Source organism: Amphiura filiformis, chromosome 2 (assembly GCF_039555335.1).
Source record: "Amphiura filiformis chromosome 2, Afil_fr2py, whole genome shotgun sequence".
Taxonomy (NCBI): Eukaryota; Metazoa; Echinodermata; class Ophiuroidea; order Amphilepidida; family Amphiuridae; genus Amphiura; species Amphiura filiformis.
This window is the reverse complement of record NC_092629.1, coordinates 67,582,945-67,655,033: the sequence shown is the minus strand read 5'-3', so window position 1 is coordinate 67,655,033 and position 72,089 is coordinate 67,582,945. Positions and strand designations below refer to the sequence as shown.

Genomic DNA, 72,089 nt, shown 5'->3' with positions numbered 1-72,089 from the left:
AATCTCCAATCTTTGCGGTTCCTATGCAAATATTGACTAGTAAATTAATATAGGCTGCCGGCGGCGTCAGGTATACATAGAATGTTTTTTTTTTATGATGATGACATGTATGATGCAAACGCATAGGTTTTGTGCGTTTGGCAATTTGGGAGGAGTGGGAATGGAAGATCAAAATAACCCCATAGGATTATAAAATCAAAATTTCAATTGCACAAATACCTCTTTCAAATATATCAAATTATTTACATAAATAAACAAAAATAAATAAATAAATAAATAAATAAATAAATAAATAAATAAATAAATAAATAAATAAATAAATAAATAAATAAATAAACGAAAAAAATTGAACAAATTGTAGCGTAGTATTAAAATCATAAATATAACCATTGCTGGCAGGAGGACTCGAACCAACGATATTGACATTAGCAGTATGATGCTCTACCATTGAGCTATGACAGGATTTAGTGATAAGGGTCGAATTTTTAGCTTATACAGTGTTTGTCAGTGTTTGTCCGCCTCGTGAAAGAAAGAAATATAAAATCTCAATTTTTAATTTAAATTTATTTGATAATTTTCTAACCTATATTTTCTTTAGAGCAGGGACAAATATTTCCCTTTTATCTAATTTGACCGCTATATAAGAATCTACTTCTTTTATTACTGAATTAATTCCGCGATCTGTTCCATTAAGCAATATCAAAGATTAATGTCACACATCTCACAACATATATTTAGTTGGCTTAGTGGTCTTCCACAGTGCTGTTTAACCTAGAGGTACCGAGATCGATTCCCACCTCTGCCTACAATTTTTTTTAAAGACTGGGAAATAATAACCTGACATTCGCCGCTGACATTCGTACTTCAGAAGCGGAGTTATAACTTGTTAAACTTTGCTCCTTCCGTAAAAGGGTACATTATTTTGGCACTACATTATTTCTTTTTTTTTCACATTGCTGGTATTAAATATCAAATGGTCATAATTGGCGGTCACTTCAAATCATCCCCAACTGAACTAGGTTCAGGAATTTCCTCTCATTGTTAATTGTTGGTTAACCCACCACTTGAGAATAAAGGACTATGATAGGTGCAACAGGATTACCTACGGGATTATCTCAAGGATATAATTCTGTTCTCCATCCATTTCTTACATCTTCTCTGATATGTGCTAGTGTCAATGGTTATTGTTAAAAGGCAATAAGGTGTGTAATTCATGAATTGCAATATTTCCTCTGAATAGGAAAGACTCTCTACATCGAGTTATGTATGCTGGTGGTTCGCAATACTGTTATTTAAGAGAAGGTATCTTCCAAATCCAAATCCAAATGCGTTTTCTGTAATGTATTTGTGTTTGCTGGGTAGTAATCGAACTTGGCATATTAAATTATCTATTTTCATTTTGCTTTAAAAAGTAAACACAGTACTATTTAGATGATTGTAGGGTTTATTTATTGATGTTGGAATAAAATACACCATTGCGACTTCTAAAGCGTTAACGGGCCATCCAATAGCATATACATGTGAACAATACACATTTTCCAATAGCCTACAAAACTCAAATATCCCTAATATGGACTGGTTGCTTAGCGCAATTGATACAGTCAGTCGTATACTCAGGAAAGTGGGTTCGATCAGAGAAGATGAGAATATATTCTAATCTTCTCTGGTTCGATACATCCCAAAGCGAGTGAATGGGTGCTTCCTATCTCTTTAGATATATTTGTCTCAGTATAGCGCCACCATGAGCTTATTGCAGTTGTGCTTGGATGTAGTGACGAGCGTTAAGACATGCACAGCGTAACTGCGGCACCATGACGTTAATTTATCTCTATTACTACATGTACTTTTGGGATATGAAGTCATACCTTGTAAGTCTCTGCAGATAAGATTTCTTCGGTTTATTCAATTTGCTGTCATATAACTCTACTTTAAGCGGGGCTCTGATTGGCCAACTTACGTTATGAAAGAGCCTCGTTCGATGTTTTTATCCACTAAATACCAAAAAGGGCGCGGGTATTAATCAGTGCAAACCAGTGCTGTCTCCTATGCCATTTATATGTTCAAATTACACAAAAATGTACAATAACATACTGCCAATCATCTTCTTCGAAAGCCACGTGTTTGAGTTCCATCCGAATCTGTACATCTCGTGGCTTTCAGAGAGGCGAGGACACAGCAAACAGCAAGATTCTTATAGAAAGTTTAGGGCAATCACAAAATTGCGTCTTATAAGTTAGAATAATAATTATCAAGCACGAATCACATGGTTTTATTTTAAACAAACAGTATTGACCATAAAGGCGAATAAAAACAGTCGGCTCTCAACACGCGATATTCAACATTTCCCGCGCAGAAATTGCCTAGAGCATCTTCATCATCAGTCGGCTGCGGCGACTACAAGCTTTCTCCAACTATTGCGATCTTGGGCAAGCCTTCAGGTTCTCCCAGGAGGTGCTGGACATACTGTAAGTACAGTGAGCGCGGCCGACCCGTTTTCCTCTTCCCAATTTGAGTTGATCATACTGCAGTTACTGTCCGTTTTCCTATACACAATACACAGTGCTCTCACCATTGACGCGTGACCCCTACAAATGATGTATGTTGGGAGAATGGACACTTGCCTAGTTAACATCACTGTGTGAAAAATAACCAGCCAATATTTTATTTATTCTCCAAAACTTCTAGCAAATATATTTCTCTAACATGTCTTAAAATTACAGCTAGGTTAGATGTTCAGAAATGGTCGTACTTTTGTAAAATATGAGTGAGGGCAAGGCATAGCTAGCCAACTCCCCGTGTTATTTGAATGGAGATTTGACCGAAAATATTGGTATCGGACCGCTCACTTCTGAAGGATGCCACAAAAAAACCGGTAAAAGCTACATTTAAATTATTCTAAATAGGTTCTAGAAAATAAAGTTTTGTAACATGTCCTAAATTTTTAGCTAATTTAGGTGTTTGGAGAGGGTCGTACTTTTGTGTTTTAGGAAGGACATGTAAACGACAGATAACACCAAAAATATGAAGAAATTATTTCTAAACCGTGTTAAGTCAAAAATCATTATGTTGCTCATTTTCAAGAATGCTGGTTTACAAAAAGCACGACATTGTCTGATTTCGTGAACAAAGCCACACATAACATTGTTTCCTTTCGTTTCCTTTATAATCGGTTACTCAACTGAAGCTATGAATACCAGCTTTATTGCGATATCGCACATGAAAACAGTCACTTGTGCACAACCAGAGAAGATCCGATTTAATCAGTTGAGCTGTTTCAATGAGTGTTATCTTGGTTTGATAGCTTTTAATGGGGTTAAGTCCTGCAAAGGTCGAGATGAATTCTACTGTAGACATGACTGCATCATGTGAATCTTGACTCTGCCAACCAGTTGAGTGGTGTTGGTCAGATTGTAGATTGTTTCATTTGGAATCCGATCCGCACGCTTGATGCTTAAATCCTTAATGTATGATCTTTTTTCAGGATATACCTTTATTTTTTTGGCATATTTGGAAAACTTACACATGTTCCAACTTACATCTATGAGCAAACTGTCAAATTCGCCCTATTTGTAGTAAAACAGGATGATTGTTGGTCCGACATATTATCATAATATTTAAAATGATGATAATAATGTCGGAACGATCGCAAATCTTAATCTCATACGAAGCCAGTTTGGTTACGCTCGACCATGATGGAGGGAGCATAACCAAACTGGCTGCGTAGGAGACTAACTCTGAGGCCGCACTCGGCGTCCTAATCCAAAAAGTGCGAGATATTTCGAGTGATTGAGGTAAAGTTTTTGATGTTGTTTCTTTTCAAATTTCCAATGTTTTTCGCGTCCAAATGTATGGGAACTTTCATTATGATTGCATATTATCATTTTGGAAGAAAAAAGAAAATTCTAAAATTTAAAAAGATCGTACATCAAGGCTTTAACAATAACATGACTCTGTAGCAAGATGTTACAAAGGCATTGATCATGTTTTCCAGACAGTGAAGCAAGTTGACTCAAACAGCTTGATTTTTGTTTCGATTGGTTGGGATGGACTTCTCCAAAGGCGTTCCAGTTTCCAGAAAGCTGCCCAGGCTAGTGCTTTTCTTCTTTTTAGGTCTCCAACACTAGAGCCAATCTTGGAACCCAAATACTTGAAATCTGTGAAATGGCTGATGGTACTACCATAAACTTCAAGTGCTGGTTGGTGGTTACAGTTTGCAGTCATATATTCTATCTTAGGCCTTAATGACAAGGCCTAGATCTGCTGCTGCAGTTGCAGTCCTAGTTAGCTGTGAATGGGCCCTGGCTATGGGATATTCCAACAGCAATTCCAATATCATCAGCAAAATCTGGAGCAATGACGTCCCAATAATACAATGAAGGCTGACGACAAATGAACATAAATAACCATGACGTCATTGCTAACATATAAGACATAATGTTGTGATTGCCGTACACTTCCTTTAAACCTGTCAGTTTAGCCCTCGAGCAATGCGTTTCATTAATCAAGTTACGCAATTTTAAAGAGTGTTGTATTGTTGGAATTGTAAACCTGACTAATGTCTTGAAAGAGTTAATAGAATATTTCTTCATGACGTAATAAAATGTCCTTTCAAATCATCACCTATTAACGTCATCAATGGATTTTATATAAAGGTGCACCTGTGTAGACTGGAGAACATGACATGCTTTGCTTGAAACGAAGAAGATTTAACATTAATAAAACAGTAGACTATTCGTATCTTTTCTTTCTTGTTTTTACGCCATAACAATAGGTTAAACCAATTGTTGAATATATCACACTGCAATCACTCTAAAAAATAATTTTACTCAGTGTGGGGAGCAAGCGAGTTGAGTAAAGATTTAGTCTACAAAGTGCAAGATACGAATTTCCTTATAACCCCTCACCCGAGCAAAGCCGTGGAAATCATGGTGCTCGCATTATTTTACTCACACCTGTAAGATTAGTATCTTTACAAATAAAGCTATTGTCTCCAATCTATGAATGCAGACATACACAGATGATGCGTGCAACCTGCTTGTAGTGCAGGGCGATATGTTCAAAAATTGTTTAAACCTATTCCTATGGTAGTAAATCCTATTATAATATCATCACTTCAACGTCAAATAGACTTTGTTTGAGTATACATTGAATACCATCTAATGATCTTTTACTATATTGGGCACTAAATATCACACTACACAATATGATGTCAGTGTGCTTTATCCTACAGTGTTCAACGAAGGTTCATGAACTGTGTCGTTGGAAATTGTACCATTTTTGTTCACTTCAGGGATTGTGGTAATTAACAGGTTGTTTCAATAGTTTTCTGTGAGTCATTTTGGAAACTTTTGAAACCATTTTCTGAAAATATTTAAATGTCTGGTTATTCAACCGTATAAAAACGTTTTTAATGATTTTCATAAAACATTTTTGCAAATAATGTTATTAAACTATTGGCTATTATAAACTCCTCAACAAACGTTTGGACAGTTTTTTCAAGCATCTATATCTCAGATTATTTGTGACATGTTCATGCAGTGTTGCATATCAATAAATAGCTACGTTATTCTTCTTTACAACGACACTACATTTGAAACAATTATCTTTTTGACGTCTGAGTACACGTCTTGTGAATGTAGTAGGGTTTCAAACCGAATGTGCCAAATTGACCATTATTCTGTGCAGCAAGCTGCAATCCCATATTTTCACAATCTGGGACCTAATGTAATCCTCCAAGATGACAACGCATTATCACTTTACAACACATTATTTTGCATCGTACCAAAATGGAAATATCTGATATTTTTATGATTTTTTTTTATGACTTCACGATTTTGCGAGTCGTTGATAGTCCCACGAAATGGAATTATATTCTGTCATGTTTTGATTCACTTTTAATATAAAGAAAAAATACAAAGGTTTATCACCTTGAATTTTGTCGCATGAAACTCTAATAGTAGAAATGTCGGCATTTTCCGTCTCGCAAAGATATTTTAACTTTTCTCATTATGAGTGCATATAGATAAAGTGTCTGATATGACTCTCTGATATAAAACTAATTGAACATGTCACTTGCCTAGTCGTATAGTATTTTGGAATCAAAATATCTAGATGAAACGAATTTCTTTGACTTTTCCATAGACTTTCTCTGGTTTTCACAGTTTACTCAATGTTAATTTTCGAAGTTTACGATAGTGCTCATCAGCCGATTTTTCATACTGTTCTACAATTAGCCCACTGGTTGAATTTTTCATTTACACATTAAAGTTCTGTAGGAGTAACTGCCTACAGTACAGTGCACAGTCATATGACACTTTCTTCAATTTCTATATAATTACTTGACCTATAATTTACTGTAAGTGATGTTCTGATTGACCGACTTACGTCATGAAAAAACTTGGTCCTCGTCCGCTAAAATTATCGCTAACCAAGACGTGTAGCTTGGAGTGATCCATTTTTACACAATAAAAACCAAATGGGGCGCGCGTGTCAATCAGCATGATTGCTCACATTACACAAAATTGTTCACTACTTTTCAAACCTTTTAAATAACATATTGCCAATCATTTTCTTCAAAAGTCACATGTCTGATTTCCATCCAAATCTATACAGTTTACATCTCGTGGCCTTTCAGAGAGCCAAGGAAACAACAAGCACAGATTCGCTTAATCTATTCTTTTAAGAATATTTTAAGCGAATCTTTGTTTAAAAGTTTAGGGTTGAACACCTTTCACCATAGCCCTCGAGCAATGCGTTTCAAAAAAAGAAATGATATCCGTTCATACAATCTTTAGCCTGTATTGTATAGTTGTACGCCTGATTAAATGATGTCTCCGGCAATCACAAAACTATGTCTTATATGTTAGAAAATTAATTATCAGGCACGAATCACATAGTTTATATTAAACAAACTCATATTGACCCTAAAAATTCCCGGGCGCCGAGATTGTCGAGTGCAATGACGTCCCCGAAATACAATGAAGGCTGACAACAGCAGTTGAGTACAAATAACAATGACGTCATTGCAAATAAGGCATAATGTTGTTATTGCCGGTGTCATCCTTTAATGACTACAAATAACATACAAAATAAATATAATATGACGTAACAATTGTCCTTTAAAATTGTTACATAATAACGTCCTCAATGTATCTTACAAACAGGTGCATTTATGTGACTGAAGAACATGACATGCTTTGAAACGAAGAAGAGTTGGCATTAATAAAACCGTAGGCCCTGTCTGACTCCCACGCTAAGTCATTCTTCGTTTTCTTTTTATTATATGTTTGCATCTCAACCATGCTCATCTGTCTGAATTTCTTCAACGATAACATGTTTGAACATACATTGAATGAAAGCTAATGACCTTTGAATGTACTGGGCGCTAATTATCACACTTAACAATCAGCCTACAGTGTCCAATGGGGATATAGTATTATAGGTGCGTGGATAACAGGTCGTTTCAATCCTTTTTGTGGATGTTAATTGCATTGTTAATGTCACGTATCCGAGACAAACTTTCACGGGGTTAAACATTTGATAATATTGGGCAACAACAAAGGCATATAAACGTAAAATATCTGGGCGACCTGCATCCCACAGGTAGGGAGACAACCATTAGGATGAAATGGGATGGAATTCTCTTCCCACTTGGAACACCCAAAGCGGCAAAGCATTGCTCATTGAGGTATTGAGGTACTGTAAAAGCATCTGCTTCCTACATTTATTGGGAGTTAGTGGGTGCACCAACCTCTGCCATCGCACTCAGCTACAAGGTCTTGATATTTGCACCTTTTCCTTGATATGCATTGGACAGGTTCTCCTTTATAGGAACAATGAGTTCAATTATAACTACTGTTCCTGTCCTTTCTGAGTAGATGATAATGTCAGGACGTTATTACATGTATATAACGTTCTAACAAAAACATCACTGCCATTTTAGGCTTACTTGTTATACATTTAATTCAATAATTAATCATGAAATTAATATCATAAAACAAAACATGTATACGATACATATGCTTATCATGCAAGAACAAGAGGAGATAATTCAGTTGATCGTTAAAGAGATTGCTTGGCTCCTTATAATCATCCTGACATTTTATTACAATCTCATATTTTGCCACCAATGCAGCACCTAAGGCCATGGTTTTGCACGGTATGTTGGTGTAGCACTGAATTTGAAGAAATTATTGAGGCCACCCTCCTTAACATATGTTGCAGTTTTGCTTTGAAATGTGTTGTAAAGACATTCATATACCTTCAAATTAAACCCATCCGAAAGAAATTTGGTGTAAATTACGGTTCGTAAACCAAATAAATATATGACCCGACCAAGATAGGATCTTTTTAAAGATGAAATATTTTACCATATGACGCACTTATCCAGTGTCTGTTGCTACTTTATTTTGGATACTTTGTTTGATCTTACTTTCATTCCCTCATTCATTCACAAAATAAAGTGTCAGGCTGACAATATCAGCATTGATTCTAATTTTGTGGTATGCGATATTATGGCTCGGATCATGTTTCTGATCAATGAATGGGATTTGTGTCAAACGTGACTTACTTTCGAAAAGTTACGCGTCCTTAATCTAACGGTAAAAATAACAACACACTATGCCCAGACCCATATACGTTTATTCCATTTTTCATATACTAAAAATGTGAAACCTTGAAAAGGATCAGCTTATAATTTGGCGTGAAACTGCGTAAGAAGCTCCATACTATGTTATCGTTAACAAGAAAGTTCACCTGTGCTTTTAGACTTTATACATAACTTTTTAAACCTGTGATCTTAACACAAAATTAAGACGTGCCTCAATTTATTTTTGTGACAACTTTAACCTTTATGAGGAGATGGACACTTAACCACAAAACGTGATCCTACAGTCTTTGTAACTTGTATCGGCCTCCGTCTTGGTTGAGTGATGGTTGGTTGACTCTGATATAAATTTACTCCTTCTTACCCCTTTCAATGTTATTGTTACATAATACATACCTACTTAAAGATATTTATAAAGCGCCTTTAAAATTTATCAAAGCGTTGATCAAGGAGAGAAAGGATGTAAAAAAAAAGAAGCAGCAAGAAAGAAGCTAACTGAAAAGGTTGAGTTTTTAGTTTTGTTTTGTTTTTGTGGGTTTTTTTATTTGTTTGGTTTTTGTTTTTATTTTAATTTTATTATTATTATTTTAAACGTCTCAGCGGGTATATAACCTTTCAGCTTGCTTTAGTAAAGTCAGACACGTTTTTGAATGGTTGTACAAAAACACAAATCATAATGTCAAAAAATCAAGAAATAGGGCAGACCGTTTTGAACTCAATTATTATTAATATTCATGTGAAAGTATAGATTTGTACTGGAAACTATATTTTGGGCAGTTGTTTCTACATTATTTCACAGTGCTAAAGTTACAGGGCAGATCAAGATCCACAAGGTGGGGGGGGGGGGGCTGGAGAAGGATGTGAAAAAGGCGGAAAGGACGGCGGAAAGTTGAGTTCGGGGAATGGCGTTATTGTCTACATAGTGGGTCAAGCTTGTCTTAGTTATAGTTGACAAAGTATTTTTTTAATCTTTTTTGCGTATGTACTTGGCCAAAGTTTTTTAATATGTTTTTGCATTTCGTCTCTACATTATATGATGTTCACAGTAATTATGATGGAGTAAATAAGATTAGAATCTCACCTTCTTGTTCAACTCTATTAACCCAAAAGGAATTATTATACATTTCATTAAATCAGGGCAACACATGATATTGTCGCTAGTGGATGCAAAGCGATTCCTCCATAATCGGCTTGGTAGGTAGAACAATCAACACTACAGCTAATTATCAAACGACTTACGTTTCAACAGGAAATTTATCGCCATTGGCAAAGCAAAATATGATGAAAAATATACCTGTTTTTGGAGACCTCGAAGAAGTCTGCAAATCGTCATCTTTTTTGGTTACAAAAGTTAAATCAATAATTATAGAAGCTTTAAGGTAACTTTAACCTTAACCTTAAATCAAACACGTATCGTATTGTGCTTTTGGCCATAATATAAGTTGTTCTAAGGGTGTTGATACGTAATTTATAGATGCCATCGGTTTAATCAATCCTCTGGTTCCAAAATTCGTATCTTATTTAGAATTTTCATCATAATTCACAAATTTATTTCTTAAATGCCAAAGCGCTCGCCATGGGGTGAAAATTTCACTTTTTACCCATACCTCCATTTTAAAAGGAAAAAGCATTTCGTCAGTATTTGATAACTTGTGAACTACACTTATATGAAATGGTACAAAAGGATACAATTACCTATCACAAGAAGGTCGTGTCATTAAACATTATCTTTATGCTGTAAGGATTTTGCATGTGATATAATAATATCTAAGTATGCTTAAAATCGGGTGATATAAAACGTTTCAATTAAATGCTCCTTCTGCATTTGCGGTTGTTTGATGGCATGTAGAACTGTATTCATATTTAAGCAAAGGTGGACACTGGTGGCGCCCTTATCTTTAATTTAGTTTTCATCTTTACAAGGGTAGACACTTAATGACATTAAAACATAAAAATTAGTAAGAAATAGCAGGGGAATTTCCTAACAAAAGTATCATGAAATAAATAGAATAACTCATATTATTGGGCTAAATGTAACTTAAAATATATGTAAATATGATCACACCAAACAACCGTGCCGCTATGAGAGTTATTTCGAACTCGGAGAATTTTAAAATCCTTGTAAATTTATTATTTGCTATCAAAAGTACATTCCTCGTATTCAAAATGCAAATGTGGTGTTCTGATGTGCTCCCAGGTACCACAAAAAATACTGTGCAAACGTTGCTATCCGATCTTTTAAAACGAGCACAATTTTGTTCATAAAAGTTCGATTTGCTCATACAACCTAATCATTATTCAAATCGTAGATAGCAATGGTGTCTGATTCCATGTCTAGACTTTGTTCCTTAATACTGTTTACCGGGACTGTTTATAGGTTAATGATTGCGGGTTAGTTGTTTTGACGGTATTGTGAAATATCTTAACATTACCCAATGCTTTGGAAACAATGAATATTCCCACAATATCCAAAATATAATTGATGCAAAGTCATTAACCTCATTTAAAGCCGTCTCTTTTTTACGTTGTTTTATTCCAACTGCGCCACATTTTCTACTTTTAAAAGTTGAAACAAAATACAACGCTAACTTTCATTACGTTATGAAACGCTTTTATTATACTTGCATTTGCGTTCGGGTATTTAAAATGTATTATGTGATTGTACAACACATCACGTATATTGATGAGGTTATGAATAAGGATAAAAGATTCCCGTTAATAACATAGTGTTTTAAGTGGTGCGAGCGAGTGGTTGTATAAATATGGAGATATTGTGCAATTTTCCGTAATACAAACTGACTGATGTCAAAACATGTTTTTAATGCTTTTTATCATGAACAGTGCAAATGGCAGCCATTTTGAATATTTCAAGGTCAAGTGATGAGACATTGTCCGAAATTTATCAGTTTGTATAATTTGCCTTAATATGCATTTTAGGCGACAATGGTGCCATTTGCGTCACATAAAGATGTCAAAGTAATGTTTGTTTAATGATTTTTGTCCAGTGCAGCCATTTTGAATATTTCAAGGTCAAGTGATGAGATATTGACTAAAATTGATCAATTTTTATATGTTGCTTATACATTTTTGGCGACAATAGTGCCATTTGCATCACAGCAAGATCATGTTTTTAATAAATTTTAACACGTGCAGTGCAAATGGCAGCCATTTTGAATATTTCAAGGTCAAGTGAGAAGACATTGACTAAATTTTTTATTAGTTTGTATATTTTGCTTATACTCTTTGGGCGAAAATGGTGTCATTTGCATCTTATAAAAATGCCAAAACTGGTTTTTTAATGATTATTAACCTGTATAGTGCAAATGGCAGCCATTTTGAATATTTCAAGGTCAAGTGATGATATATTGACTAAAATTTATCAGTTTGTGTATTTTGAGTATACATTTTAGGCGACAATGTTGCCATTTGCGTCAAGATCATATTTTGATTAAATTTAACGTGTGCTGTGCAAATAGCAGCCATTTTGAATATTTCAAGGTCAAGTGAAGAGACATTGACTGAAATTTATCAGTTTGTATATTTTGCTTATGCATCATATAAAGATGTCAAAACGTGTTTTTTTAAATGATTTTTATCCTGTACAGTGCAAATGGCAGACATTTTGAATATTTCATGGTTAGGTGATATAACTGAAAATAATAAGTTTGTGTATTTTCTTACATTTGGATACATTTTTTGAACATTAAGATATTTGCTCCTCACAAAGATGCCAAAGCATGTTTTTATAATGATTTTTTGTACACGTGGTGACTTTGGGCGCCATATTGGATTTAAGGAAAAATTCGAGGTGGCCCGTGGGCTTTTTTGAGCAACATATGTGCCAAGTTTGGTTCTGGTAGAAAAGCAGTAGTTGTTACCTGGGATGGACCTGCCTATGAAGTATGTGTCATTATAAATAAAAGCTGACAGTATTTGTATCACTTATTTACAGGCAGATCTCTAGTCAACCGAGTTCTATTGTTGTACAAGGCTCACTCAGTCATTTAATGAGGCAATACAAAACGATCGAATTTGGTCTTGAAATGAGCACAATTTTGAGTTGAACCTTTTCAATGTAAAACTAATTTTCTCGGTCAAAAAAAGAATATAATGATAGTATTTTTTTCAAATGCTAGTGTTAAACTTAGGCGTGAAATTCAGTCATTTAGTTCCAACGCACATCACCGTAAGCTATATAAATGGTTAAAAAAATAATAAGTCCCCTAGACTTTTTGGTATAATCCAAAAACGGCTTGATCAATTCTCTTGTTTGTTTGGAACATAGGCTGATTAGTTATGCATCAATTTTAACGGGGTTTTGTTGTCATCTTTTATCATCTTCACTGAGAAAAAAAATGTTTTTATGTGAAAAGTCTACATAGGCTTTTTATGCATGCCTTTTGGTTTCAGACCTCTTTCACTTGAAGAAAATTAATCAAAAAGGAATCTGTCTATATTTGTTTTTATTATAATATTTATTTTTACACATTTCAAACATGTTTTATGGTTAAGTGAGTAAATGTAGCCATATATGAACTTTTATTCATCAACAAAGTTTCTAAATTGGCTTTTTGAATGCATTAAAATGCGTAAATTTAACAAGTTTTTCATTCTAATTAAACTCATTAGGAAGGAACAACTGTAACTTCAATGATTAATCTTGTGTTCATTGATTAATTTAACCAATGGACCAACATATTCCTGGTTAGATATTTTATGCTGGATCCCTATACACTTGTTTCATTGGTCATTCCTTGAATGGTTCAAAAAACATTTATATGGGTGGCCGTCATCAACTTGTTACAAGCGGGCAAGTGAGGGACAGCACCACCTTAAAGGACTTTGCAGCAAATCCTGCAGCATGCGGGGAACCAGCTTGACCAACAGCAGAGAAGAACGATGCTTGGAAGCCATCTCACATGAAGGAATGCCTATTCATTATTGAAAGACATTAATAAGCTGCAGCATTCATTTCAATTTATTCACTAAACCATAAAAAAAAAATTTGAATGTGCGACACCTAAATCAGGAAAAGCTTAAATTTAATTTAATTTAATTTAAATTAATTATGCTTCTTTTTGATTAAATTACTCACTTAAAGGGAAAAAAATGTCAAACACAAATTGAAGCATAAAAAGCCTATGTAGAAAAATGCAACTTTTTTTGGCAGCAAATTTCATAATGGCTGCATTTTGCTATGATGATGATAAAAGGTAGGAAAAAAACTGCTCACTAACTAACCAGTCAATGTTCCAAACTTTAAAACAAAAGGCATTGATCAAGCCGTTTTTGGATTATATTAAAATATCTTACTTTTTGGAACCGTTTATCATAGTTTTGTCAGAATTTCGGTTTTGATTGCACCATTTTTCAATTACGACTACCAATTTTGTCAAAATTAACTCACGAATGTACCCATGGATGGATGATTTTGCAAGCTACAATATAAATATGACGTAGCCTACTGAGTTGGACATTTTGGCAGTCGGAAGTGAAAATGTACATTATCCTCATTAAGTTTAAAACGGAGTTGACCGACCTCCGACTACAAATGGGGAAGTGGTGGTGTCATTGCAACACCCTCTCCCCTACCAACTTCTTTTAATTTATTGTGGGGATGGGTAGGTATAGAAAGGGCAAACAAACTCTTTTTAAGGTTAAGTAAAAATAATGTACAATATCCTCATAGAGTTTGAAACGAAATGACCATCAGGTCAATAATTACATTTGTACTGACGGAATCAGGTACCATCAAGCGCTAGATTACAAATAAAATTGAATTGCTAAATCTATTTTTAAAAACCTATGAAATGCGAATAAAAGAACAGTTTTCCTACCCTCCTAAAGTTCTTTCTTCTCAAAATCTTTTTGATTTGGCCAAAAATAATATCTTTCCGTTCCATTTAATGAAAAGAGTTGTAATCATATTGACCAGGATAAATGATGCGTGCACTCTCTCATTGTGTCTATAGAATTGTGTCCGCAGACCGCACACAGTTTAATTCATACAATACATACAAGTGCTTACGATTTGAAAAGACCGCCACTTGACGATAATTGTATTCATAGTATGTTGCAGGTTAAAGTATTTCTGGTATTTAGTCCTAGCTTAAGGCCTAATGACAAATGCATGTTGATGGTGCAGGTCTGAGCGCAATCGGCTATGTATATGGTGTCACGTTCTTTTGATATGATTATATTCTCAAACAGTTGAATATATAACATTATTATCGGTCAATTTTAAAACATTTCGGTGAAATTGCAGTAAAATATATGTGTTGAAAGGATACGGCAATCGCAGCTGAGTGTATTGAACTTCCTGTTAGTGTATTTAAAACAAAAACCTGACAACAAATCGAATTTTCTTGTAGTGGCAACGTCAAAAGGTGTACTGAGCATGCGTAGATCGTAAAAACGTGTAATTTCAGCTAATAAATGGAAACGCTGTGGTATCTCATATCATTCAAGTGATGTGTTTAGCCTGAGTCGCTCGACCTATCTCGAACAAAATCGTCATGCGTAGCTGTTGAAGAACGAGTGGATTCTCCCTACTATCACGGCAAGTTTTGACACGAAGGTATAGGGATGATGACGCTGTGTCAAACTGTTATCAAACGCTCTACAACAAACCTGCAAAAACAATAAGTGTTTACATATATTCCAAATAGAGGTGAAACCATTACCGAACATACTGTTACATAGTTTTCTGCAGATGTATATTCGAAATTCGCAGTGCAGTTTGCAATCCACCGTACTGTAACGATGTGAACTTAAACCAATCGTTGACTATTTTTACCAGCCGTGTCTTTTAATATTTTATCTAGACCAATATGCTCAGGGGTGGATCTTTAAGAATAAGAGAGTTTTCAAGTTATACAAATCCCGATAGTTCCTGATGGGTGCAGTTATATGGATTTTCGTAGCAGCCATACCGAATAATGTATTGTCTAGACCAATTATGCTTAGGGCTGGATCTTTGAATAGATATATATATATATAAAGTTTTACTAATCCCGATAGTTCCCCGATGGTGCAGTTATATGGATTTTCGTGGTACAGCCTAGCCGTGGAATACAACCGGTGCTATACATTGCCCTTCATTTGTCTTGTTTTCATCATGCAATCCCTCCGCCAATATGCAGGAGTGGAGATAGAGGGGTGTTTGGGTGGGAGGGGTACCTATGATCGGCATTAAACGTCTTGTCAATCAGACGAAATATACCAAACTGCGCAGGTCAGCAGCCAACCAGTTATCAAGGCGCGCTTTTGTATTGACGTCACATGTAAGATTGCAAGTTTATCTCAGCCGTCAACTGCAGATAATTTCCTTTTGAGGGGCTTTTACTTATGATTGACAGGTTTTAGAAGACCATTCTTGCGATATATTACATTATTATTTAAAAAAAGTTAAATCCTTCCCAAGCCTTTCGGCCCATTGGGCGGTGCCTATCTCCGTTTCATAACCCTAGGCCACATGTCTGCAAGCAGAAAAGCTACAGCAGGGGGTTAGTCCACTTGTAGCCATGTGTTTAACTTTCCCTACTCCATTCTTTCAATGCCGAACGCCTGGCAAGAAGGCAGTAGGTACCATTTTTAAAGCCTTTGGTATGGCCCGGCCGGGATTCGAACCCGCGACCTCCCGATCGTGAGGCGGACGCTCTAACCACTAGGCCACCACGCCGGTTTAATATTATTGCAAATGATTAACAGATGATATTTTTGCAATTTTTTGCAGTCTTCGATGTAAATTGTACAGATCTAATTATATGTACTTAAAGTGTATGTAGCTGGGGTGAAAAAATGTCCATCATATGCAAATTTTGAACTTTCTTATTGAAGATATAATGTCGGTCTTTTTTGTGAAAAAAACACAAAAACTTCACTATTTTTACCAGCCGTGCCTTATAGAAAATGATCAAAATGTATCAAAATGATTGGTACCCATCAGTTTCGTGTGTTTATTGACAAGCCTGCTTCTTCCATATGCCAAATTGGAATCTCTTGAAATGCCCATTTATAGTTTTATAACCTTTTAGAACATTCATCTATAAATAAGGTAGCTCCTATATTGTATTTTGATGTGACAGTCTTGTCCATAATCACCGAAAACTGATGTGTAGTTTGGGTACCAGTCATTTTGATATAGTTGCCAATATATTGTGTAGACCAATATGCTCAGGGGTGGATCTTTAAGAATGAGAAAGTTTTCAAGTTATATATATACCAATGCCGAGAGTTCCCTGTGGGTGCAGTTATATGGATTTTCGTAGCAGCCGTACCGAACAATGTACTGTCCAGACCAATTGTGAAACGTGTTTACTATCTTCCTCTTCAATGATAAGCGACGTGGGAGGTTAAAGAGATATACAATTATTTTTTAAAGATTTTTTACAGATAACCAACATTTTTAAAGATAACCAACATATTGTTAAAATATCATAATGCCTGGGGCTCTTGTTTTGATAAAATTTGTTTCCTATCTTTAAAATGTTCTCTTCAATCATAAGCGGCGTGGGAGGTTAAAGAGATTTGCAAAGATAACCAACAAATTCTATTGTTATAGGCTACTGCTACTCTAAAAAATATCTTCAAATGAATGTAACACAAATCAGCCTTTTGTAACCAATCTCTTTAAACACACACACACACCCTGCCACAACGGTAATGTATTCAACATTTTTTACCGTCGTATTATATTTTGGAAGTAAGGTTTGGTCCAATGTTTTAAAAAAATCTAAAATTCAGTTGTATTTCGCTTTCCGTCAAAAAGTTATAAAAAAAGAAGAAGAAAAAAAACCACCTTCATGGTTTCTGTTTTGAATTTGCATTGTTGCTTTCTGTTTTCCCATATCCAATAACACAGTTGAAATGATTTATATGTTTTGGTGAATAACTTGTGTTTATCGTAGTGGTGGCAATTCTGGCTCACGGCAATCTCAGAACTTTCTCGTGAATTTACATTAATTCATATTTTGGACGAAACATCAGTCACAGATGAATAATTGATTATTCAATCAATTCCTAAGTAGCTTTTGTCTGCACTGAGATGAAAAAATGCATCTTCTATTAGCACCTACAGCTACTGGTTACACACCACTAATAGGCCTGGGCAATGCATGGAAATGCAACGAGTAACTATTTTGTTTGCGTGGCATCTGAAAAGACTGCTTTAAAATCACTGAAATTAACCAAGTTATAGAGCCAAAAAAGTACATTTGTGACCGTACACCACGAATGAGCCGTAAATGTCCTCAATTGTATTCTGAGTTACAGTGTAAAATGGGCATGAAGGTCATATTCATAGGTATTTCAATTTGGTGCTACGTGTATTTCATTAAATGAGGTACACGTAGCACCAAATTGAGGTACCTATGAATACGACCTTCATGCCCATTTTACACTGTAACTCAGAATACAATTGAGGACATTTACGGCTCATTCGTGGTGTACGGTCACATTTTGGGTTTGATGCTGTATATTTTCTCACATTATATGACATTTTTGTTGTAATACTATCAAATTTCATCCGTATTGCATCGGTTTTTCGTAAATATTCGCCCTACCATATTATAACTTTCAGCTTCGAGGACACACTGCCATTTTAAGGTGTTTATGGTCAACCTATGTTGAGTTTTTGATGATTTGGCATCTACATCATCTAGTTTCACCAGATATAGGTTACCTAGGTAGCACAGCAAAATAACACAGGTACCATTGAGGCCTACTGACCTTGACATATTTGCATGTAACGAAACATTCTAGGTTGTACAATCCTATCTTTATTTAAATTGCAGTATAAAAACGAAAAATTTTACACCTATGTGGTCAAAATATTGAGTCCAAAAACGTGAAAATTTGAGCACGTTTGAAAAGGTTCTATGATCTTTTTCCAGCCAAAAACTATACCCCAACTATCATAATAGTAGCTGTGTAGCTTTGCCCCCCCACAAACACACCTACTAAAACCTCCATCTGAGGGGGTTTGCACACGACCTAATCGGATTAGCGTCAGTATTGGATAAATACCACTTACTACCAATATTGCACAGTTCTCAATGACAACATTGTTAATTTCGAGAAAGATTTTCTCACAATTATTTCTCACAGATTAATATACTAGATGAAACTAGACGACAATTAGACCTGATTTGTACTCGGATTCATTGTAAAGCATTCGCCACGTTCTTGTCGCGCACTAAAGTTAGTTCATACTCAACATACTTCTCGCGATAAAACATTATTTTATCGCTGTTTTGTGTTTGAAGTTTGTCGATATGGAATGAGAAGAAAAACACATAACTAACGCGATAAAGGGCAAGGGAAAGAAAGCCATTTCTAGCAAATCTCTTGAATCAAGAGATTGCAATTTCAATTGCCATGTGGTCACAATCAGAGATGAAAGCGCCCTCTCCAATTAACAGCAGGTTTTATGCAATGTCCCAATTTCTTCGTTGCTGTCATTATGCACGACGGAAGCCCAAACAATGAGCGATCTGATAAAATTCGGAGGAAAATTGGTGACGGGAAATATTGTGTTGGAAATAATGCAGCTTTAAGAGAAAAACTAACGCATTTTTAAAGGTAAATGCAGTTTCATGAATTTAGTGAAACTATTGAACTATTTGATGGGGAAGTCAATTCGGACGCTGGCGACAATAGGAAAGAGAGAATCTATTTTTCTTGGCCTAATCTGCCCCTTATTCCGTGAGCGAATTGGAAACATATACTGCGCACAAACAGTATTAGAACACTTAAAACAATAACCAATTATTAAAGACTCTAAATTCTAGATTACAAAATAAAGTAGTCAATAATTAGAGAATTTTCTTTTTGCGTATTTTGATACCTCATTCAGTACGATATGACTTTTTTTTCCTGACTTATAGCAATTTAAATAAAAAGAGAGCTTTTTAAAAGTGACAAAAATGCGCATTGACTTTTCCCTCGAAGCACTCAGATATTGAACACAACATTGTGAGCCTATCGTAACAAAAGGTGCTCAGGGATCGCCTTGAAGGCAGAAATACCTTAATTTGTCACTTTTGAAACGGGACCATCTGTTATTCAAATGAGTATAGCTTAGTGGAATAAAATCGTATCGTGTCGATTAACCCAGCAAACACAAAAACGTTTTAAAAACGTTTTAAATAAGTTATATTTTGGCTTTTGGTTTAGGTAAAAACGTTTTAATAAAAACTCAGATATTGAACACAACATTGTGAGCCTATCGTAACAAAAGGTGCTCAGGGATCGCCTTGAAGGCAGAAATACCTTAATTTGTCACTTTTGAAACGGGACCATCTGTTATTCAAATGAGTATAGCTTAGTGGAATAAAATCGTATCGTGTCGATTAACATTTTTCACAAAATATTTTTTCAAGTTTTCAAGAATGTTTTTGGAATGTTATTAAAACGTTTTTATACCCTTTATATAACCCGACATTTAAACGTTTTCTGTAAAACATTTTTGTTTGCTGAGCAGAAGATTATCAAAAAATGTTTTTTAAGGTTATAAAAACGTTGTATACTCTTAATATACCCTTTATATAACCCGACATTTAAACGTTTTCTGACAACCTTTTATAACCTTTTGCGAATGACGTTTTGTGTTTGATGGGAAGGTATCAAAGTACGCATAAGAAAATTCTCAATCTATTGACTACTTATTTTGTTATTTATTTTAAGTGTCTTCAGATATTACTTTTGTTTAGGTGTTCGGATATTTGTGTGCATAGTCTATAAGTAGCTGTAATACAATCTTTACGGCTTAAAAGCATTGAGATGGTTATCGGTCATCGGCGTAAAAGTTTTGGGACTTTACTTGAAATAACACTGGTAATATTACTACCCCGGAGACAAACTCCGAGACGACATTGAATCAATGAATCACCATTTCTAGCAAATCTCTTGAATCAAGAGATTGCAATTTCAATTGCCATGTGGTCACAATCAGAGATGAAAGCGCCCTCTCCAATTAACAGCAGGTTTTATGCAATGTCCCAATTTCTTCGTTGCTGTCATTATGCACGACGGAAGCCCAAACATTGAGCGATCTGATAAAATTCGGAGGAAAATTGGTGACGGGAAATATTGTGTTGGAAATAATGCAGCTTTAAGAGAAAAAACTAACGCATTTTTAAAGGTAAATGCAGTTTCATGAATTTAGTGAAACTATTGAACTATTTGATGGGGAAGTCAATTCGGACGCTGGCGACAATAGGAAAGAGAGAATCTATTTTTCTTGGCCTAATCTGCCCCTTATTTCGTGAGCGAATTGGAAACATATACTGCGCACAAACAGTATTAGAACACTTAAAACAATAACCAATTATTAAAGACTCTAAATTCTAGATTACAAAATAAAGTAGTCAATAATTAGAGAATTTTCTTTTTGCGTATTTTGATACCTCATTCAGTACGATATGACTTTTTTTTCCTGACTTATAGCAATTTAAATAAAAAGAGAGCTTTTTAAAAGTGACAAAAATGCGGATTGACTTTTCCCTCGAAGCACTCAGATATTGAACACAACATTGTGAGCCTATCGTAACAAAAGGTGCTCAGGGATCGCCTTGAAGGCGGAAATACCTTAATTTGTCACTTTTGAAACGGGACCATCTGTTATTCAAATGAGTATAGCTTAGTGGAATAAAATCGTATCGTGTCGATTAACCCAGCAAACACAAAAACGTTTTAAAAACGTTTTAAATAAGTTATATTTTGGCTTTTGGTTTAGGTAAAAACGTTTTAATAACATTAAAATGTCGGCTTATATAAAGGTCATGATAACGTTTTAAAACGTTTTGTATGAAAACACACTACAACAATATTTTTTAATGTTTTCAAAAAATGTTATTGAAAACTATTTTTGCAAACATTTTTGCCAAATATTGTATCAATACGTAAATAACATTATGTTAAAATATTTGAACCCAGCAAACACAGAAATGTTCTTAAAATGTTTTTTTTTTTTCAAAACCTTTTTTAAAATAACATTTAAATTTCGTTATCGAAAATATTTTGGGCAAACATTTTTCACAAAATATTTTTCAAGTTTTCAAGAATGTTTTTGGAATGTTATTAAAACGTTTTTATACCCTTTATATAACCCGACATTTAAACGTTTTCTGTAAAACATTTTTGTTTGCTGAGCAGTAGATTATCAAAAATGTTTTTAAGGTTATGAAAACGTTGTATACTCTTAATATACCCTTTATATAACCCGACATTTAAACGTTTTCTGACAACCTTTTATAACCTTTTGCGAATGACGTTTTGTGTTTGATGGGAAGGTATCAAAGTACGCATAAGAAAATTCTCAATCTATTGACTACTTATTTTGTTATTTATTTTAAGTGTCTTCAGATATTACTTTTGTTTAGGTGTTCGGATATTTGTGTGCATAGTCTATAAGTAGCTGTAATACAATCTTTACGGCTTAAAAGCATTGAGATGGTTATCGGTCATCGGCGTAAAAGTTTTGGGACTTTACTTGAAATAACACTGGTAATATTACTACCCCGGAGACAAACTCCGAGACGACATTGAATCAATGAATCACCATTTCTAGCAAATCTCTTGAATCAAGAGATTGCAATTTCAATTGCCATGTGGTCACAATCAGAGATGAAAGCGCCCTCTCCAATTAACAGCAGGTTTTATGCAATGTCCCAATTTCTTCGTTGCTGTCATTATGCACGACGGAAGCCCAAACATTGAGCGATCTGATAAAATTCGGAGGAAAATTGGTGACGGGAAATATTGTGTTGGAAATAATGCAGCTTTAAGAGAAAAACTAACGCATTTTTAAAGGTAAATGCAGTTTCATGAATTTAGTGAAACTATTGAACTATTTGATGGGGAAGTCAATTCGGACGCTGGCGACAATAGGAAAGAGAGAATCTATTTTTCTTGGCCTAATCTGCCCCTTATTTCGTGAGCGAATTGGAAACATATACTGCGCACAAACAGTATTAGAACACTTAAAACAATAACCAATTATTAAAGACTCTAAATTCTAGATTACAAAATAAAGTAGTCAATAATTAGAGAATTTTCTTTTTGCGTATTTTGATACCTCATTCAGTACGATATGACTTTTTTTTCCTGACTTATAGCAATTTAAATAAAAGAGAGCTTTTTAAAAGTGACAAAATGCGGATTGACTTTTCCTCGAAGCACTCAGATATTGAACACAACATTGTGAGCCTATCGTAACAAAAGGTGCTCAGGGATCGCCTTGAAGGCGGAAATACCTTAATTTGTCACTTTTGAAACGGGACCATCTGTTATTCAAATGAGTATAGCTTAGTGGAATAAAATCGTATCGTGTCGATTAACCCAGCAAACACAAAAACGTTTTAAAAACGTTTTAAATAAGTTATATTTTGGCTTTTGGTTTAGGTAAAAACGTTTTAATAACATTAAAATGTCGGCTTATATAAAGGTCATGATAACGTTTTAAAACGTTTTGTATGAAAACACACTACAACAATATTTTTAATGTTTTCAAAAATGTTATTGAAAACTATTTTTGCAAACATTTTTGCCAAATATTGTATCAAAACGTAAATAACATTATGTTAAAATTTTTTAACCCAGCAAACACAGAAATGTTCTTAAAATGTTTTTTTTTTTTTAACCTTTTTAAAATAACATTTAAATTTCGTTATCGAAAATATTTTGGGCAAACATTTTTCACAAAATATTTTTCAAGTTTTCAAGAATGTTTTTGGAATGTTATTAAAACGTTTTTATACCCTTTATATAACCCGACATTTAAACGTTTTCTGTAAAACATTTTTGTTTGCTGAGCAGTAGATTATCAAAAATGTTTTTTAAGGTTATGAAAACGTTGTATACTCTTAATATACCCTTTATATAACCCGACATTTAAACGTTTTCTGACAACCTTTTATAACCTTTTGCGAATGACGTTTTGTGTTTGATGGGAAGGTATCAAAGTACGCATAAGAAAATTCTCAATCTATTGACTACTTATTTTGTTATTTATTTTAAGTGTCTTCAGATATTACTTTTGTTTAGGTGTTCGGATATTTGTGTGCATAGTCTATAAGTAGCTGTAATACAATCTTTACGGCTTAAAAGCATTGAGATGGTTATCGGTCATCGGCGTAAAAGTTTTGGGACTTTACTTGAAATAATACTGGTAATATTACTACCCCGGAGACAAACTCCGAGACGACATTGAATCAATGAATCACGATCCGGTATCACATGGTTTTATCTTAATGATAAAATGACCTTGAATTAAGAAATCGGGTAGGAACGTTTGCTCAGTATTTTTGTTGGATCTGAGAGCACATCAGACGCACCAAATTGGAATCTGAATACGAGGAATGGCCTCCTGATATCATTATACATTTTTTTTTTTTTAATTCGCGATATAATACAAATTTTACGGCACATTATTAAAAATTTATATTTTTTTTATTTTTTATGTTTAACAGTCCTCGGAGAAGTCTTTTTAATCTAATGATATGTACTTATTCGCTAAATGCCCTTCGAATAAAATATTTTCATACGCGCTGCCGCTGTTTCCGTTCGTAAGAAAAAACGTTAAAAGTGAATGTAACTGGGAGGAAAATCCATCCGTCATCCATTCGTAAATTCTTTTAAAAATTGTAGGTCTCTTGGGGAAAAATGTACAAAAAAGGTCAGCATTCCCAAATGACAGACGGCTTTTACACCCAGCTACATACACTTAAAGTATATAAAGGGTTAAAAAGAATACCCCTTAAACTTAAATTACAAAACATTTCTTTGCATAACTTCACAATAATTCGTTGATTTGAAAACATTTAAAACCTGTGAATTGTGAATAAAAGAATAGTTTTCCTACCTTCCCAAAGTTCTTTCTTCTCAAAATCTTTTTGGTTTGGTCAAAATAAAATCACATTCAGAAAAGTTGCACTTTTCAACATCTTATACATGTAATGTACAAAAACATTCTCGATATAGATTATTTTGATTGATTTAATGGTGTGTTTTTTCTTTACTTTTTATGTATACGATAACCCAGTCACCAATGCAATCATCTTACAGTATAAAACAATGATTCATTGACATGGACGGGGTTTTCTAGGATGTTTTTTGTTTTTGTTGTGTTTCGAGAATTAATGGTCAAATCAATTTAGAAGTTACAAAACATTTCATAATGTTTTGGATAACCTGATATTCATTTTGTTGATTTGAAAAATTAAAAAAAACCTGTGAATAGAGGAATCTTTTTTGCTACCCTACCAAAGTTCTCTCTTCTCAAAATCCTTTTGTTTTGGTCAAATATAATCACAGTTTTCAAAATGATACTTTAAAAAAAATTGCACTTTTCAACATCCCATACATGTAAGGTACAAAACATTTTCAATATTAATGTTATGACTGATTTAGTGCAAAATAATGATTTTTGGTTAATGATGAGCAGTTGAAAATGATAAAATCACTAGGAAGGAGAAATCACTTTGGTAGAGTAGCAAAATGATTTTTCTATTCACAGCTTTTTTTTCAAATCAATAAATATAAATGTCAAGTTAAGCAAAGACATATTTTGTAACTCCTAAATTGATTTTACCATTTTTGAAACAACGGCTCAATAGAATATTCTAGAAACACCTCGTACATTGTTTTCATGGGTGACTGGGTTATCGTACACATAAAAATTAAAGAAAACAAAAACACCATTAAATCAATCCTCGTACATTACACGCATAGGATGTTGTAAAGTGCAACTTTTTCTGAAAGTATCATTTTTTGAAAATGTGATTATTTTTTACCAAACAAATTGGTTTTGGAAATGGGACAAATCAAATCAACAAAATGTACGTCAAGTTATGCAAAGAAATGTTTTGTAATTTTAAGGGGGGTGGGGTATTTATTTTGAACACTTTATCATTAGATTAATAAAATTGATTTCGAGGATTTTTAAATGTCGAAAATGCCAATTTTTAATATTAAATTTCAAATTGATCAAGGATGTACACATAGCTTTGAACTATTTGGTGTCTCCTTTTAAGAAATCTGTTATTGCTAATGACTATCATATCTATGCTGATCTCGGAGATAAAAAAAAAAGACGAAACAGTCACATTTTGTGATTTATATTATTGAGTTAAATACCCGTTGAAACAAACATTTTTGATGCCCATCAGGAAACTTGGCAAATGCGAGTACATTTGACTGTGTTTATTCTCGTGCAATAAATCACGGTCTCTTGACAGCCTGGTGCCTTTGGACAAATACAAATCAAAAAAAGCATCATAATAAGTGATTATAATTTCAAAATTGTCCATTCGCAAAGTGTTTCAAAATGTAGTTCCCCCAAGTTTGATGTTAATTTAAATTCACCTTCACACTTATCCATTCCCATATAGCAACTCAATACCCGCCATAATTAACTTAATTTACAACACCTGTATTACCCTTTTAGTTCCCCAACTTTCGGAGCTACAAAGTACACATGACCTTGTCAATACACACCTGTACTTATCCACTGTGAATCATATAATTTACAATTTGACGCCCAGAACTATCCTTTTAAATGATCTATATTAGATAAAAATACACAATTCTTTAAAATTATTACTTTACGCAACTATCGACTATAGTAAACGAAAGTTCGTGTGATCGAATCCAATGCTGGCGCCTTCCCTTGCTATTTTTTTCATTTGGGTTGTATACCAGCCAAAATTTCGTTTATATCTAACACTTTAGCCTTAAGTTTGTTGACTGTTCAATTTTTCCTTTAAGGCATAGTTAGTTACCCCTTGATGCGAGCAATCGTTAATTTGTGTTTTTTTTGTGGTAAATGCGTAAACCTTCTTCATAACTTGTTTCTCCATATCCATGTCGTATATATATAATAATGTTGTCTGATACACTGTCTAGACTTTCTCTATATTTGGAGATTTGCGTTAATCATACCATCATGTGAGAAAATTATTTTTAAAAGAAACGACACATTTTTGTATTTCAACTAGGTTTTCAATGTAGTCACTTGCTTTGCTTACTATCTCAATTTGTTTTCAATAATTATGTACTTGATTTTTAGCCCTTCGCTTGGTTGAGTAGTGCATTAAGTTTGCAGCAAAACAAAATAATCCAACATTATTAAATGAATATTCAATAAGACCAAACTATAACAACACTACTATGAATCTCGTCATAAACATTTAGTTATGATGTACTCTAAATAATATTATTGTGAGCAGTACTCCTAATTATGTTTATATTTCACCCCCGCCCCTATATTCTGGTAGAATTATTAAACGCTATGTTTATTAGGTTGTGTCGATGCATTCCCTTGCTATTTTTTTTTTCAGTTATGTTGTGCAACGGCCGAAATTTCGTTTATAATTAACACTTTGGGTTTGTTGACTGTTCAGCGAGCAATCGTTCCCCGTTGTGTGTGGTTTTTTTTTTGTGGAAAATACGTAAACCTGCTTTATGACTTGTTTCTCCATATTCATGTCGTATATAATAATGGTGCCTGATACCCTGTCTAGACTTTCTCCATATTCGGAGATTTGCGTTTATCATACTATTATGTGAGAAAAGTATACGAATCTGGAATCACAAATTATTTTTAAAAGAAACGACACATAGGTTTTCAATATAGTCACCTGCTTTGCGCAGTATCTCAATTTGTTCAATATGTGTACTTGATTTTTGGCTCTTCGCTTGGTTGAGTAGCGTATTCATGAGACGGTTTTTAGTTGACCGTGAGTAGAATCGCGATTGTCATTTAATGACGTCATTTAATTCACGAAATTACGAGTTAGAAACGGTTTCTTTTTAGTGCACAATTAATTTTGCAGCAAAACAAAATGATCAAACATTTATATTAAATGAATATTCGATAAAACTAAACTATAACAACACTACTATGAATCCCTTCTGCATCAACATTTAGTTATGATGATTGTGTTCAGTACTCCAAATTATTTTTATAATTTATTCTTCCAAAGCTATTAAACGTTCATTTTTATTAGGTTGTGCCGATGCATACCTATAGGTCAGCAATCAAACTAAGGATATAGAACCAAATCAGATCGATCATACGATCGACCATCGATGATTGGTGGATCCTTGTTATTTGTAGAATCAATTATGAATATGTGCATGCAATGATATTGATCAATACAATTAGTTGACAGTTCATTAATCACAAGCATCGAAGCAGCATCAGCGGTCGATCCAAAGATCGGAAAAAAATGGTTGCGGTGCCTAAGTGTTTATATATTTTTTAAATATATCTAGTTTAAAGTCCATTGTCCTTATGCGAATTGATGTATGAATCATGCGTTACCCATGAATTATAGACACAGAGGTATTTTCTTCATGGTCAGATGGTTGCCATCTATTGCCGACCAAGGCCAAACAATATAATTTGCTGTGAAAAGCCAATGCGGACGCTTGTTGCGATATTAATCAAAGGAATACATTTCCATTGGCCTAATCCACCAGTTAATTTCGTGAGACAATTGGGGAAACATACGTAACTGCACTATAACGGGTTAACATTGTTAAGCACAACTGAGTTTGTTATCGGTCAACAGGGCAAAGGTCTTGAGATGCGCATCTTAAAATATTGTAGTAGGCTTTTACGTTTTACTACCCCGGAGACAATCTCCCAGACGATATAAAGATCAATGAATAATAATCCATTATTGCATGATTTTATCTTAATTATAAAATAAGCTTGACTTATAAAAGAAGCCGTCACGGCATATCCATTTAAGTATAGACTATTAAGATATGCGCGTTTTGATGCGACTCATTGGATAAGGGAAATTTGCTTTTCAACCACATTATTTTTAATATACATAGAGAGACAATAGATCACGTAACGCATCGTTACTTTGATGCCGATTTGATTTGCCAACAGGCTATTCTTAAAAGTGGAACCATTGTTTCGGGCTAAAATGGTTCCGCCATTAATGGAAACTGACCCGGTATTAACGCTTTTACATGACACGTGATTGTCAATATAAGACTAGTGATGAATAAAAAGTTAGCACACTACTTGCGGGATCAGTTGAAACAACTGGCCGTGGATCACAGGGTTGATGAGCACACCAATCTTGTCGACTTATGACATATCATACAGCACACACCGACATCGCCCGGTTTATAATTACATTATACAGCAGAGACACTGAAATGAATACCCGGGATCGATACACGTGAATGTGCTATGCACGATTTGATATTCAGACGATAAATCTTTGGATACCGGGGTAGAAAATGATGAATATCTCCGTAATTTATTTAGTCTAAAGAATCTAGATTTTGTTCCTTGCACTTGGATATATGAGTTGAACGGATATGATAGTCGTTAGCTTGCGTCTTGAGAAAGAAGCTTGCGTCTTGAACTCAAAAACTTACAGAAATTCTGATTTTATATGTGCCGAACTATAGCGCAGCATAGGCTAGCTCCACTCCCTCGTGGCCAAAGCAGATGACCATTGACCTCATCATGGCGTATACATGCTCAATCACACACAGAGAGGTCGATTACCAGGCTATTGTCAGTAGCCTTAGCCGAATTTCCCTCGGCTCATTATGCGTCTTAAAGGTCGGAACAAAATGGCCATGCGTGGCTGTGGATTCACCCTACCATGGCGATTTCTGCCATGAAGATATCGGGGCGATGACACTGTGCAGCAGGAGTGGGATGCCATTGCACGGCATCGGGTAGTACGCCTCATCAACAATATGCAAGATCGATGTCGCACAGTGTCAACACCCTGTATTATAAATATTTTTCCATACAGCTCAATACTCCGTTGAAATCAATATTCTATTATTGACACAGATAAAGAAAGTTTACATATGCATTGTGTTATAGGGCTTGCACCTGGAACTTAACTGAATGGGCTAAACGTGTTCTTTTATACCTATAAAGTAGAATTGTAATTCTCAAAATTAAATATATCACAATTTTTACTTTGGATTTCAAAACCTTTACTTCTAAAATGCAGATATCCACAGCAAGCTGCAAGGCCCCGCTAATTAGTGTACTGCTTTTCGAGTGAGTGTACTGGAAACAAAACCCTGTTTTTACCTGAAAACAAATCGATTTTCTTGTAATAGAAACATCATATGAGGTACTAGAGCATGCACAAATCGTAATAATGTGTAGAATATAGAAACTCTGTGTGTATCTCATATAATAGTCATGGTATGCTTAGCCTGAGTCGCTCGGCCTATCTCGAACAAAATCGCGATGCGTAACTGTTGAAAAACGAGAGGAGTCGCTGTACTATCACGGCAATTTTTGACACGAAGATATAGGGATGATGACGATGTGTGTCGTCAAGTAAATGACATAATGCAGCGAGTGGGTAAAACACGGTTACTAACGCGATTAAGCTCAATAATATTGTGGAACTCTCGTAGTATATATGTGAAACTTGCATAGTATTCAATAGTCGTTTGGATTTTTGATCTCCTTGCACTGGAAGCAACATGTCACCATAGGATGAGTATGCAATCTTCCACGCGGTGTAAAATAGTTTGTCTATGCCTTCGAATGCAGAGTGAATAATAGAATGAATCTGAAACCATGGGGCAAAATAGCATAAGCAGTGCTTGCTAGAACTTGCGTTGATTGTCTAGCTGGTATTTTTTTTTCTATAGTGGCGGCAAATTCTGCCATCTCCTCCGTGAATCAGAAACTTGTCTCTTGATTTGGCATTCAATCATTCACAAATGAATAATTGATTTATGCAATAGAGTGTATTCATTACTACGTCATTGATGTGATTGCTCATGCATAAAATTCCTCCACATAGGTTGTTTAGCTTAATCGGGAGAGTGACCTCTTGAAATGATGATCACAGTTATCTTTGAGTTATTACAGTGAGGCACACGTACAATGTTCAACACAAAGTGAACAATACTATAACTTGGAGGACAAACAAACCAACACCGCCAAATTCGACTGACATGTGTACAACGTGGGAAGCTATGGGGAAATTGAACACTTGTTGTCTGATCATGCATGTGTTTATGGTTCGGGTAGCTGTTACTTAGCAACTCTCGTTCCGCTTGGGTTTATTGCATACACTCTATACATTCCTTAGTAGCTTTTGTATACACTGATTTTAAAATGCATCTTCAATTGGCATCTATATCTTCCCTAGCTAGGTACATAACCGTTACCACATCCTTAGCACTATACTACTGCGATGGATACGGCACGATTTACAGCCTCACATTTCTATAAAACTAGAAAACTGTTGCCTCACAAAACAATTAAAAAAACCTGATAATATATCATATATGTCAAACCCACAAAGCAAATCCAATTTAATTACGCAGCATTGGAAGTGGTTGCGACTTTGTATACAGTAGTACAAAACAAACCAAAAGGAACGTATAGTCCATTACGATAAGGAAAATGTTTTCTTGTCAGACTTAAATACATAACAGGGCGTGAATGTGAGTGAGGCACAAAATAGTTCCCCTCAAATCACCGCCTAGAAATCCACACACAAAATAATATAAAACATAACAGTAAATGCATGCGTATGGAGACTGTAGAGAGTGTGATTTTTACTCTCTCCTAAAATTTTCATTTTTAATCGTTCACAGTATATTTTATGACTTCTTTTTTTTGTTTTTACACGAGTGGAAATGCCTAGACCAATGGTACCAAAACGGTGTCATACTGTTATTGTAACATTTCCCTAAAAATAGTATTTCTTTTCCATAACATGGTAGCTTTTACTGCCAGATATGTCCCCTTATAAGGTAAGGCTTGCCAGGTGAAATCAGGAAATAGTGGTAAAAGTGGCATTTTAAGGTTTTCATATAAACTGCTCAAATAAAGAAGGTCCGCAGTCATGTAACCCGTCCTACACCAAAACCTGATCTTGTTATGACAATTTGATTGAAAAGGTCGTGTTCAGAATCTTGTTAGCTGCAATTTGATACCAAATTTGCTGCCGAAAACTCTACATTCACAGAGATTGATACCCGTTTATGAAATTTGGTGCATTTTCAAAAGTTGCAAATTAGAAACGGATCACGCGGACCTGTAGAGGAGAATGGCAAAGCGCGACCATTGACCAGTAGACTTCGGTTGTATATATAAATGCGCATTTATAAATGCGCACGTAACCAGATGGCCAGCGCCATATTTGCATTACATCACTGTCAATCACTGAAATGGCGACCATTGAAGGAGTGGCTACAGTTGTGACCTTGTTTCGTGGCTAGCACTGGCAAGGAACATTGGCTGGAGGTTCGATGCTATAAATTTGCAAGGATAAATCATGGATATCGAAGGATCATGATTATTGCACAGCACCCCCATGTACAAACATAACTAATGTTTATTTATTTTATTTATTTATTTATTTATTTATTTATTTATTTATTTATTTATTTATTTATTTATTTATTTATTTATTTATTTATTTATTTATTTATTTATTTAATTAATTTTTATTTATGTACTTAGGCGACGAAAAACGAACAATTTTGAACAAATTGGGAAACAAATTTTTCCTGTACAAATGAATGCCGACCCCAAATTTCGGAAATTTCAGGATAATTTTTTTTGGTATTTTCTCAAATTGAAATTTATTTACAGATTTTTGTGATTTTTTGGGTTATTTAAAAAAAATGCAAAAAATACCAACCGACCGACCGACCCTACTTGAAAGGTCCGTCCGCCTGTAGAACAGGGTTTCTTTTTTTATCGCCTTACTTATAATTTTATAAATATTATTTGCCCCCCCTTTTTTTTCCCACAAACCACCCTCCCCCCTTTTACACTCATAAATTAATTGTTTTTTGCTAACTTTCCCCTTCCGTGTAAAGTAAAACTTTATAAGCCGGTTGAATCAAACTGAACAAAATTGACGTATACAATTACAATATAATACCATGACAATAATGTGTATGACGAGATCTAACTTACTAGCTGAATAAACCTCAAACCATGCGTCACATACGTGATTGTACGTCAAATTGTCATATAACGTATGAGCGTGATGTATAGTATACGAGTCTTCCTCAACATCTGCCAGCCGGGATGATTAGATCATGTACAGTCATCTACGTGTTTATACTCTAAATTGTACGTCAACATGGTCAAAGGGTGTACAGATCACCGATTTAGCATGGGGGACACAAAAAGGTGCTAAAACACATTTTGAATTAGTTTTTTGTCCATTTTGGATGTGAGCATCTGTGATGTGAGCGAGCGAATGAGTAAGTTATGGTTGAGGAGGTCGGGCGGGGACATCTAGCCTATTAGTTCGAGAGGGTCATTATTCCGAAAAGGGCTAAAGTTATAGTTTCGTCAATTGACGTTAAAATTAGAGTTAAAATTAGGGTCAGGGTTATTGTTCAGTGGCGGCACTACGGGGGGAGGGGGATATTATCGTGACTCCCAAGTAAATAAATCCATGACCCATTCCTTCCGAAAAAATGACAGCCCCTAAGTTCCCTATCATCACGTGCAAAAATTATCAAATAACATCATCGGCAGCTCCTCAGTTCTGACCTTAATGCCAGTAAGAATCACATTTCGTCATCAATTTGGCCAATTGCCACGCCCATTTAGCACGGAAATAATGAAATGTAAGTTTTTAAATCAGCTATATCCAGCTTTTCCGTCATTAATTTTTTTTTTCCGTGATGGAAAATCCAAATAAAGAGTTTATGTTTCGGGTCAAATTATTTTGCCCTTTGCAATCAATGTTTTGCAAAAAACATTTTCCTTGTAACATGTCATTTTCGCCTATACTTTTGCGTGTGGAATTTGTGCACATCCGGGTTGAACACGGTATGGCGACTTGTAGATGTCACGTGCGCATTTATATATGCGCATTTATATATATGGTCGAATCCAACGAAAAGTGTACACGGCATGTTCAGGGCCATAACTTAAAAGTATTAATCAATTGGCATTCGTTTTTGTATTGTGTTTATTCGCCTTGATCATACGCTTCGCGCCATATATAATAAGACCCCTTCTGTGAAAAACTTAAGACACAGAGACCCCAAAACATGCTATTTTTACCCATTTTTTCAAAATATTTCTTAAGGTATTTTTAAAAACATCTAAATCAGTTATGAAAAGAAGTCATTGGATTGAATCTAAATTGATTTCCTGAAAGGTGTGTATTCAAAGATTGCCTGTTCAATTTTTCACATATTTGTACATAATTATGAATTTTTTGTGATAGTTTTTTGAGTGGTATTTTTTTACATTACCTACGAATACAATTTTTCATAGCACTAGATATATCTTTAAAAATGGAAATCACTAATAAATGCGCAATTGATACAAGCTTTGATATGTCCAATACTGAAATGCATTGCATTCGGACATCTTTATTATTGTGTTTAGCTGCCAGAAATTCTAAATGGCACAAAGGTAGGTTTGGTAAAAAATATGCATTACCTCCGAATACATGTTAAAAGCTGTGCCATTTCCACAAAGTGAGAGAATAGTAAACAATAGTTAAGCAATAGGTGCAGGGTAGTACACTCTTTATTTCTACCAAGTTTCAATAACCTGCGTTTAAATATTTCTGAGATGTCAACAATAAAAGCAAGTATTCGTAGGTAAATTTCGGTAACCGCATGTTACCTACGAATACACTTTGACATCATGACAGTATTGTGAAACACCGCCATTCATGCCAATGCCCATATTGGTACATAACGAAGGCCTGTATGTTTGCTATCAAATCATATGTCAATGAAAGTTGCGAATTCACATACATGCCCACCATGCAAAACTGAATACGGCTTAATTGGTGAAAAATATGTACTGAAATAGACGACGGTCTGCTCATTTGAAAGAAAAATCAGATTCAAAGAAGATTAGAAGGGATAAATACTTGGATTTGTCAACTGTCATGTGTGCTTCATTTTAAATGTTTACCGACCTTCTGGTTTCTTAGTAATTTGTGTCCAAATTCATTTATTCGAAGGTAACTTTTGACGTTTTCGCTAAGGTTACCTACGAATACCATGGAAAAAACGACTGTTCTCATTGTCTCATGATCTAGACAACACATTGATGGACCCTGGTATAAGGCTAATTGTAGTTGCCCTCAAACGAAAGGCCACAAGACGTAACTGACTCCAAGATGGACTTCACAAGTCTGCAATAACGGTTTTAAGCGATTTGTGTGCAATTAAGCAAATTAAAGTCACTTTAGTGCCTTTGTTTCTTACTTCAATCCTCTTTCAACCGTTGTGAACCGACATTATTAATACATGATAGAGTCTAAAGTATCAATAAACGCACATAAAGAAAATAATACATTCAAAGTGCTTTATAAAATGAAGTTTTGATTGCGATATCCACCAAAAGTCTAATTCTTACCTACAAATACTGAAATGTTACTTACGAATACAGCATAATACATGACATGTGTAATGAAGTGTCCATACCAATGGAAATTAATTGTCAAAAACTTTAAGCGGTACCCCAGGACACCATTATTACCCATTTACGGATTCATTCAACAATTATTTATTATGTAAAATTGCTGATTAACTACTTGTATATCAAAATGAAATGGTCAAAATCTTGCTAAAAGCATCAAAAAATTTTTGATCTAAGGTAATAGCATTTATTCATTTGGACGTACCATCTAAAAGGGATCTAAAAACTACCATTTTATTAATTCATTACCATAATAGCAACATTTAAACCTATAAACTCAATATAGATATTGTTAAATCACTCATGTTACCTACGAATACCCAGGTTTCTTCACCTTTTCATTGTATAAAGCGTTAGGTGTATGCGTATAATTCCTAATATTCTTGAAAACATATATCATACTCGTTCTTATACAATGTGTAAATTGATTCATACTCATTTGATAAATAAAATACAGAAACTGACCTAAACTTCATTTTCAAAAATAAACTAGCATAAATTGACTAAGATCATATTGATCGCGTTATAAAAATAAAAACAAATATTTTCTGATTGAGTTAGCATTTTCCTGACACCCTGTGGTCTACATTACACGAAAAAAGCGTTAATGGGAATATTCCATTTGTTTTAGGTTGATTAGTATTGCGATAGTGAAAGCATCCTAGTGGTATTCGTAGGTAACATTGGGTTTTGATATCACATTTACTATCACACGTCCTGGATTTATTTTTCAAGATTAGTAATGGCACTTTTGGTTCTTATAAGGCCAATATGTCAACAATCAATGGGCAAAAGGAAAAAAATGTGGAGACATTTTTATTTCGGACTTTATTTTTGGCCCGTGGACACTTTTGGTTGGATTCGACCATATACCCGAAGTCCACTGTTGACATAGCCCGAAACAACCGCTAGGTCATATCGATCGCATCGTGCCCTAGTATTCATCAGTAATGCATTTAAAATCAACAATTGAATAAAGCGCGCACTTGGGATAGTCGACATGGGCCCATCGTGGGCAAGCAAGCTTGACCATATGTGACCCCTCGGCACAACTGAGCCCTGAAGTCGCCAATCATCATTTTTTAGATATTCAACCAAAATATTCTGCTTGAAATTAGCTTTAAAATGATGTATATCATGTCTATAGTACTGGACATTTAAGTAGTGAAAATCAATAAAACAGTCAATAAATCCTTTGTTTCCTATTGTTTATTGTTAAGTTCGATGGAGCATATCTCAATAGTGGCACTGGCGACATCCGGGCTCAGTTGTGCCGAGGGTCACATATTCAGTCCAAGAGAGCGCCAAATATGGATCAGGAGTATTACATAATAATACCCTGCTATGACAATAGCTGCACTAGGTTAATCGTATAATCTCCTTATGTGGTTAGCATGGCTGGGCCAGGAAATCCACAAGGTCAGCCAATGTATGTACATGTATTCGGTACATGTGCCATATCTTTACAATGGGTGATAAATTTCTGGTTTGTTTTATTTCAAAACGCAACAGTCGATATTCTAAAGCTTGGTCCAAATCCAAGAGAAGAACCAACTCTAGTAATTTATGTGGTTTCAAATTATATCGGCCGTTGCCTTTTTGATAGAAATGGTGTTTGTTGATGTGCACAGTTTCCCATTAGATCATAACATGCTGTTGTACATCCAAGGTCAAAGGTCTTTTAATCCATATTTGGCGTTGTTCTGGGACTGATATTGCCACTCTAAGCAATTTCGTCCGCGTGCTTCATTTTGATTTGCAACTTTTGAAAATGCACCAAATGCCATAAACTGGCGTCAGTCTTTGTCACTTTTGAGTGTTTGGTAGCAAATTTGGTATCAAATTGGAGCTAACAAGATTCTGCAAACGACCGTGTCAATCTAATTGTCATAACAAGGTCAGGTTTTGGTGTAGGACGGATTACATGACTGCGGACTTTCTTTATTTGAGCAGTTTATTTTAAAAATTTACACTTTTAGTTTTCAAATGCTTTTTGTTCCATTGAAATCCGATTTAAGGGTTAGAAATGGCGCCCAAGTAAGTGAAATTCGTGCACGCGAAATTTGATGAAAAAGTCAGTTTTCCTATACTTTAACATGCGTTGAATTTCTTATGTATTTTATTGTTTTTGGGTGGCGGTTTTTAACATTTTTGTAGAATTAAGTTATTTAAAGGTACATTTTGTTGAAAATTTTAACTAGTTTGCAGGGATTAACAACTCTTACAAGTTATTCGACACTTTCACATCTGATAAGTTGAATAGTTTTACCAAATTGTTAAAATTCAGTGTTTCTAGACTTTAAATGCAAATTACGCAAAATGTTAAGTTTCGGCATTTTGACCCTTGCGCGCAGTTTTTGAAATACTTCTAGTCATCAGATCTTGATCAAATTTGGCACAGTTATTCACAATAATTCATTCCAACAAACAATGAAGAAATTTTTTAGAAAAATTGTTCAGGTCGTTAAATATGGATAATTTTCTTCAAATTTTGGCGGGAAAACATCAAATTTCAAAATTAATGAGCTCGTTAAGGTAATTAGCAACACTTTTCTTGCAAAATCTCTTCATTGTTTATTAGACTGATTAAGTCTGAATAACTGTGCCAAAGTTCATGGAAATTGGACTACAGGAAGTTACTATAAAACTGTGCGCAAGCGTAATATTTGAAAATCCAATATGGCCACCGTTTCCATGGCAACCGTCACGCATGACTGATTTTACCCATTTTTTTTCCAATTCTATTATCTTGTCCCACATTGTGACCGAATATGAACATTTTCTGACCAGTATTTACAAAAATCACTTTCACCTGGCAAGCCTTACCTTAAGTTTGACAATTGAGGTAAAGCAACGAAAATTGGAATTTACTACCAGCGCCGATGTTGCCAATGTATGTCACTCAGCTGCTGTGTTATACAGCACGATCCTTTGATGTGTGTGTATCCCGCACAACATGAACGTACTGTGATTCGGTGCTATTAATATCGTCTGCGCGTTCGACTAATGTTTCCATCGTAATAATTAAATTACTGTCCCTGCGTTTTATTCAAAATCTCGGATTTTGACCAAACTAAAGCACCTAAATTCTTGATTTGTGGAGGGTATGTTAGTTTAATAAAGTTCATTAAAATCCTGTAAGAAACAGATTTAAAAAAATATTGAGGATGTCCTCCTCAGTAAGTATTAAAGCGCAATGTAACGGGCTAACCGAGTTTGTTATTGGTCAGTGTAAAAGTCTTGAGACACCTTGCTGATACATACGAGAATATATTACTACAGTAAAATTATTACTCATTTTACCCCAGGGAGCATCTCCCAGACGGGATCAACGAATTACGATCCATTATTGCTCAGTGTTATCTTAAAGATGAAATAACATGGACTTAAAATGAGCCGTCACAGCTTATTAAATAAAGTATAGCCTTTTAAAATAAATATGCGCGTGGTATGATTCCTCTTCCTTACTTATATCTATTTTGCTCTAAATCCACAATATTTTACCCAAATACTTTTACTATTCAAAAAAAAAAAATAAAAAAAATAAAAAATAAAAAAAAAATTGATTCAGTTATTGGTCGTTGTAGCCTATATCAATCGGAATAGTGTGTAATACTTATGTAATATTGAACGACTATATTTTTCTATCAAATGCAATAATTATATTCTTGTTAAAGCAATAATGTGTGATTTGCATAAAGAATAAATTCCTATTTAAATGTTTGTTTTCACTGATTACATTATCCCCTTTTAATTTCGAGCCAAACAAATGAGGTATAACGAAGAAAATTGCGATCGTAACATGTAATACTGCACGGAGCATATAGCGCTCGACGTGTGTACACATAAGCTGACATCCACGGGAGATGTTAGCATGCAGTCGATCGATGAACTCTGAATAAATCCGGGTCGACCCGGTTTTACTATAAAAAGTTAAATTTGACTGTTATTAAAGCACTTCAGGTATTTTAGCGCGTTCAAAATTTTCAATTGATCGTCGGCTTTTCCTCCCAGCTACATATTCTTTAAGAATATATCATTAGATATATAAAAATTTACATCGAGGACTAGTAAATATCAAAAATGTGAAAAATATCAAATTTTAATAATTTGTCATAAAATTTGTATTATATCGTGAATTTCACAAAATGAACATTTTTTGATATCAGAAAGACATTATCCGTATTCAGAATGCAATTCGATATGTTCAAAACGCTCATTCCAGATCCCTTAACTTAATTTGTGTACTAAAGTATAATGACACGTGAATAACATCATGTAGGAAACAAAATGGCATCTAACGGCCGCTTATTGTCTAGACCTAGGCTACATCTTCCGGTTTCGTCACGTGATTTCAGATGCCCATCCCGACATTCATTATTCCTGCCTTGATTTTGACTTCAAAAATATTTCCTCTCCTTTGAATGTTTGTGTCTATTATTTCCTATTGAATTTTGTCATGATTAATGGACTGTATGTATCGTCTATAGTGCCCTGCTGGCGACTTTATGCTTATTGTGTGGGAGCAGGTGATTGTGAGTTGAGGCTTTCTGGTTCTCAACCCTCCATGGCTCTGTGGATTTCAATTGGAATAGCCCATTTGAGCAGTTTCAGTGCACCGGGAAAATGTATAATTTAAGAAAGATGTGATGCTGATGAACTTGGGCAAAGCGTTCCTACGGAAATGTTTGCGTCGTTATCTATTACCGATGTTGAATCAGATATGACCGTTGGTTCTCCTTCTGGTAATTGTATTGGCGTCTCAATTCTGGTGACGAGTTACATAATTATGAGTCATTCTGAAAACAAGGCGTAAAATTACATGAAAAATTACGAGAGGCAGTGTGCTAAAATACATGTATGTTGATACATGTATAAACTTGCTAAGGGATGTTTACACGGTGATCAATGCATTTCCGCGAGATATTACTCTCACCTTCCTTTCATTTGCTAATGATAGCGTGTTGACGGTTCGAGGCTACAGATTATTAGCACCCTAGAGACGATAGATTGGTTTTCAACAATACGATGATATTAATTCCCAAATCCCAATTTTACTCTGAAAACTTATTGACAGCATAAATCAAAGCAAGTTACAATTGAAAATACAAACACAAAACATCCAGCCAAACAAACGAATACAGCCCCTATTGAGTTAAGTAGTGCATTTATTTTCCATCAAATAGACAACATGTTTACAAGAAACAAAATAAACGAAAAGTCTGATGAATCGATCAGGATTGGATGTCAATAATTTCCCTAAAACGGTACCATTTTGTTAATATAAATGTAGGACATCAACGTTTGAAGCACAATGTCGTGATCAATAATGCAAAGAGATACAAATGAACTGAATCGTATCTCCCTATAGCTCGCATTACCCTTTTCGACATAATTATAAAAGTTCAATTTACTAAGACACACCGTCAGCTTTATCAAATCTGTTTTGCAACACAATACACGTAAGTAGCTTTGAACTATTCATTTACTGCTGAGTACTTCTTTTTTACACATGTAAATATGTGATAACATCAAATATGCACCGGTTGCTTATATAAAGCTTATTTTGACGCTTCAGCCTGTTTTATAGCTCAAATATCATAAGAATAGCAACGTCTCTATCCATTTATTGCGTAATCACTATTATCAGTCATACCACGCCTTATCTAAAAGATCTCTGGCTGCAGGTTAGGGAGTGGATTACTTTCAAGAACTTCGTGTATATTACAAATTCTCACAGGCCAGCTCGTATAAGCCTTCACTCGACCTCTGACATTACTCGCCACAATGAACCAAAACCAAATACCCTCATGTTTGACAAAGCTGTCTAAATCTTACATTGCACTCTTTCAATCGGGAGTTCACTACTTGGTGCCCATATTCATCAGTTCACCTCAATCTGCGAAGCTGAATTTTTACTACATCGCTAAGCCATAGCGATTGGTTTTAAGTCAATGAGGTAGAGAGCTTTTTGTTGCCGTGGGAAAAGCGCACCGAAACATTAGCAAAATACCAATCGCTCGTCGCTCAGCAATGAAGTATAAATGCAGCTTTAATGCTTACATAAGTTCATCGAAACAGCGCTTTACATAAATTGTAAGGGGGCCCAAATGTTAGAATATGGTGCAACAGATTGACAAGCCTAGTTCTAAAAGTACACGATCACTAGGGCTCATATGTGGCAAATGTATGGGCCCTAAGTTGTAGATGTGCCTTTTGCCCATTGTGGCCCCAGATATACAAGGCTAGGGGCCCCAGGGGCCCAAATGTTAAAACAAAGGGCCGGCCGTTTCTCAGCAAATAAAGGGCTCAGCTACAGGGTTCAGATTTGGCACACAGATGTCTTTAGTATTATATTGTCATATGTATATATAACCCCCATATGTCACATAATATGGGCCCCAGGGCCCCAAACGCTAAAATATAGGGCCGGCCGTTACTCATTAAATAAAGCAGCTACAATGCCCAGCTTGAGTCTACTGATAGCACTTGAGAAAGAAGCTGACTGATGTGATGGATGACTCTGGTCATCCACTCCACGATCGTTTCTCATGTCAGCTGATGCCCAGATCCGGTCGGATGCGCTTGTCCTTAGCCTTGACAAACCGATATCTTTCCTCCTTCGTTCCACAAGCTATTAGACTTCATAACTCTAACTACATACGGGGTACTTAGTAATATATAATTGGCAGTGCTTCATCTTTTTTGCTGTGTTTTTGATATTTTGTAGTAATTATGTGTTTTGAATGTATGAGCAGTAGCACTCATGAGTGTAATGTCCCTTGTGGATTTAATAAAGTTTTACTTGACTTGACTTGAATCATACTTCAGCATATGTACATGAGTTCCATATATCACATAATATTGGTCCCAGGGCCCCAAACGCTAAAACATAGGGCCGGCCGTTACTCAGTAAATAAAGTAGCTACAGTAACCAGATTGAGTCTACTGATATCACTAGAGAATTATACTTCAACATAATTATGTACATGTGCCTCATATGCCAAATATTATGGGCCCCAGGGCCCCAAATTTTAAAACAAAGGGCGGGCCGTTTCTAATCAAAGAAAGCAGCTTCCGGGCTCAGAATTTGTACACAGATAGCACCAGAGAATAGTATTGTTACTAACACCCACACACCCATCCACCCCACACACGTAGGATTAAACAGACAGATCGTATTATATCATAATTGGAAATACCAGCGTGAAACGTTAAGGCTGTTCCAGTTAAATTACATACCCATTGGCTGTTCCATTTAATTTACACATTCCCTCTGAAATGTCCCCAAAAAGGCTGTTCCGTTTAATTTACATACTCCCTCTGAAATGGCTGTTCCATTTAATTTACGTACTCCCTCTGGAATAGTTTCCCCTTAATCATATTGCATAGCCTCACTGTGAGTAAGAGAGGCTGACAACACCAACCTATGGAGAGTAAGAGAAACGACTCCCCTGGGAGGGGACTTTTTACAATTACTTTATTTTAAGTGCTACGACAGTGCAACCTACATTCAATTAAAGCTTGTGACTTGGCCTTCACTTTTTACACATTTTCTGCTCAATTGGGCGACTTTTTACAATTTCTTTATTTTAAGTCCTCCGTAAATAAGGACTGTAAGTTTGGGTACACCGATAACATGCCGTATTTGTGTACAAATATATAGCCTTCTAGTGTATTCTCTTTATGAGATCCATTCACATTACAATCATATTGATACAGATCTGCCTAGAATTATTGCAAACATGATGATATGTAGCAAATCTGGGATTTTAACAATGTTCTAATAATATACATTTCTCATTACATCACTTCCTGTAGATATTCCCGATGATGTCATCCTCTCTTTACACTCTCAGGGATTTTCCCCTTGACATAAATAGTCTTGATAAATTATGTTGTTATTGCAGTCACCTGGGTGTTCCCCCTGATGTCATAATAAACACACTATTGCATGATTAGAAAGGTAACTTCCCCTATTTCATGACATAGGAGTATACAGGGTACATCACACTACTCCCCATTCCAGAATAATACAGCTGTAATTTTTTGGGATTAAAACAATATTATCAAGTTCTGCCAAATGAAGCAATGTTCAAACCTAATCGTTCATTTAGTCTGGAGATAAAAGGAAAAAGTACACTCTTTTACTAATTTTTTGAAAAATAAGCCAAAATCATGCATTTTTCGCATGTTTTCTGATCATCAAGTCACAAAAATCACAGACTTGGAACAAGCCTAAGCATTCAAAATATTGAGTATGTGCCGAAATTTTGCTCTAAGTTTCACTTTTTGGTGTTACTTTAATTAAATGATTGGGTATAAGAATGAAACACGTCTTTTCCCAAATTTAGAATGCATAAACTAAAATTAGTCTTGGTACAAGTCGTTCGGCTTGATTGTCACAGTATACGAAAAACACCCTAAAATTTGACTTATTGTTAATTAGGACTAACTAAAGGATTAGGATTTAGCTATGTTTCTTTTGGCAAAACAGGATAATATTTTCTTATTCAAAAAAATTACTTCTGTATTTTTCTGGAATAGGGAGTAGAGAGTTTTCTGACGGATTATCTATTCAAAACCACTCTGTCAGGTAAGCTTCTAGATTCTAGAAAGTGAACGTGTAAGTTAATAGTATAGCAGTAAATTATGAACGTAAATACCCCATTTAAGACAAAAAGTTTTTATGTACTACAAAATCACAAGTTATGGATTATCTAGTTAAAATAACACATATCAGGCACTCTGAAAACAAGGCGTAAAAGAACATGAACCATGATGAGACCAGTGTGCTAAAACATGTTGATATAAACCTATTAAAGGATGCTCACATGGTGTTCATTGCATATCCGGGAGATTTCACTCATATATTCCTCCCTTTAGCCAATTATACCGTGTTCGCTATTCGAGGCTACAGAATATAAGCATCCTACAGACGGCAGATTGGTTTTCAACAACAAGATGATAATTCCCAAATTAAGAGAATGAATTAGAAAAAAAACCTTTCAGTTACAATTGAAAATACAAAATCTAACCAACCAGCAGTGGACTTCGGTTGTATATATAAATGCGCATACTAGTATATAAATGCGCACGTGACATCTACAAGTCGCCATACCGTATTAAACGATATAAGGTACCCGGATGTACATAAACTCCCCGTGCAAAAGTATAGGGGAAAATGACAGGTCGCAAGGAAAATTGCTTTTTGCAAAATAGTGGCATTGATTGCAAAGGGTAAAATAACTTGACCCGAAAGATAAACTCTTTATTAACGTTTTCCATCACGGAAAAAAATTAACTACGGAAAAGCTAGATATAGCTGATTTACAAACTTATATTTCATAATTTCCGTGCTAAATGGGCGTGCCAATTGGCCATATCTATGACGTAGTGCTGGTTTCACACGGTTGTTTGATGTATATAGAATTGGCTTCATTATTAAGAAAATGCAAACTATAGATGGCGCTATTTATCATAAATCATATTTCTTAATTGGCAAGGGGTAGGTAATCAATACTGCCACTTAAACAGGTGGAATAGGTGAAACAAGCAACAAAGAAATTTTATAAACATATTTCATCAAATAATAAAAGGAATTATTTTTATTAAAAGCCTAATTTCCAGTATCTAAATAGCGCCACCAATCTTGTCATTAATAGATACATTTTATATCCGAAAAAGCTTTAAAAAATGCTGTGAAAGTAAATAATGTTGTAAATAAGGGGAAATTAAAGTTGAAAATCACTCAAAAGCATCTGTATACATTAGTATGATACCGCTTTAAGCTGTTTAAGCCTAAAGATTGGGCTGTACAGTCATGATGTTTTGTTTGAAAAACTAATAAATGATCACATCAAACAACCGTGTTCATACTATCATGCTGCTTGCCGCCGAGTGGCGTGACACACGCGCATTGTAGACAAACAGACACAATCAAGACTTGTGAATGGCTGATAAGTCATGCCTCTTGTCGCAACGGCATGAAAGTATGAAAGGGGACATGATTGGCTTTAAGGTCAGAACTGTGCAGGCGGCGGATGACATGATCGAGCCGGCAACTTGTGAAACCGCCCGGCCGTATGGCATTTTCCAATATAGTCGGTTAATTTTGTGAGGTTCATTATCGAACCCCAGCGGTTTTAGCTTGTATTTATATTATTTATCAACATAGGCCTATTTGTTTGTGATATTTCAAGCGTTTTAAAATTTCAAAATAATCCCATTCAATTACACGGTTGACGATGAAAATTTACTGAATTTAGAGAATGCAATGCGGCCACCACCTGGAACTGTGGTCGCAATTTCAGTGATTGACAGTGAGGTAACACGAACATGGCACTGGCCATCTGGTCACGTGCGCATTTATATATGCGCATTTATATATACAACCGAAGTCCACTGACCAGCCAAACAAAGAAGTACAACTCTCCTTTATTTATCCCTTTACTTTCAAGTCTTCGTATATAGTTAATCGTTTTATTTATTTTCAATCAAATAGACAACATAAAGGAAATAAAACCGTAAAGCATGAAGAATTGATGACATCAACATTTGAAGAGCAACGTCGTGATCAATAATGCAAAGAGATACAAATAAACTGAATTGTATTTGGCCACGTGTCTCAAGTATTTCGTGACATACAGTTTTATAGCCGAAAACATCAGTTATGAGATGAATGGTTATTATTTTATGTACCAATTATGTACATTTACAGAATACCCAGCGTGTATAAGAAGATATACAGGGTGCAACAATTAACTTTTAATGAACATGTGGTACAATATTGGAGTGCCTATTTCTTTTCAGCAGTATTTTCTCAATATGTGCACCACAAAATCAAACAGAGCTTGGAAAAACCAGCCAGAAAATATATACTTTATATAGAGTGCAATGCTTGCTTCTATACAGGGTGATAAACATTTGCTTTGTTATTAGAACTAATCAATTATTCAAAAGGTTCAATTAGTGCTAATTAGCTGATTAAATACCTGTAACTGTTTTTACTCATAATTAATCATTCCAACCAGAAATAATACATTATTTGTCACTTTAATACTTGCAATTCTGAAAATTTACTGTTTTGAACGAGCCTGTAAACGTTCTTGCTAGTCTAATTAATTAGATGAAATTACAAAGTACATAATAACTTAGTTCCTACATTTACGAACATCAAATTGGTACTAACAAATTAATGATTTTAGTTTCCAACTCAACATAAAAGGAGAAATAGTTTTTCATCAAGTTGTTTATAAACATTTTTCATAGACTTTCTATGGCACCGTGTCCGCACATTCGTGTCCGCACATACTCCACCCTGCAAGTTCGTTAGCTTAATTTGATCATAAATCTTATCATCATCATTTCATCTATTTTCAAGAAAAATGTCACGCCTCGACCCTGCTAAAGGTCCCAATTTGAGACACATGAGCAGTTCTCCAGAGCTCACACTATCCTTTTCGACTTAAAAATGTCAATTTACTAGAGAAACAGCTCTATCAAATCTGCATTGCAATACAATACATGTAAATAACTGTCAGCTATACAGTAGCAACATCAATTCAAATACACATCGGCTGCTTATATATAAAGCCCCGGGGGCCACTCAGATTTATACTTGTAAGCATCCGCGTGGAAGAAAACGCGTATTTAGGGTGGTTTTGAAAAGCAAAACGAGAATCCGAGCGGATCCGCGATTAGGGTCTCAACACATGAGATGTAGCTCTGTATTATGCAAGTTGCAGTAAAAATAGAATAAAAAGCGTACCATGAATACCATTTTGCCCTGTCTACACATAGCATCGACACAGAGCGTGGTACAAACAAAGTGAAACCTTTTGAAATCTTGTTTATTGAAAAAGCAGGGATTTTGTACTTAGAATATGTTTATCTATACATAAAACTATGAGGGTGTTGACACACTTCATATTATGCAACAAACGAAAAATCAATCCCGCCAACAATGATTAATCCACCATTCAGTGCCGATGTAAAGACAAATATCAGTGGAAAGTTCCTATAACTGCTCACCGATCACATCCTCGCATGGCACAAACTGCATAATGTCTTTAACAGCATTACTATCAAAATTAGCTATACAATTTCAATTGCAAAACACCATAAGAAGTTATTACAATATTAAAACTGCCCATCTTTTCGCCCAAGTGTTAGAAATAATTCCCCGCCTTATCACAATATACACTTTCATACGTTTCCATTTCCTAAATTCTCTAGTGACTCAATTCCCACTGACCTGTCTCCACCATACTCCCATTACAACTCTGATTATTTGATAAAATACACATTCCTTTACAATTGAACATTGAATTATTCATATGCAAATTTGTTTTTCCTTGATGTTCAAATTACTTTAAAAGGTGTCAGGTTTCACATCTAGAGTCACTCCCTTAACTGTCTAGACTCTTTTCGTGGAAGACGATCAGCAGTATGGAGGCATTATAAAAGTGGTCTAAACATGTTTTAAACCGATTAATTGGGTAGAGCAAAGTACCCTGATCAATATGCCTTTTGTTTGGAGTCAATCGGATATTCGGTTTTCAAAATATATTAATTTATATTTTCTTTGTATCTTATTGTTTTTATCAATAATCAATAAAGTTAATGAGCTAAAATGAGTGGAGCAGCTCATTAACATATAATTTTTGCCAATATTTTGCTAAAAACCCATGCATAAATGTTCAGGGTACTTTTATTTTGCATAATTTTGCCCTGAAACTTGGTCAAAGTGTTTCTAATATGTTCTAATATATTATATAGTGAAGCCGCCCCCTAATTTGCATATTTGCATAATTAATTAGCATTTATGCAAATCAGCTCATTATTGACCATGACCTTTTTTGCGACCTTTTTTGCGATGTTTGCTAGATAACGAAACATCCTAGAAGTTGAGAAGTGGTCCTTCTTTGACTTAAATGACAAACATTTTTAGTTTCTGGCCAAATAAACTGACGTTTATAACTCCAGAACCGTATGTCGTAGATAAGTCAAACTGCACACTTTCTCAATCGTTGTGACCAGAGGGATACTTTGGCATGTTTTGACAAATTCTGAGCAGTTTTGACATTTGAACCATGTATAAATTTCATCCCTTGGAACATTTTTTTGAATTTTCAACATAGTATTTTTTAGTACGTCAGTTAGAAGTTGCTTTCTCGTTTTTTTAACTGAACTAGATGGGATTAAAACTCAGACCTGCCAAATTTACTTGTTCGTGGCGAGATCAGCTGGGCGAGACACTGACATACTTTCAGTTAAACTGAATACCATAATTGTTTAGGTGCCCTTAACAAAAAAGACTAGGATACAAAGGTTTACAAGTGTCTCAGCCAGATTTTGACATCGTGCCTAGACAATATATATTAAAAACACAATTCGTGCTCAATACAAAATTCGCATTTATTTCGCTTCTATCCCTGAGTTACCATATTACTAATGCATATAACAAATTCAGAGCTAGCGGGAACTTGTGTTGATCGTCTGGTAGCGGTTTCTAGTGGCGGCAAATTCTGAGTTATCCGAAACAACTTGTCTCGTGATTTCAATATTTTCTTCGAAGTATAAGTCACAGATGAATAATTAATTATACAATACATTCCTTAGTAGCTTTTGTGTACACTGATTTGAAAATACATCTTAAATTAGCGCCTACAGCTACTGCTAGTCTATTGACTGTCTGCTCAGTTGTTGGGCCGCTGCCGTGATTCTATCCCTATTGTCCTGGATGCTTGCTGGCGGTGTATCGGTACATCCTGGCCTTAATGTAAACAAATAAAAGGTAAACTAATGTAGAGTGGCAAGTTTTCCGTGATTTAAAACACCGAATTCCGCGATTTTCCGTGCGTGGTTTTAAATACTAAATTCCGTGATTTTCCGTGATGTAATTTCAATTCCGTGTTCACATTCGGGATATAGTTACTTGCACTATCTTCTTAGTTGTTTTAAGCCTGATATCTTTGAATACGGACTTCATTTTCATTATTTTATTATTTTAACCACACATCTCATTATGTTTTCTTCGATTTTTTTTTCTAAAGGATAAAACACGTTTTCCGCGAATTTCCGTGTTTTCCGTTTTTTTCTGAAATTCCTTGAATGTGTCCGTTTTTCCGTGACACGGAAAACTTGCCACTCATATTCTAATGGATCAAATCGGGTGACCTTGCAGGCGGTTCTTGGGCATGGACGAAATTAAATTCTTGCACAAATTGTAATTCATTTAATTCGATGCAGACGAATTCAACTGGAAGAAATGTTGATATGTTTGGTATTTATTTATTTTGTATTTATTTGAAATGCTGTGTAGTCTCATTTCAAATTACAAAGTAGTCCAAATTTTGATGATTATAAAGGAACGTTTACTTTTCAGAAGAATTGAGGTTGAGTTTTTGCTTATGTTGGTCTGAATATTTACCTGAATATTTCCAAGTATATCCTGTTGATCCCGTTTTTTTATCATTATAAACGGAAGTGGTATTTAACCTACCGCATTGCTTTGTGTATGCTTTTTCAATTATCGCGTTTCACAATACGATGCGCCGCCAGCGGTTGCTCTTGGTAGTCAAATTTCTGACTCCAGAGTCGACATCGCCGTTCTAGCTGCTATTGAATTTTCACGCGAGGGTGATAATAAATATGTTGAAAAACAGCTCCACGAAAGATTCACTGTGATCACAAAATCCATACACCACCTGTTGAAGACATGGTCTTTGATTTTCCACACAGGTTTTATGAATTTCAAATAGGGTTACCTAAATGTACGACTCCTTTTGAATCTACATCCATATAGGGGTTATATGGATTTCAATTGCATTCTCCCATTTGAGCGTTTCGGTGCACCCGGAAAATGTTAGTAAGACATATTCCAATTTTACTCTAAAAAGGAAATTGAAAGAATGAATCAGAACGAGTTATATAAAAGTTCAATTCACTAGAGAAACAACTCTAACAAATCTGTATTTCAATACAACACACGTAAATAGCATTGAACTATTCATTTATTGCTGAGCACTTCTTTATTTACACATGTAAATATGTGTATTTTGACGCTTCAGCCTTTTTTATAGCTCAAATAGCATAAGAATAGCAACGGCTCTATCTATTTATTGCGTAATCACTATTATTAGTCATACCACGCCTTATATAAAAGATCTCTGACTGCAGGTTAGGGAGTTGTTTGCTTTCACTTGGTGTATATTACAAAATCTCACAGGCCAGCTCGAGTAAGCCTTCACTCGGCGTCTGACATTACTCGCCACAATGAGCCATAAACCAAGGGTTACGGTTCGCTATCTCTAAGGTTCGCTATCTCTAAGGTTCTCTATCTCTAAGGTTCGTTATCACTAATTACGAAAAAGGTTCGCTATACCTAAGGTTCGATATCACTAATTTTGAAAAAGGTAAGGTATCTCTAATTTTAAATAAGGTCCGCTATCACTAATTTATTGAAGGTTCGCTATCTCTAAGGTTCGCTATCACTAATTTAAAATAAGGTCCGCTATCTCTAATTTTAACAATCCCGGTATCCCTAAGGTTCGCTATCACTAATTTCAAATAAGGTTCGCTATCTCTAATTTTAAATAAGGTTCGCTATCTCTAATTTTAAATAAGGTTCGCTATCTCTAATTTTAAATAAGGTTCACTATAGCGGTCCTTATTTAAAATTAGAGATAGCGGACATTATTTGAAATTAGAGATAGCGGACCTTATTTAAAATTAGAGATAGTGGACCTTATTTAAGATTAGTGATAACGAACCTTAGGTATAGCGAACCTTAATCGAAATTAGTGATAACGAACCTTAGAGATAGCGAACCTTAATTAATTAGGGATAGCGAACCTGAAACAAAAATTAGTGATAGCGAACCTTAGGTATAGCGGACCTTTATTGGAATTAGTGATAACGAACCTTACAGATAGCGAACCTTCAATAGATTAGTGATAGCGGACCTTATTCAAAATTAGTGATAGCGAACCTTATTTTAAATTAGTGATAGCTAACCTTATTTATAATTAGTGATATCGAACATTAGAACTAGCGAACCTTATTCTAAATTAGTGATATCGAACCTTAGAAGTAGCGGACCCTTTTTTAGGTATAGCGAACCCTTTTCTCTATTAGAGATAGCGGGATTCTGATCTCCATAGACTTTACACGTTAGTGATAGCGAACCTTAGAGATAGCGAACCTTAGAGATAGCGGACCTTAGAGATAGCGGGATGTCACCAAACCAAGCACTCTCAGGTCTGACAAATCTGCTTAAATCGCATATTGCGCTCTTTCAATCTGGAGTTCACTAGTCGGTACCCATCAGTTCACCTCAATCTGCGAAGCTGGTATTTTACGACATCGCTAAGCCGTAGTTTAATAGTTTTTAGTCAATGAGGTTGAGTTTTTGCTTATGTTGGTCTGAATATTTACCTGAATATTTCCAAGTATATCCTGTTGATCCCGTTTTTTTATCATTATAAACGGAAGTGGTATTTAACCTACCGCATTGCTTTGTGTATGCTTTTTCAATTATCGCGTTTCACAATACGATGCGCCGCCAGCGGTTGCTCTTGGTAGTCAAATTTCTGACTCCAGAGTCGACATCGCCGTTCTAGCTGCTATTGAATTTTCACGCGAGGGTGATAATAAATATGTTGAAAAACAGCTCCACGAAAGATTCACTGTGATCACAAAATCCATACACCACCTGTTGAAGACATGGTCTTTGATTTTCCACACAGGTTTTATGAATTTCAAATAGGGTTACCTAAATGTACGACTCCTTTTGAATCTACATCCATATAGGGGTTATATGGATTTCAATTGCATTCTCCCATTTGAGCGTTTCGGTGCACCCGGAAAATGTTAGTAAGACATATTCCAATTTTACTCTAAAAAGGAAATTGAAAGAATGAATCAGAACGAGTTATATAAAAGTTCAATTCACTAGAGAAACAACTCTAACAAATCTGTATTTCAATACAACACACGTAAATAGCATTGAACTATTCATTTATTGCTGAGCACTTCTTTATTTACACATGTAAATATGTGTATTTTGACGCTTCAGCCTTTTTTATAGCTCAAATAGCATAAGAATAGCAACGGCTCTATCTATTTATTGCGTAATCACTATTATTAGTCATACCACGCCTTATATAAAAGATCTCTGACTGCAGGTTAGGGAGTTGTTTGCTTTCACTTGGTGTATATTACAAAATCTCACAGGCCAGCTCGAGTAAGCCTTCACTCGGCGTCTGACATTACTCGCCACAATGAGCCATAAACCAAGGGTTACGGTTCGCTATCTCTAAGGTTCGCTATCTCTAAGGTTCTCTATCTCTAAGGTTCGTTATCACTAATTACACTAATTAAGAAAAGGTTCGCTATACCTAAGGTTCGATATCACTAATTTTGAAAAAGGTAAGGTATCTCTAATTTTAAATAAGGTCCGCTATCACTAATTTATTGAAGGTTCGCTATCTCTAAGGTTCGCTATCACTAATTTAAAATAAGGTCCGCTATCTCTAATTTTAACAATCCCGGTATCCCTAAGGTTCGCTATCACTAATTTCAAATAAGGTTCGCTATCTCTAATTTTAAATAAGGTTCGCTATCTCTAATTTTAAATAAGGTTCGCTATCTCTAATTTTAAATAAGGTTCACTATAGCGGTCCTTATTTAAAATTAGAGATAGCGGACATTATTTGAAATTAGAGATAGCGGACCTTATTTAAAATTAGAGATAGTGGACCTTATTTAAGATTAGTGATAACGAACCTTAGGTATAGCGAACCTTAATCGAAATTAGTGATAACGAACCTTAGAGATAGCGAACCTTAATTAATTAGGGATAGCGAACCTGAAACAAAAATTAGTGATAGCGAACCTTAGGTATAGCGGACCTTTATTGGAATTAGTGATAACGAACCTTACAGATAGCGAACCTTCAATAGATTAGTGATAGCGGACCTTATTCAAAATTAGTGATAGCGAACCTTATTTTAAATTAGTGATAGCTAACCTTATTTATAATTAGTGATATCGAACATTAGAACTAGCGAACCTTATTCTAAATTAGTGATATCGAACCTTAGAAGTAGCGGACCCTTTTTTAGGTATAGCGAACCCTTTTCTCTATTAGAGATAGCGGGATTCTGATCTCCATAGACTTTACACGTTAGTGATAGCGAACCTTAGAGATAGCGAACCTTAGAGATAGCGGACCTTAGAGATAGCGGGATGTCACCAAACCAAGCACTCTCAGGTCTGACAAATCTGCTTAAATCGCATATTGCGCTCTTTCAATCTGGAGTTCACTAGTCGGTACCCATCAGTTCACCTCAATCTGCGAAGCTGGTATTTTACGACATCGCTAAGCCGTAGTTTAATAGTTTTTAGTCAATGAGGTAGAGAGCTTTTTGTTGTCTTGGGAAAAGCGTGCTGAACATTAGCAAAATACAATTCGCTCCTCGATCAGCAATGAAGTATCAATTCAGCTTTATTGCTCACATAACCTCATTGAAACATCGCTTAATAGTACATGTATCACATGTATCTTGAAATTGAACATCACACGAATGCTTAAAATATTTGCCTCAATATGTGACATGATCAAGGGGAATGAGTCACATGTCGACCCTGGTCGAAAATGAGTTCTAAAGAGGACATTTAGAGCTTTCAGAAACTGAAAACGCATGTTGATATGACTTTTTGTTGCGAAGTTAGGTAAATCTATTAATTGCTGAAAACAATATAAACTAATTTTTTATTTATTTATTTATATCTAACATTTGGCACAAGGCCAGGTATATCCAATATTGAAAACACAATAAATTGCAGGGTTGCCCTTAGATTAAAATCAAAACATTATTAAAAGAATTTTAGTACAAAACAAAAAGAATTTTAGCATTTTCTATGCCAATATCTCAAAATCGATATTAGCGATATCCGACTCATTTCGCTTGATCGTGTCACGTCACATATATCAAATAAATCGTGTTTTAACGAACTTATGTTTTCAATATGGGAGTCTTTAACTTCAAGCAATTGTAGAGACATTTGAATATCACATAATTTTTTATTTTTGGAATCTCGGTTTATCTATTATTTCATTACTAATTGACACAATTTCTCATAAAAAATATGAATATTTGGCACAAATAAATCTTCTGAGATAAATGGTTTTCTTTAGCTTTAAAATATTTTCAACTGAAAACTCTTTACTGAATTATACAATGCAGTATAAGCAATATCTGTCCTCATTCTTTTGGGAATAAACCATAGTATCTATATATAACAAGAGTGTTGTCAACTTGTCTTCCCACAGTCTTACCGAACATGAAGCCTCTGTTCTATCCCGCGGGCTGAAATTTTGTCCGACAAGTACCTCTCTTGATGATCTTGAGCTTCGTACGGACTTGGATAAATTTGCCCGCCGACTTCGTCTTAAAGTTCACTTTCACAGAGACGATGAGGAGAACACTAACACCACTCCTACGACTGATGAAAGTCTTCTTAATCATCCACTCTTGAAGCGGGAAAGTCTTTTCACACCCAATGCTGGTCAAGATCCATTTCTTGATGCTTATATCACTGAGGTTAAGGCAGACATTATCCAAGGGATAAAGCCTAAAACATATCGGAACATCTCTCGTGATGATAACAAGGCTCTGCATGATATCAAAAATAATCGTAGTATTGTTATCAAGGAGGCTGATAAAGGTTCTGCAGTTGTCATTCAAGACAGGGAAAGTTATGTTCACGAGTGTTTAAGACAACTCAGCAACTCTGATCACTACCAACAACTTGACCATGATCCTACCCCTGAATTTGAAAAACGTGTGTGTAAAGGTCTTAACAAAGCCTTGGAGGTGGACCTTATAGATCATGATCACAAGGTTGCGCTCACACCCAAACGTCCCAAACCAGGTAGATTTTATACTCTACCTAAGATCCACAAACATTTTGACTCTATACCAGTTGGTCGTCCAATAGTTAGTGCCAATGGCAGCGTCACAGAGAAGGTTTCTCTTTTCATTGACCACCATCTCAAACCTCATGTCTCTACTTTGCCATCGTATGTTCAGGATGACATGGATTTCCTTCGCAAGCTAAAGGCCGTTAACGCACATGGGCCCCTTGCGCCTAACACCATACTTTGCACTATGGATGTTTCAGCCCTATACACTAATATCCCGGCTAACGAGGGTATAGATGCATGTCGTTCTTTTCTTGAACCCACTTACTCTCCTGACCAACTTGATGCTTTCTGTGACCTCATGGAAATTGTTCTTACTTGCAATAATTTCACATTTGACAGCACAAACTACAAGCAAATATTTGGGACCAGTATGGGAACGAAAATGGCGCCCTCTATGGCCTGTCTTTTCATGGGCCGTCTTGAAGAACGTCTGCTCTCTTCAATCTCCAAGAAACCCCTCATGTGGATGAGATATATCGATGATATTTTCTTTCTGTGGACACATGGACCTGATGAACTTCAGCACTTTGTCAACTTCTGCAATTCATTCCATCCAACTATCAAGTTTACCTCTGAATCTTCTACCAAGGAAATACCCTTCCTAGATGTACTGGTATCCATCAGAGATGATACTCTCCACACGGACCTGTACTCTAAACCCACTGATTCACATCAGTTTCTTCACTGGACTTCCTGTCATCCCAAGCATACCAAGTCAAGTCTTCCGTACAGCTTGGCTTTCCGGTTGAACCGCATCTGCTCCTCCCCTGAGACGCTTCAGAAGAGAAAAGTTGAACTTGAATGCTTTCTAAAGGCCAGAGGCTATCCTGGTTCTGTTATCAACAGACAAATCAACAAAGCTCTAGAGATTCCTAGATCTGATGCTCTCGAGCCTAAGACGCCAGACTCTGATAATCCAGAACGCATTCCACTGGTCATCACTTACCATCCTTCGCTTCCCAAACTTTCTCAGATACTTCACAAACACTTGCGTATCTTGCATTCTTCAGATAGATGTAAGAAGGCTATTCCTAACCTACCCATGGTAGCTTATCGGAGAAGTGCTAACATCAAGGACATGATTGTACGTTCATCCCTACCTCCAGCCCAACCTCCTCACAGAGGCTCGATTGCATGTGGCTCATGTACTTTATGTAATCATGAGATCCACTCTAAACCTAAATGGGGTGGTGGCTCACCAGTCGCACACACCAAGAAAGGGTCGTCTTTCACTAGTTCTTCCACAGGTGAAAGTCATGTCATCCACAAACACCTCAGTTGTCAGAGTGAGAATGTGGTCTACCTTATCACATGTGCTAATTGTCAAGTGCAGTATGTGGGAGAGACTGGTCGTAGCCTGAAAACCAGACTGACTGAGCATTGTGCCGATGCTCGTCTTAACAGAAATACACCAGTAGCTAAACATTTCAACCTCCCAGGACATTCTGCAAATCACATTACTGTCATGTGTATTGACAAACCCCCAAAGACTGACACTTTCATGCGAAAGAAACTTGAGAAAGACTGGATCTCTAAACTTCAGACAACCCAACCACTTGGCTTAAATGTTAAAGATTAACATGCCAGTGTATCTTTAGGCCTATGGATCTTGTTAGCATTTATTACTGGACCTACATGTAGGCCTAAATGTTTGATGTGTCAATTCACATTTGGCTTTCTTATTGTAGGCCTCGTTGCTTGCTAATATTTTTCCAGCTTTTAGCGGTCCCTGTATCACTACCTATTTTGACATATTTCATGTCAATTTGCAACGGTATTTCACTGTGCTTTGGTTTTAGTGATTTTTGGCTTTTTCACTTTCATCCGCAGGCTTATATCTGTACATGCACTGAAATTAAGTTTTATCATGCATGGACCACATGCTTTCTTACTTTCTCTGTTTTTCTACCTCCCCTTCTTTTCAGTATGCATATTACACTTTAATATTTGAGACCATCATTAACTTGTGTTTTATCCAGCAATTTTTGGCTTATTTTTCACTATACATGTTTTGTGTAGGTCTATAAACATTATTTGTTCTTTATTTAATATGCATTACTTTTCTCATAATATTGCAGTTTGAGTGACATTAGTCCACTTATCCTATCTATTCATTCTCTACAACCTCTATTGATTGCGACCCCACTTGACATTCACTTCCTGTCAATTAGGACAATACCCTATTGTCCTGTGGTGGTGCTTATTTACATATTGTTTCCCAGTCTAACTTTGTAGTGAATTTGCTCTCAATGAGAGAAGACACAACTTATTTTGCTCTGAGTTTGCTGTCTTTTTTGCTACTTATTTCAATTTGAACTTGCCTTCAATTTTTGACTTGAATTTGTTTTTAAACTACAGCATGTAGTTTTTTTTTTTTTGCTTTATATTTTGTTGTCTGTCCCTGAAGAAGAGCAGTTTATCTGCTCGAAACGTCGGTTATTTTTTGTCTGTTCAGTGTTTGACTGCTATGTACACAGTGATTTTCATCACTTCCAGTGTACTGTTTTCCTGACACTTTTGTGGGCTCTGGAATTGGCCATTTTTGGCCATCGAACTTTGCCTGTTTTGTGCCTACTCTGGATGTTTGGTTATAGCGTGTCTGTTTTTATGCACAGTGATTTTCATCACTTGTTCTAGTGCAGTTTTGTATTACCATTGATCCTTGTTGTTTTTGCAGGTTCAGCACTTACTTCTGTGGGCCTTGGAACTGGTAAATTTTGGCTATCGAACTTTGCCTACTTCTTCTGCCTACATTTGCTGTTTTTGTCCCCCTGCATACTGTCTAGTCTGCATTTTACTTGTTTCCCCACATCAAGTTGGTGTACCTTGCTTTTTTCTTTCCCATAGTATCTTGGCAATAACTGTTTATTGTTATAGGTTATAGGTATAATTGACTAAATTGATATGCTTCCATTGATAGGCCTAGCGATATAATCTGCATTCAGTAATGAGATTTATAATAATCGCCCACGCTGTCTCGTAAGGGACGCACCATTAGATATTATCGGGGGGGTTAGGAGTTTAGGTCAGGCGATTTTTTTTCTCTGCCTTTGAAAGCAATTTTTTTCACCGCTTTTCTCATCAGTGAGGCTTTTTTTTTTACTCATCATTAAGGCATTTTTTTTTAAACAAATGGAATATTCCTTTTAACGCTTTTTTCGTGTAAAGTAGACCACAGGTGTGAGGAAAATACTAGCTCAACCAGAAAACATTTGTTTTTATTTTTATAACGCGATCAATATGATCTTAGTCAATTTATGCTAGTTTATTTTTGAAAATGAAATTTAGGTCAGTTTCTGTATTTTATTTATCAAATGAGTATGAATCAATGTACACATTGTATTAGAACGAGTAGGATATATGTTTTCAAGAATATTAGGAATTATACGCATACACCTAACGCCTAACAATATCTACAGGCTGAGTCAAAAAGAAGTAAACTCATGTTTGAGGGGCTGTTACTCGAGATCTGTAAGGAATCTGTTAAAAATAAAAATACCACTAGAAAGAGCAAATTCTACACGTCTAAATAAAAAAAGAATTGTTGCAATTGTTTACAGCAAACTCAAGTTATACTCATTTGAATACAACCACCCATTTTTGTAGCTGCACACGGTTTCACTTCCCAAGTAGGGATCTACCTATTATATTGATTTGTATAAGGCGCGATATTCAAATGCAAATAAAGTGCTGTGGCAGGTGTGGTTTCGATCAATAATTCCTACATATTTTTCGATATGAATTTTACCTCATTGCACTACATTATAATACGGGCCAAATGACAACATGGCACCACAATTTACCGCACGGTAGCGCACGTTTCTGTCGACGAAGTATCATGAAACTAAGAGTCCCACTGAAGTTCAGCGTCTTTTTCGTCTCCAATTTCCTGCAGCTAACCGGGTTTCATGTAAGGGAGCAGTATATAAGAGTGTGAACAAGCTCAATTACATGGGACACTAAGGAACAGACAGCCGGAAGCTTCGGGCAGACCACGACCTGCTAGATCACAAGTGAACATTGCTAGAGTTAGACATGCGTTACAGCAAGACCAAAGATCAGCTCAATCCTTTACCCAACAATCCCCAATCAAGCTGCTGCCGGATCGTTCGTAAAGACTTGAATTGGTATCCCTACAAACTATAGTACCGTCGTGGACTTTGTTGAATATTAATTAAAAGCAAAAGTTGTATTTTCAACAATAAATCCTGTTAGCACTTTCCTGATTCCGGGGTTGATTCTTCGAAATTGAAATGGATGAAAATCAATCAGGTGTGTGCAGCTACAAAAATGGGTGGTTGTATTCAAATGAGTATAACTTTAGTTTGCTGTGAGCAATTGCAACAATTCTTTTTCTTATTTAGACGCGGAGAATTTGCTCTTTCAAGTGGTATTTTTATTTTTAGCAGATTTTTTGCAAATCTCGAGTTACAGCTCCTCAAACATGAGTTTACTTCTTTTTGACTCAGCCTGTATATTGAGTTTAGAGGTTTAAATTTTGCTATTATGGTAATGTATTAATACAATGGTAGTTTTAGATCTCTTTCAGATGGTACGTCCAAATGAATAAATGCTATTACCTTAGATCAAAAATTGTTGATGCTTTTAGCAAGATTTTGACCACTTCATTTTGATATAATTGTTGAATGAATCCGTATATGGGTAATAATAGTGTCCTGGGGTACCGCTTAAAGTTTTGACAATTAATTTCCATTGGTAGAGACACTTCATTGCACATGTCATGTATTATGCTGTATTCGTAAGTAACATTTCAGTATTTGTAGGTATAAGAATTAGACTTTTGGTGGATATCGCAATCAAAACTTCATTTTATAAAGCACTTTGAATGTATTATTTTCTTTATGTGCGTTTATTGATACTTTAGACCCTATCATGTATTAATAATGTCGTTTCACATCGATTGAAAGAAGATTGAAGTAAGAAACAAAGGCACTAAAGTGACTTTAATTTGCTTAATTGCACACAAATCGCTTAAAACCGTTATTGCAGACTTGTGAAGTCCATCTTGGAGTCAGTTACGTCTTGTGGCCTTTCGTTTGAGGGCAACTACAATTAGCTTTATACCAGGGTCCATCAATGTGTTGTCTAGATCATGAGACAATGAGAACAGTCGTTTTTCCATGGTATTCGTAGGTAACCTTAGCGAAAACGTCAAAAGTTACCTTCGAATAAATCAATTTGGACACAAATTATTCAGAAACTAGAAGGTCGGTAAACATTTAAAATGAAGCACACATGACAGTTGACAAATCCAAGTATTTATCCCCTTTTAATCTTCTTTGAATCTGATTTCTCTTTCAAATGAGCAGACCGTCGTCTATTTCAGTACATATTTTTCACCAATTAAGCCGTATTCAGTTTTGCGTGGTGGGCATGTATGTGAATTCGCAACTTTCATTGACATATATTATATTATTATGTACCAATATGGGCATTGGCATGAATGGCGGTGTTTCACAATACTGTCATGATGTCAAATTGTATTCGTAGGTAACATTCGGTTACCGAAATTTACCTACGAATACTTGCTTTTATTGTTGACATCTCAGAAATATTTAAACGCAGGCTATTGAAACTTGGTAGAAATAAAGAGTGTTTTACCCTGCACAAGTTACCTTAACTATTGTTTACTATTCTCTCACTTTTACCTACGAATACTTGCTTTTATTGTTGACATCTCAGAAATATTTAAACGCAGGCTATTGAAACTTGGTAGAAATAAAGAGTGTTTTACCCTGCACATATTGCTTAACTATTGTTTACTATTCTCTCACTTTGTGGAAATGGCACAGCTTTTAACATGTATTCGGAGGTAATGCATACTTTTTACCAAACCTACCGCTAAACACAATAATAAAGATGTCCGAATGCAATGCATTTCAGTATTGGACATATCAAAGCTTGTATCAATTGCGCATTTATTAGTGATTTCCATTTTTAAAGATATATCTAGTGCTATGAAAAATTGTATTCGTAGGTAATGTAAAAAATACCACTCAAAAATTTATCACAAAAAAAATCATAATTATGTACAAATATGTGAAAAATTGAACAGGCAATCTTTGAATACACACCTTTCAGGAAATTAATTTAGATTCAATCCAATGACTTCTTTTCATAACTGATTTATATGTTTTTAAAAATACTTTAAGAAATATTTTGAAAAAATGGGTAAAAATAGCATCTCATTTGGCCCTCTTTTTCTCCTATTTCTGACAAGTTTATCAAATGTATTTTGGTATGTAAAGAAACCTTTAATCGTTAGCTTTAATAAACCAAAACAATTATTTCAATCGTCTCACAACTTTTGAAGATATGCCCTGTTAATGAAAAGTTCCGGTTATATGACCAAATTAAAGTAAAATCAGACACCTTTATTGTTCACAAAAATATTTAAACTTGTATGGTATTTCTTGAGTTAAGCCTCAACCCTCGATATAATGCAGGAACCAATTCGACAGTATTTTTTGTGGGACATGAGAGCACCTCAGACCTATCGAATTGCATTCTGAATACGAAGCATGTCTTTCTGATATCAAATAATTTTCATTTTTGAAAATCACGATATAAAACAAATTTTATGACAAATTATAAAAATTTGATATTTTTCAAATTTTTGATATATAACAGTCCTCGAAGTAAATTATATAAATCTAATGATATATTCTTAAAGTGTATGTGGCTGGGAGGAAAAGCCGACGGTCAATTGAAAATTTTGACATTTCATACTGAAGATATGGATTTTTTTCCCAAAAAGACCTACTTTTTTTGTGTGTATAAATCATCAGATTTAGTAAGTTTACTTCGAGTACTGTTAAATATCAAAAATATCAATTTTAATGATTTGCCATAAAATGTGTATTAAATTGCGAATTTCAAAAATCAAAATTATTTGATATCAGAAAGACATTCTCCGTATTCAGAATGCAATTCGATATGTCTGATGTGCTCTAATGTCCCAAAATAAATACTGTCCAAACGTTCATACCCCAGCCCTTAAGCGAATTGGGAAACTTATAGATAACCGCAATATAGCTGGTTAAGGATAACTAAGTATGTTATCGGTCGGTGCAAAAGTCTTGGGACATCTTACATCATGAACATACGAGTATTTTTACTACCGGTAACCGTAGTATCACTCATTCTACCCCAGGGAAAATCTCCCACGATATACGTGGATCTAGGAATGATGATCAATTTTGGCATGGTGTTATCTTGAAGATAAAATAACATTGTCTTCAAAGAAGCCGTCACATCATATTGATCAAGTATTATAGCCCATTAAGAAACAATGCGCGTGGTATAACCCCCCTCCTGTCCCTACTTATATCTATTGACACGGCTCAGGAGAGTTCCTTTACATGCCCTTCACATCCAGAATATTTTCCCCGGATATTTTTGCTGCTTAAAATGGTTAAAAATGAATTCAATATTGTTGACGTTAGTACTCGCCAATATTAATTGGAATCATATGTAATTATATAATATTGAACAGTTTTGAGTGCGATGCAAGGATTTATTTTTCTACCGAGTTCAATATTCTTGTATCACACGAAAATAAGCCATTCAATTGTAGCATCATTATTTTTTTTTTTTCAGACTGACTTGGTTAAAATAAATTAAATTTGACTGATTTGACCTAACCCAGTGTGAGTGTGGTGCGAATGTTGATTTAGGCCCTATGTTTAACCCAGTTTATAGGCCTACAATAATAGGGGAAAAGAGACAACGAAAGGCTTCATGGACCGTCATTTCACACATTTTCGGCTTTTTCAACTGTTCAAACTTAAATTTTACACAGTAATACTAGTGACAAAATGGTCCACCAAATCGCTTCAATTAGGTCTTCATTTTGCAAAAGTTTCTTACTTCTCAGTAAAAGTAATATTATAAAAATACCCCTTCGGCACTATTTTTGACCGCTTCAGAGGGAAAATTCACAATTGAAAGGGTTCAAAAAATTTGAAAATACTCCTTCAGCAAAATGCTTAAAGAAAACCCTGGAATGGATATGTTTGTAACTCTAGCTTATTTTAGAATTTTTTTTGCAAAATCATTTTGTCCCCTAAAAATTCTATAATGCAAAGTTTAAAAATGTCTATACTTGGATTTACCACCTTTTGGAAAAAAAAATGAGTTTTGCTGATATTTATTATTATTTTGGATCGAAAAGTGCCACCTTTTACTATCCACTAATACACATGAGTTATATATCATCATAAAGATAAATTTCTCAAGTGTTTATTGCAATGCAAAGAAAAAAATAGCATGTTGCAGTGAAATGTTCTGAAATTTATTTATTCCCAAATCCCAAAATTTTCAGTTACAGCTCCAAACTTCTTAACTTAAACTCTTAACTTAAATCATATTACAAGGAACAATAAAAGAAAAACTTGATGAATTGATCAGGATTGGATGTCAACCATTTTCCTAAAATGGTACAATTTTGTAAATATAAATGTAGGACATCAACGTAATGTCGTGATCAATAATGCAAAGAGATACAAATGAACTGAATCGTATTTCCCTATAGCTCGCATTACCCTTTTCGACATATAAAAGTTCAATTCACTAGAGAAAACAACAAATCTGTATATCAATACAACACACGTAAATAGCTTTACGATATTCATTTATTGCTGAGCACTTCCTTAGATATGCATGTAAATATGTGAGAACGCCAGTTCAAATACGCATCAGTTGCTTATATAAAGCTTATTTGTCGCTTTAGCTTTTTTGTAGCTTAAATATTTTAGAATAGCAACGTGCCTATCCATTTACATGTATTCACTACTTAGGTCATGCCACGCATTAGCCATGTTAGCTGGCAGATCTCTTCCTGTAGGAAGCGGATTGCTTTTAAGAACTTGGTGCATGTTTACAAAATGTGTAACTCACACCTGGCTGTTAAGAATCTCCAAAACCAAGTTTTCTCAGCAATTTAATATCCCAATGAGAGAAATGTTGGATATAAGCTTTACAATAGTTTTGCATGTTTATAAATAATTGCCTGTTGGAATATCCTTGCTTTACATCTTTTTTTCGCACCGTGTTTACGAGATCAAAAACGTGTGCATGTTTTTGTTTTGTTTTTTAATGTGAGGCCCTTAAAAACCACGCCAAGTGATTGCTGTCTACTTTTTTTGTATTGTGCTACAAGCCGATAAACGAAATAGTGTTACCATTTCAATTTTCAATTCAAAGTAGTTTATTCACATATGCTTTTCCATCTTACATAGCAACAATAATAATAGAAAATGAATGATATATAATACAGTATAATAAATTAAAACACGATACACTTTGCATTTCAGGCAAGTGCACTAAATTAGTTGGATAATAAACTATAATTAAAGCCTTAATGTACGATCTTATAATATGAAATTGGTTTAATTTTTCAAACCTGATTTTTTTGCATATTTGTAATGTTTACACATATCCCAACTTGCACCTAATGGAATCGGTCAAATTTGTTGTCTTTGTAGGTCAACAGAGCAAAGTTCGACATATTATCATAATTTTAAAAATTATGATAATAAGTCCTCCCATAGAACTGCATGTTAAATGGCCAAAATAACCAGTGGGATTTCTTTCACTTTACCCTGTTATTTCAGCTTAAAATGGACAGCAACCCTTCCCGGCAGTTATTACTAATATTATTTCAACATTTTGAATAAAGAATAACAAAATTAAAATTTGACAAGTGAAAAAATACATTTTGACTGGTACACTCAATATGAGTTTACTATAAGTGAACAGTAAATACAAAGAGTACGTGATAGCAAATTACGTAGTATAGGCATTTATTATGAGGAGGCACTTGGGATGAAAAAGGGCCTGCTACCAATTGACAGTTGCCATGGAAGGGGGAACCAAATGCATGCAGTACCTATAGTTAGGTCAAAAACCTCAATTTGGTGACCACTCTCTGGCTAGTAGGGTTTGACGATTGATTCGACTTCTATGGACCATTTAGAAAAAAATTAATGTCAGATTCGGATTTCGTGGGGTCGACTTACCCGAAAAAGTGTCTTTGTACACGATTTTAGGTACTCTGGTTCAAAACTTATTTTTTCAAGCGGCCGCCATCTTGGATTTCTGGGTAAAAATGAGGTCGTAATGTCAAAGTAATGTCAGATTCGAAATCCTTGTGGTCGACATAATATCCATACATGTTGCTGTTCAGAAATGATATATGTATTATAATTATCCTCTCTGTCTGACATATTTTAATATGTCAGAGACATATTTTAATATGTCAGAGAGGATAATTATAATACATATATCATTAAAATCATAATATTCGAACAAACGTTTGTGTCCCGATTCGTCACAATAACGAAGCCAAAACTGAGATAATATAAGGACATTATTTGTAATGTTAATTTTGCAAATTGTTGTGCTTTGTTCTCCTCCTCCGGCTAGGAAATAACTTAAACTCGAAGGACAATATTGCTTTTTGCATTTTTTTCGGATATCGGAGCAACATAAATCTAAATGTAAATTGACCTTGATCCTGTTGAGCCTCATAACTTGTTAAAGCCATATTATAACATTTCTTTAAAAATAGATTAGTATTTATTTTCCATAAAATGGTAGCTTTTACTGTCAGATATGTTCCCTTTTAATTTTGTGTCGAAAAAATGAGAAAAAGCAAAGAAAATTGGAATTTACTAATAGCGCCAATGCATGTTACTCCGGCGGTTGTAATATGGTACGATCCTCTGGCATGTGTGTGTGTGTGTCACGCACGCCGTGTACGTAGGGGTGTGTTGACATCGAATACGCGTTCGACTAATATTTCCATCGTAATAATAAAACGCTGATTCAGGCGGCTTATTCAAAATCTCGGATTTTAACAAAACTATAGCACCTGAAGTCTTGATTTTTGTAGAGAATCTTTGTTTACTAAAGTACATTACAATCGTGCAAAAACCTGAATTTAAATATTTTTTGAGGGCGTTCTCCTCCGCAAATGTTATAATATGGCTTTAAGTAAGGTTCAGACAAACAATTTATCATGTTTTGAGTTTATATTTTTGAGTGAGCATTTTTTAAATTTGACTCCCTACATTGTCCTATACTGCTGTCTTTTAAGGGATGCACCATTATATTCTCAGGGGGGGGGGGGCATGGGAGTTTGGGTAAGGCAGAATTTTGTTTTTTAATTTTAATATACAGGGTGTATCAAAATTAAGTATACAGATTGAAAAAGGCAGCTAGATTTTTTTTTGTTCATTGTGTTTTTATTGAAAAAGCAAACCACAAAAACCTGATTGGAAAAAATTAGAACAAGTATACATAAATCATTAAACATCAAGCAAATCACAAACATACACAAAAGTTCTGTGACCAAACATATCAGATTGAACCATGCGAACATACAAGATTTACCTGCCACCACAAAAGTGGGCATACTTAAATTACATGTACATGTACAGAAGAGCATGTAAAAGGTGATTTATAAACAGTACATTTACAACCAAAAAGTGAAATCAAAAATCAACACGCCATTTACGGAAGTGTTGAGATAGTTTCCCCTTTTTCAGAGCAATTTGATACTCAATCTTACGTTTGATAATGATGAAGGATTTAAGACCACTAAACGAGGGAGAGACATTTTAGAATTTACATTTGTAAATAAAAAATTTGCAGCATAAAAATAAAAGGGTTCATCAGGTACACCAAAAAGGCAGCTAGATTAAAAAGTATGAGGTCTGTGGTCAAAATTCTCTAGTTGATAACTTAATCAACATCTTGTCCTCCTATAACTGAAAATTGGCGTTTGATCAATAATAAGGATTTGGTGGCTACTTTTGTGAACCGAGTACAAAAAGCAGTTGCGCGAAGTCAATAAAAATCAAAACAACATACAAATCACAAAAAAGTCTCACCACTTTAATTACTGTTAACAGTTATTGACAGTTTTAGTCTTGGTCTTCCACATGCCCTCAATTCTTCTGTATGCAGAGTTCGGCTCTTCTCAACACAGTCTGTCCTGCCTGAGAATGTCAACTTGTGCAATTATGCGTCTCTGAAGTTCATCAAGGTCTGTGAAAACATTTTATGCAAAATCTGCTTCATCGCCAATAATGAAATCTTCCATTTATACAGAGTCGGGTGAGGGAAAAATAGTTTTTTACCTCTTCACTGAGGTAAAAAAAAATGCGCATACTTGCCGAATGACAGGAACCAGTCAGGGGGGGGCGGCCAAGATTGGCTCAATTTTGACGTCGTCATTGGATTTACACGTAAACACAAAAATGTCTCAAATTATTCCAAAACTGTACGTATGTTATTAAGCACTATTTTATCCGTCTAAATCCGTTGAGGTTCGCCAGTGAACCTCATTGTAAAAAAAGTTAAAAAAAAATTTTTGTATGAATAACGCACGATATATTACTATATATACTGAAAATTTCCCCTACATATATCAATGAGTTTACGTGGTGTAGTGGTTACGGAGCTCGCCTCCCACGCAGGTTCCGAGATCGATTCCCATCCCTGCAATGATGAAAAATTGTTCTTCTTCTTTTTTCTTTGAATTTAAAATTATTTATTTTCATGTGAAAATGTATATATTGCACTGGGAAATATATTTTGTGCATTTTTTTTCTGTAATGGGGCCACCCGGCCAATAGAGCTAAAGACGGATCTTGGCTCCGGGAAAAAATAATAAGCCAAATCGGCATTGGAAGTTTGCAATGCATTGTAGGACAGTTTTTGCAGTTTTAGGACACTTTGTCCTTTGACCTTTCAGAAAATTCAAAAATATTGGATTTTTGTACGTACAAAATATAATCTAAAATGTTTTAAAATAATCAAAACAAATATAAAAAATATTAGTATTTTATAAATTAATTATTTAGTTTTTTTAATGATCAACACTAAGACAATAATAAGAAAATTAATAATAATTACGTCAATTTTCCCGATATGTCAGAGGTCAAAGTGTCCCAAAACTGCTCTCAAAAACCGGAAGTTAGAATGGCGATTGGGCTTATTGCGTCCATCGTGCAGGCAGTGTTGCCGTCATATTGTCTGTTTTGTTTACGCTTTTGGCTGTTGCCACATTGAATAATGTAGTCCACCGTCGTCTTGGAACCAGTCTAATAATACCTTAGTTGTCACTTCAAGGGGAAATCAAATATTACCTCATGCAGATACGAAAGATATTTCCTAAAATGACAGTATAAAGGCAAATATTGTTAGCCGCATATTTCGTAACTCTTTATGCCATTAAGTGCCAGCTTTGTGAAATATAAGATTCTCTATAATTGCCGCAAGATTGAAGGGACAATATGCTATAAGGTGTATTTTGAAATATGACACTGGCAGCATTCTTGTGAAGTAAAAATCAACATATAGAGTAACACGTAAATAAGAACGGCCTTTGTCAAGCAAAATAATAAGAAAGTTGCAATTGATTGATATTTCAAAGGAAAGACATTTTTACAACATCGCTGAATTAAATGTATTGTCTCTTTAAAAGGTGACAATGATAACAATATCAAAATAGGGGCATTCATTTTCAAATTAAAGTGTTGTTAGAGCATCGTAATAATCAAGACACGTGTATTATTAACCTTTTCCATACCACTCCACATTTTTAATGCCTCGGAATAAAGATGGGACCATGCCTCGAGCTCAGTTACTAGTTTGGTCAAAACAATTTTAGACATACCACGTTAACTTTGGGGAGGTTGGTGGACCAACTTCGACGTGAAAGAAGATGGTATAAATCCACTGATATTTCTTTTATAATGAAGAAACGATGGAAAACTATAATGATTGTATTTAATTTTTTGGCGAAAACCAGGTCTATGTTTTGTGTACGTTTAACATTTTGTCGCGTTTCCATTAATATGATGTACGTATAGATGAGTTGACCTATGATGTCACATGTTTACATTCAGACCGCCCTCTATTGTCTCATGCCAGGCAAAATAACACAGGAGTGCCTCTGGAAGACCACATAAATCTCTTCAAAACCAAACTTTCAAAAACCTTTGAAGTTTTGTGTGATACTATGTATATAGCTTGATAACATTTTTAGTAGTATTTGCTTTGAAACCAAAGTTAATGAAGAAAAATCAACTTCTTCCATTTAAACTATAGTGTTTTTTGCCTGGCAGTTTTGATGTCATACCAACAGAGGGCGTATCAAATGTAAACACATGTCAACTCATCTATATATTAGTATTTATTTTAGTATAACTGCTTAGTGGAGAGCAGAGATCAAATGGTACCTGCTTGAGTGGGGTCTGTTCGCTAATTCTAAGATTTGCTTGTCTTCCAGAAGGATTTCTTGTTCAGAAAGTGTTCGTCCGAATGCGTTAGGTTAAAGTTTAGGTTTAGAGTTAGGGCCAGGATCGTGGTTATAGAGTCATCAGGGGTAGGTTTTAGTGTAAGCGTTTTAGTGTAAACTTTTCGGACTATAAACCCTTAGGACAAGCGCATATTTAAATTATTAACCTAAACCTAAAATGGCCACTGTACCTCAAATGGCTGCTGACAGTGTTAACAACCACTTTGTGTCAATTGGCAAGGATATTCGATACCATAGACCACAATATATTGTTGGATAAATTATATCACTATGGTTTTCGTGGAATATCTCATAAATGGTTTACAAATTACCTCTCAAGTAGAAAACAGTATGTATATTATGATAATGTAACATCTCAATATGAAAATGTGATGTGTGGTGTACCCCAGGGTTCAATACTGGGACCCTTACTTTTCATTTTATATATGAATGATATTTGTTGTACATCAAAATTGTTGTCGTTTATTCTTTTCGCTGACGACACAACAGTGTTCCATTCTGATAGAGATGTCAATGTACTTTATGATACAATGAATACTGAGCTACAAGAAGTGTGTAATTGGTTCAAGTGCAATAAATTATCCCTAAATGCTTCAAAAACAAATTTAATGCTAATCGGGACCCCTCACAAAACAAAAAATGCTCAAATTAACCGTTCTATTAAATTAGATGGTTGTAACTTATCTCGAGTTTCTGATGTTAAATTTCTTGGAATTACTATAGATGAAAATTTGACATGGAAGCCCCATATAAATAATATTCGTAAAACATGTTTCAGAAACCTCGGCGTTCTAAATAAGGTCAAACACTTCTTACCAAAAATTCATTGTACCAATTATATTGCTCGCTTATTTTACCTTATTTGTCATATGGAATAGTGTTGTGGGGAAAAGCCTCTAAAGAACATGTAATGAAAATACACAAGCTTCAAAAGAGAGCTTTCAGAATAATCTCAAACAGTTCTTATTTAAGTCACACAAAACCATTGTTTGAAAAGTATAACGCATTGAACATTTTTGAGATGTATGACAAAGAAGTGGGTATTTTTATGTACAAGTATAAGAACGGTTTACTTCCACAATCATTTGATCATGTATTCACTGATTTAGAAAGCGTCCATACTTATGATACAAGATATAAAACAAATTACCGACCTGAAATTCACAAAATGAAAACTGTCCTCACCACAGGACCAAAGATTTGGAATAATTTACCTGAATTCGTTAAAACGGCTGTCAGTGTAAATTCTTTCAAAAAAAGTATTTCATCTCTCCTCCAGAAAAAATAAAAAATAATATCAGTTTAAATGTAATCTAATTAAAAGTATTAGTAATTCATTTATTTTTTATTAATGTCACTTCAATATGTGCAGGCTTTTATATATTTTTCCTCTTCCAATTTGGGCTCTTTGACGCTGGTGGCTCTGGGGCCATTTGCATTCTTGTGTGGTACATGCCCTACCTGTCCGATTCCACTGGCGTTCATTGAGTTCGGATTTGAATGAGTTAATTGATCAAATGTCTGTAATGTAAATGATTCTTTTCTCATATATTTTTTTTTTTGCTTTGTGTGTGTGTGTGTTCTCGGCCACCGCTCTTGTCATGTCTTGTTTGTATGTTTGTTTGGTTTTTGAGTGTTTAATTTAATTGTCAGGTGGTGCAACATTTTCTCAGGCTTTTGCTTTTAGTTGCACCTCCTCCATCTTGTTTTTATATAAAGTTGTTGGTGTTATTATGTTTGTGCTTTTTGATGGAAATAAATTGAATATGAATATGAATATGAATATGAATATGACTCTTATGCAACTTGCAGGATCTTCCGTCTTCAGACCAACACCTCTTTTGCCTACAATCAAGGAACGGAATGTGTTGCGTAAGATTGGGGCAAAGAAGTTTCAGTTGGCAATCATCTTGAACTCCTTCTATAATAGCGGTTCCCAGCAAACACAAAACGTTTTCGACATCATTCGCAAAAGGTTATAAAAAGTTGTCAGGTTATATAAATGTCGGGTTATATAAAGGGTATATTAAGACTATAAAACGTTTTCATAACCTTAAAAAACATTTTTTGATAATCTACTGCTCAGCAAAAAAAAATGTTTTACAGAAAACGTTTAAATGTCGGGTTAGGGTATAAAAACGTTTTAAAAACATTCCAAAAACATTCTTGAAAACTTGATACAAAATATTCTAAACAGAATGTTATTTGGGGGTTGAAAAAATATTGTGCGAAAAATGTTTGCCCAAAATATTTTCAATAACGTTTTAAAAACGTTTTCATGACCTTTATATAACCCGACATTTAAATGTTATTAAAAGGTTTTGAAAAAAACATTTTAAGAACATTTCTATGTTTGCTGGGTTCAAATATTTTAACATAATGTTATTTAAGTATTGACACAATATTTGGCAAAAATGTTGGCAAAAGTAGTTTACAATAACATTTTTTGAAAACATTTAAAAATATTGTTGTAGTGTGTTTTCGTACAAAACGTTTTGCCCAAAATATTTTCAATAACGTTTTAAAAACGTTATCATGATCTTTATATTGTTACGAGTCGTACTTGACTCAAGGCCAAAATCACCTTTTACCCGAACTCACACGAATGCACAACACAAATACACTGTTCGTTTAAGCTAACAAAATCTAAGTCTTTAATTGAAAGCAAGTTTCGTTTGGTACAATATAATGACTACAAATGCACATA

At 34.9% G+C, this 72,089-nt stretch overlaps 1 protein-coding gene and 1 non-coding gene across 2 annotated transcripts; one reads left to right on the top strand and one right to left on the bottom strand.

Moving 5' to 3' along the window:
• The first annotated feature begins 13,786 nt into the window (after positions 1–13,786).
• On the top strand, positions 13,787–57,930 carry LOC140142351 (uncharacterized). Its single transcript, XM_072164320.1, has 3 exons — positions 13,787–13,818; positions 54,379–56,446; positions 57,910–57,930. The coding sequence occupies exons 1-3, from the start codon at positions 13,787–13,789 to the stop codon at positions 57,928–57,930; spliced, it is 2,121 nt and encodes a 706-aa protein (XP_072020421.1).
• Positions 16,214–16,286, bottom strand: Trnav-cac (transfer RNA valine (anticodon CAC)). Its single transcript has one exon. It is a non-coding gene; the product is annotated as a tRNA-Val (tRNA).
• Positions 57,931–72,089: the final 14,159 nt, after the last annotated feature.

Excerpts from the sequence above, each read along its gene's own strand:
- LOC140142351 (XM_072164320.1), top strand. The coding sequence starts at position 13,787 with ATGGCTGCATTTTGCTATGATGATGATAAAAG. Across the intron at positions 13,819-54,378 it reads TGCTATGATGATGATAAAAG|TCTTACCGAACATGAAGCCT; the intron begins GTAGGAAAAAAA and ends GTCTTCCCACAG. Across the intron at positions 56,447-57,909 it reads GTCTTAACAGAAATACACCA|GTTATAGGTATAATTGACTA; the intron begins GTAGCTAAACAT and ends TTATTGTTATAG.